We start from the raw sequence: 72,089 nt of genomic DNA on the forward strand, positions 1-72,089 counted from the left end.
AATGGCACGTCTAGTTTCAACTTTTATTTTGTGGGAAGCTATTAAAGATTTTAAGTGGGAGAGGTATAGAATCAATTCCATGGGCTTCAAAGATAATAGTGGCAGTAAAGCGAGAAGATACTGGATGGGGGAATGGGTGTTGAAAAGCAAGAGAGAGAGAACAGTAGATCAGGGATCATTCAGTGACTGCAGTCACCCTAACGTGCAGATGGAAAGGCTTAATTTGAGCAATGACAACAAGCATAAGACAATTAAGCAGGCTCAAGAACAAATAAATGTGCCAGTTGGTCAATAAACACTGGTGATAGATAAACACACTTGTCATATTTTTAAGTAGCTATGTACTACCATTCTATAGTTTCTAATTAAACTTACTTCAGGGAACCTAGGTAGCTCAGTTGGTTAAGCATCTGATTTCGGCTCGGGTCGTGATCTCATGGTTCTTGAGTTCCAGTTCTGCATCAAGTGAACTCGAGTCCCGCTTTGGGTAAACATGAACCCTGCTTCGGGTGAGTCCCACTTCTTTCTCTCTCTCCCGCTCTCCCTCTCTCTCCCTCTCTCTCTGTCCCTGCCCCTCATGGGATTCTCTTTCTCTCTCCCACCCTCGCTCACTTGTGCCCTCTTTCTCTCAATTCAAACAAACAAACAAACTTACTTCAAATCCGGAATTCAATATTATCAGCAAATACAAGATGAAAGAGGCAGCACAGAAGTGCTAGAGAGAAATACTTAGAGAGGGTTGGAAAGGAGCCCATACAATCACATTTGGATAGCAATGCCCAATTTTTATTTATGTGAATTTCCATTTGAGATGTCTTGATCCTATATCTGCAGAGCAAAAATTGTATCTTTACGTAGAACCTTATGTTTATTTGGTGGTTGTCTGTGAAGGGGCTGATGAAGATTTAGGGGAAGTCAAAATCTCCCCATCTGAGCACCCCCTTGCCTCGGCAATTAAATTAACTTGCAACGTTTTAAAAACCTAATGTTTTTGTGAAATCAATTGGCTTTGTATGCTTTGTTATCTGCCACCAAAGTGTCAAAGATAATAATGGCCATATGAAAATGTTTTGACTCGTGGGGCGCCTGGGTGGCTCAGTTGGTTAAACGTCTGACTTTGGCTCAGATCATGATCTAGCAGTTCGTGGGTTTGAGCCCCACTTCAGGCTCTGTGCTGACAGCTCAGAGCCCGCAGCCTGCTTTGGATTCTGTCTCTCTCTCTCTCTCTCTCTGTGTGTTCCTCCCCTGCCCGTGCTCTGTCTCTTTTATTTGGAAAAATAAGCACAAAAAAGGGAGGTGAACAGGCAATGAATTAAGCATGACAATCTGTTATTGAACTTCATTTACATCTATGATTTCTACAGGAGATTTTATCACGCAGTCTGTGCTAAGCTGAATAATGTGGCCCCCCCCCCATATATGCACATCCCAATCCCAAATACCCATGAATGTTATTTTATATAGCAAAAGGAACTTTGCAGATGCGATCAAGGTAAGGATCGTAACATGAAGATTATTCTGGATTATCTGGATGGGCCCAACACAATCACAATGGTCCTCCCACAGAAGTGAGAGTCAGAGAAGGTGATGTGATGACAGAAGCAGAGACTAATGTGACATGCTTTGGACTGGGAGAATACAGACAGCCAACAGAAGCTGGAAAAGACAAGGGAGTGCTTTCTTTCCTACAGCATCCAAGGGGAACCAGGGGCCTTGAAACCTTGACTTAAACTCAGTGACACTGTTGGCCTTCTGACCTCCAAAAGAGGTCATTTGTGTTGTCTTAAGCCATTAAATTTGTGGTGATTTTTTACTGCAGCAATAGGAAACTAATATAACACCCCTGTGAAATGTTTATCAAACCTGATGCACATCAGAATCATCGAGGCAGTCCGTTAAAAATATAGATCCTTGGATCACCATTCCGAGAAATTCTGACTCCCTCGGTCTGTGATGAGACACAGAACTCTAAACTTTTTAAGAAGCTTCTGGGATGATTATTATGCTGCAAACCAGAGTGTATGTCAGAAGAAGAGTGACTGGGGGAAATTCACCGCCTGCATTGGTTTCCTGGGGTCACCATATCAACTTACCACAAACTTGAAATCTTAAAACAGCAAAGATATATTCTTTCACAGTTCGGGAAATCAGAAGTCCGAAATCAGTTTCACTGAGCCAGAATCAATGTACCCACAGGGCTACTTTTGCTGCAGAAGCTCTAAGAGAGAATCTGCTCCCTGCCTCTTCCACGTTCTGGCAGCTGCAGGCATTCCTGGACTCAGGGCCACAAGGCTCCAATCTCAGCCTCCGTGGTCACACTGCCTCCTCTCCTGTGCACACCAAATCTCTCTCCGCTTCTCTCCCATAAAGACACTGGTGATTGGAATTAGGACCCACCTGAATAATCCAGGACAATCATCTCATCTCACGACCCTTAGTTTAGTCACCTTCGCAAAAATTTCCTTATAAAGTAATACTTATGGGTTCCAGGAATTAAAACCTGGTATCTTTGGAGGGCCATTATTCAGCCTATTACGATCCCTTAGTGCCCTTCAAGGTAAATTAGGGGTGAAGACAATGGAGCCAAAGCAGACTTTCCAAAAAGACTAAAATCTTTTTATATTCAAATCCCCTTTTGACCCCTCACAAATTACAATTACGCTATTAAAAAACAACCAGTCTCACTGGAGTACTCTGATGACTAATGAGGTTGTGATAAGCAGGGAATTGGGGGATTAAAGGAAGAAGTTGGTCCTTAGGATTCCGTAGCATTTTCATTATGAGATTATACGCCCCTTTTAAAACCTGGCTTCTCACAAGGGTGCTTCCGAGCATAAAAACGTTGCCAACAAAGGAATCTTTATGAAAAGTTTCTATCACAGAGGAATTTACTACATGTGACCACACAAACAGATTACAAGAAATGTTTGTCGAGCAGTTATTTTATGCCAAAGCATATTTCAAATTTAAATAAATTCAAGATTCCGTGCCCCCCACCCCCCAGCGTTTTCACTCTAAGCAATCAAACAATTGAGACTCCTTGGTTCACTCACAAGAGCATCCTTGTCCTGTTTGGCTTTTTAAGGCACTTCAGGTAAATAATCCAGAAGAGAGATTATCTTGAAGTCACAAAGAACACACACGGGAATTCAAACAATGGCCTAAGACGTGTGTATAGTGTGTGGTGATGTTCCACAGAAATAAGTAACAGAAATTTTATTTTCAAAAAAACGTCCTTACTTTCGGAAATGGCAAGTACTGATGCTAATATTTTTCCAGCACCCCTGTACAATAAGGCTTAAGGCCTTTCCTATCTTTTTCTTAAATGTACATTTTTATATCCCATCCCCTAAAAAACATTTCTAGTTCCACATTCTTTCATTATATTCTCCACTCAAAATCTAAATGACCGTCTCCCCTTTATTTATTTCTTTGATGTTTATTTATTTTTGAGAGACAGAGTGTGAGTGGGAGAAGGGCAGAGAGAGAGGGAAACACAGCAGACTCCAGGCTCTGAGCTGTCAGCACAGGCCCAACACGGGGCTTGAACCCAAGAACTGTGAGATCATGACCTGAGCCAAAGTTGGACACTTAACTGACTGAGCCACCCAGGAGCCCCAATAACCATCCCCCTAAAATAATCCATGCCTTGGCGAAATTTCACGACCTAATTTTCACTTTAGCAGGTCATTATTCCACCCTTTGAATAGCTTTGGGAAAAAAAAATAAAAACTTTCTAATTCATTCCACACTTTTCTTGCCTATAAGGTATTTTTCACTTATTTGAATTCCCTTAGTAGTACTGGCTCCAAATTGTGCTGTCAGTGCTCTGGGCTATCTGCCAGCCTATGTCCCTTAAAATTCTCAGAGCAATAGTGTTGGCTAATAACCAACCAATAGTCTAATAAATAATATGCATGATAGCTAACAGTGTTAGCTAATAAGCAACTAATTATAGTGCTAAGAACCACTTCATCAGAACCACCCAGGAAGCTTGCTAAAATGCAGATTCCAAAGCCTTACCTCAGACCTATGAAATATAATTTCTGAGACAATAATTCAGGAATTTGTACTTTTCACAAACACAATGGAACCACTAGTAAATTAGAATCCAATCCAATCTAACACTTGGGAATACCCACTCGGCACATTCTCTTCTCCTTATACCCAAGTTTTGATGGCTGAATTGCACTTCTGCGGAAATAAAGTAGTTTTGGTTAGTGTCTCAAAGCATCATCCACACGTAACTCAGGAACCTGTTGTACCTTAACTGTACCTTATTGTACCCTTAAATGCTCACTCCATTTTTATGTTCTTAAATTCCTATCCAATTTTATTCTTCCTTTTTCAATTAACATAACTCCATCATTTCCTGGAGAAATCCGCCCTTATTTACTCCTCATTTTCAGTGTCCGGTTCCATTTTCTAGAGACTTCACCATAGTGCCCTTATCCCAGTCCACACACAGGAGGGTGGGTAGACAATGAAAAATCAAATATCTACAAGATATATTATTTGGAAAAGTGTTTGTTGTTGTTGTTGTTGTTGTTGTTGTATTTTGTTTTGTTTTGTTTACAAATGGAGCAAGAGAAGGTAGCAATTAATCTACTGTGAACATATTTGGGACCGCAAAATTTACCAGCAGGACCTAATTTCCCCTTGGTTAGCATAATAGAGACCAAAGACAAGAGGATTATTCTTAGAGGGAGAAAAATCTAGTTCTGTGTTCTGTGACACAGGGAACTTCACTCTTAACTATCTAGAGATTTTTAGTCGCTATAACAACATGAGTGCAATTTAATCTTGTTCAATTTTTCTGTGGATAAACATTTTTTTCCAAAAGGACGTTAACTTATCCAACACAGACACAACTCCTCACAAAATGCCAGTGACAGGAGCAATTACCATCCATGCTCCTTGCACTAAAATAGTGGAACCTCGTGGGCAGGACACTGAGAAAGAAAACCTGGTTGTAACTGGGACAGAGAACACATTTTGCTTCGCACAAAGTGAAACTCCTACATTCAAACTGTCTTGTTAAAGTGCTTCACGGCAGAGTGTTGTTGGCCAATTTACATGGCATTTGGATTTGAAGTTATATGCCATTTGGGGAAGATTACTATAATTAGAAAAATGGCCTAATTACTTTTCTGGCAACAGTGAAGAAAGAGAACAGACTTTTCGGCTTATGGAGACAAGTCCTTGAGAAACCTCAAAAGGTTTTGGGATCCTGTTTGACAGGAAAGAATATCTCATCTGAACTTCTTGGATCTGTTAAAAACCAAGCTTTTTTTTTTTTTTTTTTTTTGAAAAGCCAAACCACAAGACAGGGAGAAAGAAAGAAAACACACACACACACACACACACACACACACACACACACACACACAGAAAGCAAGAAAAATACTCCTTCCTATTGGATTTTGAAACAGAGATGACAGGAACAGTCTTTTCCGCTGTGCTGCAAGCTTCATCTGCCAGTCCTTGTAAGAAGCACAAACAGGAAATGATGGGCATGAGAGGGAAAAGTGTGGATTCTCAATGACAACACTTGGAAGATGGTTTCACATGAACATCGTTTGATGGCTTTGTCTGCCTCAACAGCAAAGAACATAACGTTACAACTTCAGTGGTTCAAAGAGAAGCTTCTATTATTTGAGTCATCAAGTTAACACTTATGATAGAAAAGGCAAAGTCACACTAAGTTCCTCCTTTTCTGTGCTGAGAGAGGGAGACAAGGCTGCACTCAACTGAACACCCATTCTCCTGGCCTCCGTCTTACAGGACGCTGCCTTTCGCCTGAGGAAAAGTAGAACAGTGAGAGCTTTGTTAGAGGAAAATGACCCAAGGCTTTTGCTATTTCCACTCTATTTCCTGAACTCAGCAATTGGAAAACCTGCACTCGATCAACCATGTCTTCACAAAAATACAATTTAAAACTGTCATGAATTTTTTTTAATGTAAGGGTAAAATCAGGATAGTGAAATAACTTCAAAACGTGCATTTTGAGGGGAGAGAGGCGAGAGTGGTATCTGGGGAGAAGCATAAAGGGTTATTAAATGGTGACTGTTTTCAAGTCATGAGCTGTCTAATGAAAATGTTCCCTTGGTCAACGTGGCTCTTGTTATACTGTTTCCTATCATTACTATCATCCCCAAAGTTCCCCCACCCCACTTCCAAGGCACTTTATCTGACACAGAAAGGGGAAGCTGATTTCAGGATGTGTTAAAAGTGAAGGGGCAGCCCCATCCGTCCTTCACCTGTCTTAGAAGAGTCCCCATAGAAAGGCCCCTTTGATCTAGAATCTCAGAGTTTGTTTTTCTTCAACAGCCTAAACGGAAAATGGAAATGCATATAAAAATACTGCCCCCTCCTATAGTGGTTTTGGATCTTGTCCAATTTCAGCCTGGCCTTCAAAGATCATCTGTCGAATTGTTTCTTACTTGATGATAAGTTCATACAAGTGAGCATTTTAAAAAGCATGTGTATTGTCCCAACAAGGTTCTCATTAATTTTATCTTCTGGAAAAAAGGATTTGGTGTATGGTATTGCAGCAGTAACCAAGTAAATCTGGTGTTCTTTTGGCAATAATCCATTCCTTTGGAAGAAAGGGAAAATCTACCATTACACAACCTAGGTTAATCTTTGGTGTGTATTATGTTAACTATTGGAAATACAACCCTTTATTTTATTTTATTTTATTTTTTATTTATATATGAAATTTATTGTCAAATTGGTTTCCATACAACACCCAGTGCTCATCCCAAAAGGTGCCCTCCTCAATACCCATCACCCACCCTCTCCTCCCTCCCACCCCCCATCAACCCTTAGTTTCTTCTCACTTCTCAACAGTCTCTTATGCTTTGGCTCTCTCCCACTCTAACCTCTTTTTTATTTTTTTCCTTCCCCTCCCCCATGGGTTCCTGTTCAGTTTCTCAGGATCCACATAAGAGTGAAACCATATGGTATCTATCTTTCTCTGTATGGCTTATTTCACTTAGCATCACACTCTCCAGTTCCATCCACGTTGCTACAAAAGGCCATATTTCATTTTTTCTCATTGCCACGTAGTATTCCATTGTGTATATAAACCACAATTTCTTTATCCATTCATCAGTTGATGGACATTTAGGCTCTTTCCATAATTTGGCTATTGTTGAGAGTGCTGCTATGAACATTGGGGTACAAGTGCCCCTATGCATCAGTACTCCTGTGTCCCTTGGATAAATTCCTAGCAGTGCTATTGCTGGGTCATAGGGTAGGTCTATTTTTAATTTTCTGAGGAACCTCCACACTGCTTTCTAGAGCGGCTGCACCAATTTGCATTCCCACTAACAGTGCAAGAGGGTTCCCGTTTCTCCACATCCTCTCCAGCATCTAGAGTCTCCTGATTTGTTCATTTTGGCCACTCTGACTGGCGTGAGGTGATACCTGAGTGTGGTTTTGATTTGTGGAAATACAACCCTTTAATGTAAGGTATATAACATAGCACATGGGTTCTTTATAAAGACACAGATTAAGAATTCTTTTCAATGAGAGGAATATAGGTCTTTTTAATTAAGCTGCTCTGAACAGAGATGGATCAAGAATTCATCTTGGGTCAAGAATTCTAAAACCAAATTCTTATGGATTGAATTAGGTCTCTTCAAAATCCATATGTTGAAGCCCTAACCCTGGTACCTCAAAATGTGACTGTATTTGTATTTGACAGATCTTTAAAAAGGTAATTAAGTTGAAATTAGGCCATTAGAGTAGGCTCTAATACAATCTTTTAAGAGGAGTTTCATTTTTTAATAAAAAAAAATTAATCTTTATTCTTGAGAGAGAGAGAGAGAGAGACAGAGTGTGAGCAGGGGAGGGGCAGAGAGAGAGGGAGACACAGAATCCAAAGCAGGCTCCAGGCTCTGAGCTGTCAGCACAGAGCCCAACATGGGGCTCGAACTCATGAACCGCAAGATCATGACCTGAACCGAAGTCAGATACTTAACCAACTGAGCCACCAAGGAACCCCAAGAGGAAATTTAAACACACAGAGACATGAGGGATGTACACCACAGAGGAAAGATCACATGAGGATATGGCAAAAAGGTGGCCATCTACAAGCCAAGGAGAGTGGCCTCAAAGAGAGAGCAACCCCACCGGCACCTTGATCTTGGACTCCTAACCTCCAGAACTGTGAGAAAACACACTTCTGTTGTTTCCACCACCTAGTCTATGGTTATTTTGCTATGGTAGCCTAAGCAGACTAAGACACAAACCATCAAGTAAAAGCAGTAATCTCAAATCCAGACCCTGATAGTAGACTGGAGTTGATAATACAAACAGCTAGTATAAAACAGACAGCAGGAGTAACATCAGGAACACAGGAGAAGAGAGTCAGGCTGCCAAGCGACAGCAAGAGGCAAAAGAAGTAAACATCTTGACTTCCAAGGTATGAAGTGTAAGGTAGGGAGATACAGCTTTTTCCTCTATCAGATGAGGATTCTGTTAAATGCAGTGCTAAAATGTATCAGATTGATTCTGTGATAGAAGGGAGAAGAGCCCCCCAGGCTTGGATTTCATGAGATGTTGGTAAAGCAAGATCTTTTGGTACTGGGAGAGAATTAGGCAAAAGAGGACATAAGTTCTCATTAAGGCATCACTAGAGAAATCTCAATTGTTACAACAGGGATCAAAGCTGATAGAATTATCCCAGGGAGAGGAGGGGAGAGAGGGAGAAGGACAGGGAGAGGGAGAGGGAGAGGGAGAGGGGGGAGAGAGAGAGAGAGAGAGAGAGAGAGAGAGAGAGAGAGAGAGAGAACGAACCAGGGAAGTAAGTGAAATACAAACCTGGTTAGACTAAGAAAGTTCCCAGATTTTTTTTTTCTGTATCAGGAAGGAGAGCACTTGGTGATTAAGTTGATTAATATTATACTTTCTCACTCCTAAGTCTGTGAAATTTCTTTCATCTACACAATATCTGAAACCTCTTCTCAGAGGTATATTTAAGTATGTAATGTAAAATATTTTATTTTTGTCTCTTTTCCATTTGACTATGTCTGTATTGCTTACTCCCCAGGCTCATTATTTTATTCTATACCATGTGGACTATTTTTTTTTAAATGCCAAACTCACTACTTCTCTAAAATACACAATTTTGAAGCTTGAGGGCTTTTGTTACGGTGCTGTTTTACTTACGACCCTCTCTCAACATTTGGGAATTATAGTAACATGGAATAAGTGCAAATAAGAAGCTTTTGTAATATCACTAATAAATTCTAATATTTACTAAAATAAATATTTTTCCCTTTGTAGTTTAATGCTCCCCACTCTTTTTTTTTTTTTTTTACCAACTACACAGGCAGAATAAAATACTAACATAGGAAGGCACAGGAGGGCATAACTCACCCCATTTTCAATATTTCAGTTAATAAGTATTACAGAATTAGGCCCAGATTCCCTAGCTTGAAATTCAATGTCCTTCACAATTTGAACCATTGAATCATTCATTTGCTAATGCACACTGAGGTCCTATTATGTGTCAGGTTCTTTCTGCTATTCCCTAAAAAACTCCAGCCAGACTGGTCAACTCCATTGGTTAGAAAAAAACCACATATATTCCCTTCTCCATGTTTTCTTCACACCCTCGCCTGTCTAGAATGCCCTCCTCCTCCCTTCTGTTTAATTTCTTCTATTCTTTCAAGACACAAGTCAAAACTTTTCTCTTCCATGAACCCACTGAGAACTTGCCCAAGCAGAAGCTACTCAATGTCAGAACTATCACTGAGGCTGCAAGTACTGAGAAGGAATGTTTCCTATTCCCTTCTTTGTAACAGAAAAGATGTACTTTGTCAAGTAATGTCTAGTTCTTTGAATCATGAGAACTATAAACTAATAAATTAAGGTTTTAGCAGGGAGTTTTTTCAGCCTAAGCAAAGTATCATAGTTTAGGAATAACTATAATCCAAAGACCTAAGTCAAGTAGAGGGCAGTACCAAAGAGTATAGAGGAATGTGAAGATTAAGGATAGTCTTCCAGGATTACAGGAACCAGAGTTCACTCTCTGGGAGAAAGGAACAATAAAAGGGGAAGAAATGGGATATTGAGAGCAGTGATGAGCTTTAAGGTCTCAATTCTGCTAAAGACATCATATAACTTTATGTCCCCATAAAGGTATCTTTACTATACTTCCCTAAGACACATGCAATCAGCCCAGGGAGTTACCATATCAAGTGGATGCCTATAGGCCCAGGATCAAACTTTCATATACATGTCTGATGCAGGCAAGAGCTGAGAAAGCTTAAGGAAGGAATAGATCAATTCTAAATGGGGACAAAGAAAAGGCTTCCCTGAGGAAATTGTATTCAAGTTTGAGAATCCTACTTGATTGGGCGAAACTCAATTTTGAGAGCCCTATTTTCACTTTAGCAGTGTGAGATTCCTTGAGGAGGCCGAATAACCATCAGTGGTAGAGGGAAAATATGAGTGTCATATTAACTTATCTTGATGCCTAATTCTTCTGAAATTAAAAACTCAGAAAGGCATCCATAGCCAGGTCTATTAAAAATAAAGCCTCAGTGATTCACTAATAGTTTCATTCCACTTATTTTGGAAAGTCAATTTTAACAGAAATATTACAAGACAAATATTAAGAGATGGCTTCAGGGCAGCCGGCCTCAGAAATCTGAATCTGCCACTCTCAATACATCAGACATGGCGACTGTTATTCCAATGCAGCCACAGACTTTTTTTTTTTACCAGTTATGCACTGTACTGTCATGGGTCATTGAGTCCAACAGGACACCATGGACGTGTGCATATGCGCAAGTGTGTGTGCACGTGCACTGGTACGAGATTTGAATCTGAATGCGAACACAATGAACTTCATATGATAGTCCTGAGAAAAGGTAACAAGTCTAACAAAGAACAGTCCTATTCTTCATTCCTTAGAAGTGTACTGTAACTGTTAAATGACACAGGGATCCAGATGAGCCAGCTCCTGAAACCAAATACACATATTTGGAATTGTTTTTCACAGTCTCCATGCCTACTCCTGGGGTTGCCGAGTCTTCTCAGAACCCTGTTTTCACACACATGAGGGAGGAAAACCACACCACACACAGACTCCAAAATTTACACTGGCTCCTTGTTCAGTTAAGGATCCTTCTTAAATTGCTTTCCTAGTTGTTTTGAATTTTCTTCCTGAACTTCCTCCAGGTCCCTGGGACGCCTTCACCTTTGTTAGCTCCTTCTTCACTCTATGCCTTCAATATCAACCATCAAGACCTGGAGAGCCCTGGTTTCCTGTTCTACCAATAAATCCCTGTCAGTTGAGGCAAGTGCCTGGAGAGAAAGAGAACTCCCCTTACTGTACCCCATTTTTTTCCAGCCCCATTCTTCCTGCATGAACCAACTAAATACTCTTCTCCCAAGAGGTTTTTGTAACATCCCTGCTCCAAATCCATTTGTAAGATTAAGTCCAAATCCATCAGCTACATATAATGGACCCTCCACAATCTGGCACCTAGACCTTATCTACTGCAATTGCTTTTCAGCCTTGAGGCCAATTAGAATCATCTATTGTCCATTCTTTACACAACCATGAGTTTCCCCAATCCTGTTCTTCCGTTCATGCTATTCTAACTGCGGCAACATCTTTCCACCTTCTCTTCACTCAACGAAAGCACAGTTGATTCCAATTATTGGCCGTAGTTATGTTCTATAAAATCACCATGCACACTGAAGGAAGCAATACTGAACCATTGCTCTTAGGAGGAATACAGGGTTAGGTTCCTGTGAACTTCCGGTCACATTTTTGTCAATCAATCAATACTTAACCTTGTCTGCTTAAAGACACCTTATTTAACATACATTGTTGATTCATTAACATTGAACTCATGGCCAACACCACTATATAATCCATGCCTTAATGAAACTTATGTAACACACATATACTCTCCATAAGGCACATCACAACCTTCCTGCATTCAGGAACACTAGATAGCACTTCAATGCTGCACTTGAGAGCCATTTTTAAAGAGCAAAAGCACCAGCTAAATCGGCCACGAAAAGGACACTTGTTTACAGTGTGAGAGCTGAAGCAAGAAGGCAGAATGTTGCCTTGTTCGACCTCAGCTGGGAACATGCATGCGTTGGGGGAGCCAAATGTTCAACCACTCTGTTCCTGTCCGTAAATGACTGCAAAAGTGCCACAAGTACAGATTTGGGGGGGTACAAATAAATTCTAGCAAATAGGCAAATTCTCAATTATGGAATCCAAGAATAACGAGGATTAAATGTATTACCTATTCATCAAGGAAGCCAGAGAGTAGCAGAATTGGTCCTAGACTTTAAGTGGAAAACCTGGGTGTGAGGACTCCTTTCTACCCGGGCAAGTGGTAGCCACGTTTTTGTCTCTCAAGGCCTCAGCTTCCTCAGCTTTAAAATGGCGGTAATAATGTGACACTGAGAAGATGAAGTACGTAAAATCCACCTGTTTCAATAAAGCACTATATATAAATAAGAGGTGGTATGGTACTCCTATCTTCCACAAAAACTTTCCTGATTATTCTAGCCCGTCCAATCTGTCTTCCCTGAATTCAGGGCGCTTATTATTTAAAATGCTTATCTGTCATTGGACACAGCCTTTTTCATATTTTGTGCTTCCTCAATTCATTAGATTATTTCACTTGTGACGTTTCAAATAGAAGATAAGCTTCTGGAGGGCAAAGAACTCTTTTCTTTTTTTTTTTTTAATTTCTTTTTCTTTCTTTTTTTTTAATTTTTTAACGTTTTATTATTTTTTTTAATATATGATATTTATTGTCAAAGTGGTTTCCATACCAACACCCAGTGCTCATCCCAAAAGATGCCCTCTTCAATACCCATCACCCACCCCCCATCAACCCTCAGTTTGTTCTCATTTTTTTAAGAGTCTCTTATGAACCAAAGCATAGGAGGGCAAAGAACTCTTAACTGCTTCTCTGTCTCGTTCATCCACACCTGGAGCATTCATAAATGAATGCGTGAGTGCAAAGCTCACATAGATCATTCCACAGACATCCTGTAGGATCCTGACCGTAGGGGTATGGTTTACACATCAGCAGGCATCTTCATGATACCAGGTTAGGGCTCTCAGCATCTGACGGGCAAGCAGTCCGACCAGCAAACTTTTGAGACCTGTTTGCAAAAGAGCTTATCTCTCCCTGTTGATAAACTACCTGGCACTGAACCAAAGCCACTTACATACAAGTTAAGAAAGTTCAGTTACTTTCTGATAGCTCTATGCTTCTGGCGTTGGACGGAGACTAGCCTCAAGCATGCTAAGCCTGGAAGAGCAAATCTTCCCACAGGGCATGTGATCTGCAAACGCAAGAGAGATTTTTACCCGCCATGAAATTGCTATTTTTTCGGTTGCTGTTTTTTCGGAGTTTTTTTCCCAGATATACAAGATTTATAAAATGGTCTCTGATTTAGACTAACGTTTGCATGTTGATTAGAACCCAATAGCCAAACATTCTGATATTCTCCCCTTTTCTAATAACCTAAGCTATTTTCATCCACTTCCAATACCGATTCATAGCAGCCCACAGTTTCACATGATCCCATGTTGCGACTAACTGGAGAGAAGAAGAAAAAGGGACAATATTCAAAGGAAAGCTATCTGTCTGATATAACGGGACAGAACCATATCACACGGGTAGCTTGTGATGTGCTGTTAGCTGCTGGTCTATCCTTATACTTTCTTAGTGATTTACTCAAGGGGCTCTGCTTTGTTTCACTTGCAAACTATTTTAACATTGCTGTGGGTAAACAGAGTGTCACCAGATTTCCCGTCTTCCCTGGGTCATTTTTCCTGGTTATATAAATGTTTGTCTTAATCCTACTTCTTCCTCTGCACTTTTCAAAATGTTTTTCTATGCTTCTAGTCTGCACAGGGTCACTGTGCTAATTACCAAATGAGACGAAGATGGAAAAGACTCCGTATTCGGGGCCAAATATCTAGGCTACAAGTCTTCAGGCACCATCATGTTTTTTATAACATTTGTTAGTTATCCATCCAGGCACCCTTCACCCTCCCATGTTGTTTCGTATTATTAACTGACAGCTCCAAATGGGCTCTGAGCAGAAAAACTCCATGTGAAGGATCCAGTAATGGCTGTTTCTGTTCTTGTGGTTTTCAGAAGTGGGAAAGACAATACAGTCAGGTATGATTTATCAGCATGTTTTCTTCAGCCCCAAATTTGTATACGAGGGAGAGAATTCTCGGTTAAATGTGAATGCTCTACAGCTTTCCCACCATCCGAACTGTGTTGTATTTGGCAAATGGTTTTCTGGAAGGGGAACAACACGTTAAGCTCTGGCCATGACATAGTTTGCGATAAGCTTAACTGAATTCAAGAAGGAGCAAATGATGCCAACTGTTCTTACACTCTTAAAATTTCTCATGCACGGAGTGGGGGAGAAAGTTCAAACAAAGCTTGCATATTTCAAAAGCAATCTGATACACAAACCCAATTAATTAATCCTGATACTATTCTGAAGTGGTTTTAAAATTATAAACAATCCTCTGATCATGTCCAGAGAGAAATATTTAGACTAAAATATTAACGATTGAAACAGGATAAAAATATGCTATTAAGTTGTGTCCTTTAAATACTTCCTGTTCAACCCCAAAGTGAACAGAAAAATAGAGCACTTTTGCTATAAACTAACATAGCTGAAATAATCACAGGCATTAAATTTTCTGTTTCTTTATGGGAACTGCTTATAATTATAAGCCTCCCAGCAGAAGAGTATTTCTACAAAACTGTTGAATGGTAGAGACTAAAAATTCTATCACCTAAAGTTGAGCAGCTTCCAAATTTTACTCACCTAAGCCCAGCATACCTTTTGCTGAGGGGAATCATTCTAGCCATAAAGAGATAATTCATTCACGAGCAACCAGCCAAAACATTCCATTTTATCTATGGAGAGGCTGACACGTGAGCTCAAGTTCTGTACGTGGTTAAAAGAGGAAATACTTGGAGAAACTTTTCAGAGATACAGCAGTGACATTTACAATGATTTTAGAGTATCTTAGAGGTAAGGACAAATACCAAGAGAATGGCACAGGACAGCCTACATAAATTATTCTTTCATTTAGCACTATGATCATGGTACTTGTTATGTCATAAAGAAACTCTCTTAGGGGCGCCTGGGTGGCTCAGTCAGTTAAGCACCCGACTTCAGCTCAGGTCATGATCTCACAGTTCGTGGGTTTGAGCCCCTCACCGAGCTTTGTGCTGACAGCTCAGAGCCTGGAGCCTGCTTGATTCTGTGTCTCCCTTTCTCTGCTCCTCCCGCATTCATGCTAAAGCGAGAATGAGGACAGGATACCTTTGAGAATCATAAAAATTATAAACTTGTTTCCTATAAAAATGATTATATGCACAATTTCACAGGTGTGAAGGAGTTTTTGAGCTTCGTGAAACTCATCTGCAGAATTATAACGATTTATGGACCGCATATTAAGAATCCCAGAAATAAAGGGCATTTTCTCCTAGTAATGAGCTAATGTCATCTAACAAAGTAACTTTAAACGGTTCGAATCATTAACACTCACAGATTTATTCTCCTTCAGTAAATTCTTACTCAGCACCTACCCTCATACAAGGCACTATACAAAATGCTCTATACCCCTAGGTGGTCTCAGCAGAACCTTACAATTTAAGACCAGGTTTGGATAAGGGGCAGCATTTTTCTTTATAATAGTATTATTGCAACCAAAGCTTTCTGTTCATTACTGTTGTTCTGCTCAAGTTTAACTTTTTATATTTATTTTTCAAAGAAAGATTTCTGCAGGCTCAGAAAACATGTTAACTTTCATAATTTTTTTATGTGTATTTATTTATTTATTTATTGAGAGACAGCGTGAGCAAGCATGAGCAGGGGAGGGGCAGAGAGAAAGGGAAAGAGAGAATCCCAAGCAGGCTCTACCCTGTCAGCACAGAGCCCAACGTAGGGCTTGAACTCACAAACTGTGAAATCATGACCTGAGCCAAAGTCAGATGCTTAACCGACTGAGCTACCCAGGTGACCCTGAAAACATGTTAACTTTTAATGATGCAATTTGGGGTCAGTTTCTACAAAAACCTCACTGACTCAGTGGAGACTGTATCATCAGTTATACATTCCAAAGTCTGACCCAAATCTTACACCACTTCGCCTCTAGCTATACAACCCAAGCACACAGTCAGGAGGAGGGCTCCAGAGTGCCAGGCAGGCAGATATCTACCTGCCTACTGCTGTGGCCAGCAGGTTCAGAGAGCAAGGCCCTACACGAAGGGACTAAGATAGCTGCTGAATCCTGGCAGAACACAAACTACAATCCTGATACTTTACTCTGAGACCCTTTAGCAGAGAATTCCCAAGACTCCTTCACTATTTCTATTATCTTGCCTTTGGCCGCTGATTTACAAGAGAAAAACCGTGTTTCAGGTAGGTGGGTTGGAATCCTGCCTGCACCTGCTACTCCCTAGCTTTGTAACTCATGGGTCGAGCAGTTAACATTTTTAAATCTAGTAAGGTCCCTATCATGGAAGCTCTTGTGAACACTAAATGAGATCATCTATCTCCTGGAGGATTTAGTGTGATGCCTAAGAAAGAGAAACACCCCATAAGTGTTAATTCTTCTCATACATTACCCACTCTGATCCTCACGGCCTCTGGAAGTTAGTTGGGTCTGGTTCAGAAAAAAAAAATCAAACTTGCTCAAAGTCACATAAGCTGCCAGGTTGGGGAGCCTGAATTGGAAAGGAAGTCTCCTGATCTTACACGTTGGCAAGCCCTCTAGTAAATACACCACAGCGCATGTAAACATGGACTCAGGCAAAGCGCGCTAAATGCTGCTGATGCAGTAGTAAATAAAACAGGGGTTTTGCTTTCAGGATGGAACAGAGTCCAGTGAGAGAAGCCTCTGACATGCACATGCTTATGTACATGAGGAGAATTTTCAGTAGCAAAAACAAACGTAGGGGGCACTACGGGAAAGTCTGCGGGGGATGCATGTGAGCCAGCAATAGCTTTTACTTGGTCTGGGTATCAAGGTACAGTGAAAGACATCTGAAGTCAGAACACCAGGACAGAACTACTGCTTAAAAGCAATGAGGCTTTGAAGAAATGCCTCAATATTCTCTAAATTATAGCTTTTCTGATGTGGAAAATGGGGATAATAATATCCACCTCACAGAACTGCTATGAGAATTATTAATGTTTGTAAAACCCTTAAAATCAGGTAATCTGTTGTCTAACCCAGGACACTCTTGGGAGTATGAGAAAGCACTATTAAAAATTATCCCAGGGTAACAGGCAAAATCTGCCCATACGGTCACCCTACTTATGACCATACCTACCTAGCACACAGACATCAGTTCTCAAAATATACCAGTTCTTTCATTTGTTCCCAGGGCCTTGAAGGATGCACAGCAATTTCTCAGGCAGGGGAGAGGGGGAAAATACATAACAAACAAAGGGAATTCCTTGAACAAGGGAATATTCCAATGTAAAAGGCTTGTAACAACGTTCATTCATGCAGTCACATAATTATAAAATTTTACTCCTTAAAGGAGTTGAGATATCATTAAATCTAAACAAGCCATTTTGTAGATGAAGCAGTTGAAGCTCTGAATGGTTAAATGACAGGAGTATTTTGTTTCAGAGCCAGGACCAGCACTTTGATTTTCTGACGGCTCACCCAGGGACCTTACCATGATCAACCCTCATCTCTAAGAAAGATTTCTCCTACTCCGCAGCTGTCATAGAAATGACAGGAAATCCATAATTCCCCTCAACAGCTTGCCTCGCAGTTCTTAAATTCTGATTGAATCCAACCAATTGCAGCCCCAACCAGTTCTGTCTTCAGGGAGGAAGAGTACAACCAGCAGGTTGTTGGCCAAGAAGGAGGAGGAATTTCACTCAGCTACACGTCATTTATCACGTCTCATTTATAGAACGCCTTTTCTTTGCATTTGAAGATTCCATGAATTCATAACAGGTACATTTTATAGAACAAATAATTTTAAGAAGAGGATTTCATAAAAAATAACTTCATATAAAGCTTGCTCTTCCAATTGACAAAATTACACCCTAGGGCAGAAGCTATCAGTATTTTTCTGCACAGAACGAACGAACTGGTACCCACTCCCGTCCTTAACAATGGTTCACAAAAAGGAGTAGGGAATAGAGGACGGAATCTCTGGAAGATACATAAAATTTTTTTCCTCAAAGGCCCTCGAATTATTCTGATCGTCTCTTGACTTCCTTCCCAAATTCCCCCCACCCCCTAAGCCACTTTTCATGGTTGTGGAAGTAAGTTAAACATGGAGAGTATCTCCGCCTGGAAAATAAGTTGGATAGAGAGAGATTCCATCCTTGTTTTCTCGTATTGTTGAAACTGTCCTCAATAGTTTCTTCTCTAAAAGCTTTACAGCCTCATCCTTCAAGCATAGGTAGTTACTCTACCCTCTGGGACCCCAGGGCATTTGCATTCACACCTAACATATCCTTAGCCGCACTCTCTGCTATAATAATTGCTCAGATCTCTCTGCTACCCAGAGATGTGCACGAAACTCTGCTTTGTTAACCCAATAACAGCCTGGCACACAGTGGGAGCTCAAATAATCGCCACTAAATAAATTACTTGGGAGCCTTGGGAACAATATATAATACAGAATACTACCCAGGAATTGTTTTCAGGATGAAGGAAATGGTCTATGTAAAAACACTGTCAGTTCTTTGGAAGAAAGATAACTGTAAAACCGCAAGGCACTATTCTCCTTTATTGTATGGCAAATCACCACAGTGCTTTCCTTAAATGGTACTTACTGGCCTGGAAAGCGAATGTCTCTCATTAGGTGCCTGACTCCCAGAGAGTCACTTATGTAACCTGAAGCACTTGAGTGATTCCACCATAGGAAGTCATCTCGTTTTAAAAAGTGCTGCACGCAAGAATTTTTTTATCTTACTTACCACATTATTTGTAATCTTAAGGAAATTATTTAAAAATTCCTAATTTTGAAACCCTGTCATAGAAATATGAGATTAAAAAAAAAAAAGCCAAGGCCTGTGAAAGAAAATGTTTAAAAGGTAGGGTGGGAGTGGGGTACTAGCCCAATCTAGCCTATTAAATTAACCCGTGTAGTTTCCAAGCTCTCAAGTCCTATTAGAACACATGATTTTCAAGAAGAGTTTGCTGAAATATACATACCTTGGCTTTCATAAATATGCTTTCGGGTTTAAAGAAGGGCCAAGTAAACCAAAAAGAATGAAATCTTGCCATTTGCAACTACATGGATGGAACTAGAGGGTATTATGCTAAGCGAATTTAGTCAGTCAGAGAAAGACAAATATCATATGACTTCCCTCATATGAGGACTTTAAGACACAGAACAGATGATCAGAAGGGAAGGGAAGCAAAAATAATATAAAAACAAGGAGGAGAACAAAACAGAAGAGACTCTTAAATATGGAGAACAAACAGAGGGTTATTGGAGGGGTGGTGGGAGGGAGGGTGGGCTAAATGGGTAAGGGGCATTAAGGAATCTGCTCCTGAAATCACTGTTGCACTATAGGCTAACTAATTTGGATGTAAATTAAAAAATAAATAAATTAAATAAATAAAATAAAAGAAAGAAAGAAAGAAGAGCTAAGTAATTGCAAGATGGAGTGGACAGAGAAAGCCATAAAACAGAGACATTAAGAGTTTAAATTTCACCTCACATGATTTTTCACAAAGTACATAAAGTTGTCAGATTCAGTAAAACAATTGATTTTATGTCCTACAGCTATTTTATTTTCCTTATGGCCATCCTGAATGGAAACAGTAATTCATCTGTTGGCCTAGAGATGTATTTTTAAAAAATCCTTTACAACTGTGTTATGCAAAATAAATAGCAAATACACTTCCCTGCACTATTAGTGGAGGTCTGGATCCAAAAGTCTCTTCTTCAGACTGACAAACATAGTCCCTGATTTCATCAGTGAATAAAAAGATTTCAACGTCCATCTGCAATACTACTGCCACCCTCAAAAAATAAAAAATAAAACCACAACACTTTCGACCTGCTGATCAGTTCACACGCAAACATATTCATTTATCACTAAATGTATTCGTTCCAAATTGTCGCTCAGGGTGTTATGAATTCTAAATGTACATTCTGAGATGTCTAGATATTATCAACATTTAAGCACTATACTGATATATTATGAACTCCTTAAAGAGATACCTTGGCAACGTCCCCATGTTATCATGATGTCCAAGCAGATCTTTTGAGCCAGAATTTATTGATCCATAAGCAGTCGCCATAAGCAGCTGAAAACTTGATTTTTGCCTCAAGGAGTTTCTATAATTACACACCTTAAAGAAAGAAATGTGGGTAGGGGGAATCAAAACACTTAAACCTGTTTGTCCTAAGAAGAAGGCATCTTTCAACTTTACGTTAACATATTTAATATATATTCAGCTTCCCCACTGATGATACTATGAGTTTAATTTTTTCCCTCTTTTTCAAACGGTTTACTGACTGTCCCATGAATACAATTCCAGTGACCTTTGGCATACAGTCTCCTACACACAATGAGGGACACTCCGGGGCACTGAGCATCAATACATTTCCAGGCTAAAGAACATACGTCAAATGTTCCACTGGCTAACGAGAAATTGTGTTTTTCAAGATCTCAATTTTTATATTTACCTGAATAAGCATTATGGCACACCTGCCATGTGCCCACTATATTACATTAAGTACCATATATATAAAAATGAATGTTTCCCTGACTTCAAGAAAGCAAAGTCTTCAGAAGGTTTATAAATAATCATGGTCTAGAGAAGTTCACAAAGACCAAATTTCATGCAATTTTTTTGTTTATTTTATTTTGAGAGAGATAGCAAGCAGGGGAGGGGCAGAGAGAGAAAGAGAGAGTGAGAGAATCCCAAGCAGACTCTACTTTGCCATCCCAGAGCCCAATGTAGGGCTCGAACTCATGAACTGTGAGTTCATGACCTGAGCCAAAACCAAGAGTCAGATGCTGAACTGACTGAGCCACCCAGTCCACAAATTTCATGCATTTTTATACTCCTTTTTATTTTCTTTCTCAGAGAATGATCCTATCATCTACTCATTCATACCAATGATCATTAGCGATTTATCCTCTCCCATAATCCAAATTTAAATAGAATGCAAGCCCTGTCGATTCCACCTAATAAATTCCTTTCCATCCAATTCCTGTCACCACTGCCATAGCTCAGATCTGCTTCTCTTTCCACCTGGAATGCTGCCATAATTTCTGTATTTATTGGAATTGTTTTAGTAGGAAGAGATCAAAACCTAACTCAATGTAGCCTAAGCAAAGAAAAAAAAATGTGGGGGAAGGCACTTTTCTGAAAGGAAGGAAATTTGGGTAGCCAAAGTCAGAAGAATAACCTTGGGAACTCAATACAATTATAGGGCAGTTAGAGACCAGAGGCCAGGACTCCTTCCCTGCCAATATTCTCTCCACCTATGATCTGTCTCACTGTGAGCCATGGCCTTTTTCTGTCATACTGCATGGGCTTATGGAATCAAACCATCAAAGAATACGGCTGTATTGGGTAGAACTGTGCTTCTGCCCCCAAATTCATATCTCCCTCTCCCCCCCCGGCGGGCCACCCGCAGAGCCTGTGAACGAGACCTTCCTTGGAAATAGTATCGTTGCAGATGTAATCAAGTTGAGATAAGGTCATGCTGGATCATGGTGGACCTTAATTCAATGACTCCTGTCCTCATAAGAGGGAAAGTTAGTCACAGAGATGCACAGTGGGAAGACTGCCCCATGACAATGAAGGCAGAGACCAGAGTGCTGTGTTGATAAGCTAAAGAACCCCAAGGGGTGCTTGTAACCACCAGAAGCTAGAAGAGACAAGGAAGGATCCTCCCCTAGAGCCTTCAGAAAGAACGTGGCCCTGCCAAAAACTTGATTTTGGACTTGCAGCCTCCAGAATACATTCTCTGGAGGGAGAGAATACAATTCTCTGAGGGAGAATACATTTCTATTGTTATAAGACACTCGGTCTGTGGAATTTTGTTAATGGCAACCCTAGGAAACTAAAACAATGGGCATTGGCAGACTGGAGTTTCCATCACTTCTATTTAGGAACCCTGGAAGAAAGAATGCTTCCATCTTCCTTATTAGTGCATTTAAAACTCTAGTCCTAGAATCTTATTGACCTAACTGGAGTCAGGTGCCTATACTTGGACAGATCAGAGTGCCAGGGATGGGATACCATGATGGGCATGGGATGCTAATGCCTAGGAAATGTATGCATCTCTCTGACTCAGGATAAGGGGCACAGGAAAGTGACTGAAAGCCTCACCAAAAACACAGGAGTAGGAAAGGAGCAAACCTCAGACAAAAAGACAAAGATGCTGATACCAAAACAGTAGTGAAGGGAAACCAAGCAGACAAACTGACACCAACCATGGTCCCTTATCTCTCTTTATCTCACCTTATCCCCCATTTATCCATTCTCCAAGTCAGCAGTAGACAAGTCTTCCCCACCCTTTGGCCTCTCCAAAATCTTTTAACAGCTGTCTTTAGTTTTCAGAGTAAAGTATATCGTCATCTTGCCCCGGCCTCCTGAGCCACCCCAACCACTCCCCCCACCTCTAGCCAGACTGAACTTCTCACAGTTCTCTCAACTCCCCAGCCACTTTACACACCCCAATCTCCTTGCTCCTTCCTGGAATGTTCTTCCTACTTTTCTCCACTTTGTTCATTCCTACTCATCCTTTAAGATTACATGCAAATTTCAACAGGAATGTGCTTCTACATACATTATCTCACCTCTCTAGCTTCAGAGCTCTCATCTGCAATATGAGGTCATTATTAATTTCCAGGATAAATCTCTTCAAACTTAGTGTGCATCCCTGGTGACTATCGGTAAGTCTCTGCTTTCTTCTATGAGGCCAATAGGGCTGAGAAAACACAGATATATTAAATGACGGCTAGCAAATTTGTCTATCTAGCAACAACATCCTCCCTAATTCTGAAATACCAGCTTCATCTTAAGTTAGAAATTCAGAAGCAGAAAGAGTTGTTGTATAGATGAAAGCAATGCTGCCATAAATAAAATAAAAGCAAGTCATTTGACAATTAACGAAGTAATAGAAGAAAGAAAGGAAGACGCAATCTAACGATATGTCTGGAGGGTTATTATGAAAGGCCTGGGTGCCTCTTGGATACCCTCCCCCGGTTCTAGAATCTAGAAATACCATATATGGGAATCATCATAAAATCCAGATCTGACCAGAAAGGATGGCACACTAAGCTAGGAGCATTCGTTTACACCTCAGCATTAATTGTCATGTGTAGAGCTGAATCATATAAGCTCTACACTCAGACTAATTTAGTTCAAATCTGTGCTCTGCCATTACATATATGGCCTCGGGGAACTTATTTAAATTCCTAATGTTTCTCACCTATCAAATTGGGAGGATAATAGTACTTCTCTCATAGAGTCTATATGAGGGTTTATTGGCTTGAGATGTATACAGCACTTAAAACAGTAATGAACACACAAAAAGCATTCTGTAAATGTTTTTATTATAGTATCTCAGTCTTCCAGCAGGACCATAGGGAATAAAGAGACCTGAGGTGGGGGAGGGGGGTGGGTAGGGTAGAGGGGAGTTGGGAAGGGACAAGAGCATAAAGCAGAGCCCATGTAAAAGAGGAGTTGGTATGACAGCTAATGGAAAAGGAGGACACGGATGCTAAACCTGGGCTCTGGTGGCATCCCTGCCTTAGCCGAGGCAGCCGTTAACTGGAAGCAAGCTGAATGATAGAAGACTCAGTTATTGGTTTGGGAACAGTCACTTTTTTTTTTCCATAGCTTCTCTCAAACTGGAACCTCCTTTACCGGGGTCTGAAAATAGAATTCTCATCTTTAATTTTTTCTCCACTTCTTCATGCTTATTTCTGGCAGGCAGGGGAAATTTTCAGGGCTGCAATTCATAGATCCTCTATAATCTAGCAGGAGAAAATCTTGTCTGCTATGCTGTAATGATACACCCTGATTCTTTAGCACAGAATGGTATGAGAGCCTACAGAACAGGCTGAAGGTTTTCAGATTACAGTTAGAAAGAGAAAAATACACAAACTGATGAGAGATGACATATTATTTTATTTATTTATTTTTTGAAATTTATTGTCAAATTGGTTTCCATACAACACCCAGTGCTCATCCCAACGGGTGCCCTCCTCAATACCCATCACCCACCCTCCCCTCCCTCCCACCCCCCATCAACCCTCAGTTTGTTCTCAGTTTTTAAGAGTCTCTTATGCTTTGGCTCTCTCCCACTCTAACCTCTTTTTTTTTTTTTTTCCTTCCCCTCCCCCATGGGTTCCTGTTAAGTTTCTCAGGATCCACATAAGAGTGAAACCATATGGTATCTGTCTTTCTCTGTATGGCTTATTTCACTTAGCATCACACTCTCCAGTTCCATCCACGTTGCTACAAAGGGCCATATTTCGTTCTTTCGCATTGCCATGTAGTACTCCATTGTGTATATAAACCACGATTTCTTTATCCATTCATCAGTTGATGGACATTTAGGCTCTTTCCATAATTTGGCTGTTGTTGAGAGTGCTGCTATGAACACTGGGGTACAAGTGCCCCTATGCGACAGTAATCCTGTATCCCTTGGGTAAATTCCTAGCAGTGCTACTACTGGGTCATTAGGGTAGGTCTATTTTTAATTTTCTGAGGAACCTCCACACTGCTTTTCAGAGCGGCTGCACCAATTTGCATTCCCACTAACAGTGCAAGAGGGTTCCCGTTTCTCCACATCCTCTCCAGCATCTATAGTCTCCTGATTTGTTCATTTTGGCCACTCTGACTGGCGTGAGGTGATATCTGAGTGTGGTTTTGATTTGTATTTCCCTGATGAGGAGCGACGTTGAGCATCTTTTCATGTGCCTGTTGGCCATCCGGATGTCTTCTTTTTTTTTTTTTTTTTAATTTTTTTTTCAACGTTTATTTATTTTTGGGATAGAGAGAGACAGAGCATGAACGGGGGAGGGGCAGAGAGAGAGGGAGACACAGAATCGGAAACAGGCTCCAGGCTCTGAGCCATCAGCCCAGAGCCTGACGCGGGGCTCGAACTCACGGACCGCGAGATTGTGACCTGGCTGAAGTCGGAGGCTTAACCGACTGCGCCACCCAGGTGCCCCCGGATGTCTTCTTTAGAGAAGTATCTATTCATGTTTTCTTCCCATTTCTTCACTGGATTATTTGTTTTTCAGGTGTGGAGTTTGGTGAGCTCTTTATAGATTTTGGATACTAGCCCTTTGTCTGATATGTCATTTGCAAATATCTTCTCCCATTCCATTGGTTGCCTTTTAGTTTTATTGGTTGTTTCCTTTCAGTGCAGAAGCTTTTTATCTTCATAAGGTCCCAGTAATTCACTTTTGCTTTTAATTCCCTTGCCTTTGGGGATGTGTCGAGTAAGAGATTGCTACGGCTGAGGTCAGAGAGGTCTTTTCCTGCTTTCTCCTCTAGGGTGAGAGATGACATTTTAAACATAGCTACTGTATTAGAGAAGATCAGGAAAAAGGAACCAATAAAAATATATATATAATATATATCATATAGAGAGAGGAGGAGGGAGAGGGGGATGGATTTTAAGAAATTATCCTGCATGACTGTGGGAGCTGGCAAGTCCAAACTCTGTAGAGTGGGCAGGAGTCTGGAAATTCAGATAACACTTGTAGGTGTTGCAGCCTGAGTTCAAAGGCAATCTGCTGGCAGAATTCCCTCTTCCTCAGGAGAAGTCAGTCATTTTTCTCTTGAGGCCTTCAACTGATTGGGTGAGGCCCACCCACATTTTGGCAGATAATCTGCTTTATTCAAAATCTACTGACTTCAATATTAATCTCATCTAAAAAATTTCCATAGCAACATCTATGCCAGTGTTTGGCCAAATTTCTAGGTGCTGTGGCCTAGCCAAGTTGACACATAAATTTAACCACCATGTGTATCAATTAATATTTTTCTTTCCCAGTCCCCAAGAAAATGCCATTGCTTTCAACAACCAGACACAAGTTAGGCTAGAGCTACCTCTACTTCTCTCTTCTGTTCTGTCTCTTTCTCTGTCTTTTTCAACTATAACTGTAACAAGAATCATCTCAGTTATATATTTTTCTTTGCTTTACACTCTTCCTTTGAAAATGTAAGACGCTCAGCCCCAAATTCTCTGAGTGCAATATCACAGGATTCAAATTCCATATTCACTTATAGATACACTATTGAGAGCCACAACCAGAGGCAGCTCCTTAACATTGGTGTGGCTTTATTGATAAGTTGTTTAAAATAAAGCCAAATGATGCCAATAGAATTTTAACACTATTGCTCTTAACTCATAATGAAGTTAATACATCATAATAGGAGGCACAGATCCACACAAAATTACAATGCATTAAGAACCAAATAATGGCATTTGACAAAATACAGCATCCTTTCTTAATAAAAACCCTTGAGAAAGTCAGAATAGAAAGAACATACTTAGACATCATAAAAGCCATTTGTGAAAAGCCCACAGCTAATGCCATCCTCAATAGAAAAAAACTGAGAGCTTCCCCCTGAGATCAGGAACACGACAGGGATGTCCACTCTCACTGCTGTTGTTTAACACAGTGTTGGAAGTCCTAGCATCAGCAATCAGACAACAAAAGGAAATCAAAGGCATCAAAATTGGCAAAGTGAAGTCAAGCTTTCACTTTTTGCAGATGACATGATGTTATACATGGAAAATCTGACAGACTCCACCAAAAGTCTGCTAGAACTGATACATGAACTCAGCAGGGTTGCAGGGTACAAAATAAATGTACATAAATCAGTTGAATTGTTATAAACAATAACGAAGCAACATAAAGAGGAATAAAGAAACTGATCCCATTTATAAATTGCACCAAGAACCATAAAATACCTAGGAATCAACCTAACCAAAGATGTAAAAGATCTGTATGCTGAAAACTATAGAAAGCTTATGAAGGAAATTGAAGAAAACACAAATAAATGGAAAAAAAATCCATGCTCATGGATTGGAAGAATAAATATTGTTAAAATGTCAATACTACCTGAAACAATCTACACATTCAATTCAATCCCAATAAAAATTTCACCACCATTCTTCTCAAAGCTAGAACAAACAATCCTAAAATTTGTATGGAAAATTTGTATGGAATAGCCAAAGTAATATTCAAGAAGAAAACCAAACCAAGAGGCATCACAATACCAGACTTTAGCCTCCACTACAAAGTTGTAATCATCAAGACAGTATGGTATTGGCAAAACACAGACACATAGACCAATGGAATAGAATAGAGAACCCAGAAGTGGACCCACAAATGTATGGCCAGCTAATCTATGAAAAAGCAGGAAAGAGTAACCAATGGAAAAAATACAGTCTCTTTAACAAATGGGGCTGGGAGAACTGGACAGCAACATGCAGAAGAATGAAACTAGACCACTTTCTTACACCATTCACAAAAAATAAACTCAAAATGGATAAAGGACCTGAATGTGAGACACGAAACCATCAAAACTCTACAGGAGAGGATTGAGGAGGAAGATGGCGGAGTAGGAGGACGCTGGGCTCACCGTGTCCTGCTGATCACTTAGATTCCACCCACACCTGCCTAAATAACCCAGAAAACCACCAGACTAGCAGAACAGATTCTCTGGAGCCAAGCGCAGACAAGAGGCCCACAGAAGAGGGTAGGAAGGGCAGAGAGGCGGTGCGTGCTCCACGGACTGGCAGGAGGGAGCCGGGAAGGAGGGGCAGCCCACCAGCAAAGCAGAGCCGGCAGAGTCTGGCTTGCAAAAGCAGAGGGGCCAGACGGAATGTGTTCGGACAGCAAGTGGGACTTAACATCTGGAAGGTTATAAGCTAACAGCTCTGCTCAGAGAGCAGGAGGGCTGGAGGACAACGGGAGGGAGAGTTGTTGAGCCCCAGACGACAGAGCTCAGCTTGGCGGGGAGCAAAGGCGCTCACCAGCGCCATTTCCCTCGTACATCCCCCAGCCAAAATCCCAGAGGGAACCAGGTCCTGCCATGGAATTTGCTTGCACCACACAAACACCCAAAGCTGTGCTTCTGCGGATCCATCCCTACAGCAGCGGGTCTGACTCACTCCCGGTGCTGCAGGGCCCCTCCCAAAGCAGATCACTGAAGGAAAAGTGAGCTGAGCCTACCCCTCCCACCCCTGTGCACCTTGCCGATCCACCCCCAGCTAATATGCCAGATCCCCAGCACCACAAGCCTGGCAGTGTGCAGGTAGCCAAGATGGGCCACGCCTCCCCACAGTGAATCCCGCACCTAGGAGACGGGAAGAGAAGGCACACACCAGTCTGACTGTGGCCCCAGCTGTGGGCTGGGGGCAGACATCAGGTCTGACTGCGGCCCCGCCCACCAACACAAGTTATTCAAGACAGCATAGGGGAAGAGCCCCGCAGTTCCGCACCACTCCAAGGACTATCCAAAATGATGAAACGGAAGAATTCCCCTCAAAAGAATCTCCAGGAAATAATGAGAGCTAACAAACTGGTCAAAAACGATTTAAACAATATAACAGAAACTGAATTTAGAATAATAGTCATAAAATTAATTGCTGGGCTTGAAAACAGTATACAGGACAGCAGGGAATCTATTGCTACAGAGATCAAGGGACTAAGGAACATCCAGGAGGAACTAAAAAATGCTATAAATGAGCTGCAAAATAAAATGGAGACAACCATTGAAGAGACAGAGGAGAGAATAGGTGAACTGGAAGATAAAATTATGGAAAAAGAGGAAGCTGACAAAAAGAGAGATTAAAAAAATCCAGAATTACGAGGGGAACATTAGAGAACTAAGTGATGCACTAAAGAGAAATAATCTACACATAATTGGTATTCCAGAGGAGGGAGAGAGAGGAAAAGGTGCTGAAGGTGTACTTGAAGAAATCAGAGCTGAGAACTTCCCTGACCTGGGGAAGGAAAAAGGCATTGAAATCCAAGAGGCACAGAGAACTCCCTTCAGACGTAACTTGAATTGATCTTCTGCATGACATATCATAAGAAACTGGCAAAATACAAGGATAAGGAGAAAATTCTGAAAGCAGCTAGGGATAAACGTGCTCTAACATATAAAGGGAGACCAACAGACTCATGACGGATCTCTCTACTGAAACTTGGCAGACCAGAAAGGAATGGCAGGAAATCTTCAATGTGATGAACAGAAAAAATATGCAGCCGAGAATCCTTTATCCACCAAATCTGTAATTTAGAATAGAAGGAGAGATAAAGGTCTTTTCAAACAACTAAAAACTGAAGGAATTCATCACCACTAAACCAGCCCTACAAGAGATCCTAAGGGGAATTCTGTGAGACAAAGTAGCAGAGATATCACTACAAGCATGAAAACTACAGACATCACAATGACTCTAAACCCATATCTTTCTATAATAACACTGAATGTAAATGGACTACATGCTCCAACCAAAAGACATAGGGTATCAGAATGGATAAAAAAAACAAGACCCATCTATTTGCTGTCTACAAGAGACTCATTTTAGACCTGAGGACACCTTCAGATTGAAAGTGAGGGGATGGAGAACTATTTATCATGCTACTGGAAGTCAAAAGGGAGCTGGAGTAGCCATAATTATATCAGATAAACTAGACTTTAAATTAAAGGCTGTAACAAGAGATGAAGAAGGGCATTATATAATAATTATAGGGTCTACCCGTCAGGAAGAGCTAACAATCATAAATGTCTATGCGCCGAATACAGGAGCCCCCAAATATATAAAACAATTACTCACATACATAAGCAACCTTATTGATAAGAATGTGGTAATTGCAGGGGACTTTAACACCCCACTTACAGAAATGGATAGATCATCTAGACACACGGTCAATAAAGAAACAAGGGCCCTGAATGAGACATTGGATCAGATGGACTTGACAGATATATTTAGAACTTTGCATCCCAAAGCAGCAGAATATATTTTCTTCTCAAGGCACATGGAACATTCTCCAAGATAGATCACATTCTGGGTCACAAAACAGCCCTTCATAAATATACAAGAATTGAGATCATACCATGCATACTTTCAGACCCCAATGCTATGAAGCCTGAAATCAACCACAGGAAAAAGTCTGGAAAACCTCCAAAAGCACGGAGGTTAAAGAACAACCTACTAAAGAATGGATGGGCCAACCAGGCAATTCGAGAAGAAATTAAAAAATATATGGAAACAAATGAAAATGAAAATACAATAATCCAAACGCTTTGGGATGCAGCAAAGGCAGTCCTGAGAGGAAAATACATTGCAATCCAGGCCTATCTCAAGAAACAAGAAAAATCCCAAATACAAACTCTAACAGAACACCTAAAAGCAATGGAAGCAGAACAGCAAAGACAGCCTAAACCCAGCAGAAGAAGAGAAATAATAAAGATCAGAGCAGAAATAAACAATATAGAATCTAAAAAACTGTAGAGCAGATCAAAAAAACCAAGAGTTGGTTTTTTGAAAAATAAAATTGATAAACCTCTAGCCAGGCTTCTCAAAAAGAAAAGGGAGATGACCCAAATACATAAAATCATGAATGAAAATGGAATTATTACAACCAATCCCTCAGAAATACAAGCAATGATCAGGGAATACCATGAAAAACTATATGCCAACAAACTGGACAACCTGGAAGAAATGGACAAATTCCTAAACACACACACACTTCCAAGACTCAATCAGGAGGAAATAGAAAGCTTGAACAGACCCATAAGCAGTGAAGAAATTGAATCAGTTATCAAAAATCCCAACAAATAAGAGTCCAGGACCAGATGGCTTCCCAGGGGAGTTCTACCAGACGTTTAAAGCAGAGATAATACCTATCCTTCTCAAGCTATTCCAAGAAATAGAAAGGGAAGGAAAACTTCCAGACTCATTCTATGAAGCCAGGATTACTTTGATTCCTAAACCAGACAGAGACCCAGTAAAAAAAGAGAACTACAGGCCAATATCCCTGATGAATATGGATGCAAAATTCTCAACAAGATACAAGCAAATCTGATTCAACAGCATATAAAAAGAATTATTCACCATGATCAAGTGGGATTCATTCCTGGGATGCAGGGCTGGTTCAACATTCACAAATCAATCATTGTGAAACATCACATTAATAAAAGAAAAGAAAAGAACCATATGATCCTGTCAATCAATGCAGAAAAAGCACTTGACAAAATTCAGCATCCTTTCTTAATAAAAACCCTTGAGAAAGTCGGGATAGAAAGAACATACTTAAAAATCATGGGGAGCCTGGGTGGCGCAGTTGGTTAAGCGTCCGACTTCAGCCAGGTCACGATCTCGTGGTCCGTGAGTTCGAGCCCCGCATCGGGCTCTGGGCTGATGACTCAGAGCCTGGAGCCTGTTTCCGATTCTGTGTCTCCCTCTCTCTCTCTGCCCCTCCCCTGTTCATGCTCTGTCTCTCTCTGTCCCAAAAATAAATAAAACGTTGAAGGAAAAAAAAATTTAAAAAAAAAATAAAAATCATAAAAGCCAATTATGAAAAACCCACAGCTAATGTCATCCTTAATGGGGAAAAACTGAGAGCTTTTTCCCTGAGTTCAGGAACACGACAGGGATGTCCACTCTCACTGCTGTTGTTTAACATAGTGTTGGAAGTCCTAGCATCAGCAATTAGACAACAAAAGGAAATCAAAGGCATCAAAATTGGCAAAGATGAGGTCAAGCTTTCGCTTTTTGCAGATGACATGATATTATACATGGAAAATCCGACAGACTCCACCAAAAGTCTGCTAGAACTGATACATGAATTCAGCAAAGTTGCAGGATACAAAATCAATGTACAGAAATCAGTTGCATTCTTATACACTAATAATGAAGCAACAGAAAGATAAATAAAGAAACTGATCCCATTCACAATTGCACGAAGAAGCATAAAATACCTAGGAATAAATCTAACCAAAGATGTAAAAGACCTGTATGCTGAAAACTATAGAAAGTTTATGAAGGTAATTGAAGAAGATATAAAGAAATGGAAAAACATTCCGTGCTCATGGATTGGAAGAATAAATATTGTCAAAATGTCAATACTACCCAAAGCTATCTACACATTCAATGCAATCCCAATCAAAATTGCACCAGCATTCTTCTTGAAGCTAGAACAAGCAATCCTAAAATTCATATGGAACCACAAAAGGCCCCGAATAGCCAAAGTAATTTTGAAGACCAAAGCAGGAGGCATCACAATCCCAGACTTTATCCTCTACTACAAAGCTGTAATCATCAAGATAGCATGGTATTGGCACAAAAACAGACACATAGACCAATGGAATAGAATAGAAACCCCAGAACTAGACCCACAAACGTATGGCCAGCTAATCTTTGACAAAGCAGGAAAGAATATCCAATGGAAAAAAGACAGTCTCTTTAACAAACGGTGCTGGGAGAACTGGACAGCAACATGCAGAAGATTGAAACTAGACCACTTTCTCACACCATTCACAAAAATAAATTCAAAATGGATAAAGGGCTGAATGTGAGACAGGAAACCATCAAAACCATAGAGAAGAAAACAGGAAAAGACCTCTCTGACCTCACCCATAGCAATTTCTTACTTGACATATCCCCAAAGGCAAGGGAATTAAAAGCAAAAATGAACTTCTGGGACCTTATGAAGATAAAAAGCTTCTGCACTGAAAGGAAACAACCAATAAAACTAAAAGGCAACCAATGGAATGGGAGAAGATATTTGCAAATGACATATCAGACAAAGGGCTAGTACCCAAAATCTATAAAGAGCTCACCAAACTCCACACCTGAAAAACAAATAATCCAGTGAAGAAATGGGAAGCAAACATGAATAGACACTTCTCTAAAGAAGACATCCGGATGGCCAACAGGCACATGAAAAGATGCTCAACGTCGCTCCTCATCAGGGAAATACAAATCAAAACCACACTCAGATATCACCTCACGCCAGTCAGAGTGGCCAAAATGAACAAATCAGGAGACTATAGATGCTGGAGAGGATGTGGAGAAACGGGAACCCTCTTGCACTGTTAGTGGGAATGCAAATTGGTGCAGCCGCTCTGGAAAGCAGTGTGGAGGTTCCTCAAAAAATTAAAAATAGACCTACCCTAATGACCCAGTAGTAGCACTGCTAGGAATTTACCCAAGGGATACAGGAGTACTGATGCATAGGGGCACTTGTACCCCAATGTTCACAGCAGCACTCTCAACAATAGCCAAATTATGGAAAGAGCCTAAATGTCCATCAACTGATGAATGGATAAAGAAATCGTGGTTTATATACACAATGGAGTACTACATGGCAATGCGAAAGAACGAAATATGGCCCTTTGTAGCAACGTGGATGGAACTGGAGAGTGTGATGCTAAGTGAAATAAGCCATACAGAGAAAGACAGATACCATATGTGTTCACTCTCATGTGGATCCTGAGAGACTTAACAGAAACCCATGGGGGAGGAGAAGGAAGAAAAAAAAAAAAAAAAAAAAAAAGAGGTTAGAGTGGGAGAGAGACAAAACTTAAGAGACTTAAAAACTGAGAGCAAACTGAGGGTTGATGGGGGGTGGGAGGAGGGGAGGGTGGGAGGTGGGTATTGAGGAGGGCACCCGTTGGGATGAGCACCAGGTGTTGTATGGAAACCAATTTGACAATAAATTTCATGTATTTAAAAAAATAAAATTAAATTAAATAAATAAAAAGCAAAGGCAAAGCCCACCTAGGACACCTTTGCTTGCTTCACTTGCTAATGGTAAAATAAATAAATAAATAAATAAATAAATAAATAAATATACAATAAGAAAGAAATCTATCTTTAAAACCTATCATTTACTTATATTAAAATAAGGCTTATTGATTTCATTCTGGGAATGGATAAAATCTAAAAGGTGTATATATTGTGCTAAAAATAGTTACTACTTTGGAATATTAATATAACCTAAAATTCTTTTTATTTATTTATTTATTTATTTTTAGAGAGAGAGAGATAGAGTGTGAGTGGGGGAGGGACAGAGAGAGGGAGACACAGAATCTGAAGCAGGCTCCAGGCTCTGAGCTGTCAGCACAGAGCCCGATGTGGGGGTCAAACCCACAAACTGTGAGATCATGACCTGAGCCGAAGTTGGATGTTTGACCAACTGAGCCACCCAGGCGTCCTTATATAACCTAAAATTCTAATTAACTTTTGCTTTATTCTGAAGGCCTTTTACAAATCAGGTTCTTGGTATTGTTTTCTTGCCTATAAAAGTAATAGGAAATATGACAGCTTCATGTTAGTTCTGATCAAATTTTGCTGCCATAAGAGTCTGTTTTCTCTCTATAAGTTTTTTTTTTAATGGGATCATGACAAAGATATGACAACATAGTTTTCTGACCCATTTTTTTCTCTTAATGTTGCATTATGAGCATTTTCCCATGTCACTATTCTTCCAAAACCGGATTCTTTTCATGGCATTTTAATATTCTTCTATATGGACATACCATACAGTTTTTTTTAAGTTTTTACTTAAATTCTAGTTAGTTAACATACAGTATAATATAAATTTCAGGTGTACAATTTAGTGATTCAACACTTACATACAACACCTGGTGCTCATCACCCTGCATAATCCCCATCACCTATCTGACTCATCCCCCCATCCATCTCTCCTGTGGTAACCATCAGTTTGTTCTCTATAGTTAAGCGTCTGTTTCTTGGTTTGCAATCATTCTTTCAATTTATACATTTAGGTTATCTCGGTTTTTTTTTTCTAATATAAATTACACTTGAATAAATACTGTTATGCACAGATTTACATTCTATGACAATAAGGAAATCTGTTTTTCCCAGAGATTTTGTAAGTCACTTGAATTATTTTTCAGTGATTTATTCAACTAAAGAACTTGTATATATCTTATTAATCTATATAAGCTATTCATATATTAAAGATATTAATCCCTTAAAAAAAAAAGCCCTAAAGGAGAAAGCAAGAAACAACTTCTTCAACCTCAGCCGCAGCAATTTCTTACTTGACACATCTCCAAAGGCAAGGGAATTAAAAGCAAAAATGAACTATTGAGACCTCATCAAGAAAAAAAGCTTCTGCACTGCAGAGGAAACAATCAAAAAACTAAAAGGCAACTGATGGAATGGGAAAAGATATTTGCAAATGACATATCAGACAAAGGGCTAGTATCCAAAATCTATAAAGAAGTCACGGAACTCCACACCTGAAAAACAAATAATCCAGTGAAGAAATGGGAAGAAAACATGAATAGACACTTTTCCAAAGAAGACATCCAGATGGCCAACAGACACATGAAACGATGCTCAACAACACTCATCATCAGGGAAATACAAATCAAAGCCACACTGAGATACCACCTCACATTGGTCAGAGTGGTTAAAATGAACAAATAAGAAGACTATAGATGCTGGAGAGGATGTGGAGAAATGGGAACACTCTTGCACTGTTGGTGGGACTGCAAATTGGTGCAGCTACTCGGAAAACAGTGTAGAGGTTCCTCAAAAAATTAAAAATAGAACTACCTTATGACCCAGCAATAGCACTGCTAGGAGTTTACCCAAGGGATACAGGAGTGCTGATGCATAGGAGCATTTGTACCCCAATGTTTATAGCAACGCTTTCAACAATAGCCAAATTATGGAAAGAGCCTAAATATCCATCAACTGATGCATGGATAAAGAAGATATGGTGTGTATGTGTGTGTGTGTGTGTGTGTGTGTGTGTGTGTGTATGTATATATATGTATATATATAATGGAATATTACTTGGCAATGAGAAAGAATGAAATCTGGCCATTTACAGCAACATGCATGGAACTGGAGGGTATTATGCTAAGTGAAATAAGTCAGTCAGAGAAAGGTAGATACCATATATTTTCATTCATATGTGGATCTTGAGAAACTTAAAAGAAGACCATGGGGAAGGGGAAGGGGGAAAAAAGTTACAAACAGAGAGGGAGGGAGGCAGACCATAAGACACCCTCAAATACAGAGAACAAACTGAGGGTTGATGGGCGGTGGGGGAAAGAGGAAAGTGGGTGATGGGCATTGAGGAGGGCACTTGTTGGGATGAGCACTGGGTGTTGTACGGAGGCCAATTTGACAATAAATTATATTTTTTAAAAAAAAGAATCAATAATGAATTAGGTAAACTTAAAGTCACAGTTGAAATAATATTAATAACAAGGTAAGAAAGTCACTGTACTTACTCGTCTTTTACCTCTGGGGTGTTGGATGCCAATACAAATCTAAAAATCACCTTTATAGAAACCTGAACTGAGAAGGTGCTCTAAAATCTTCCATATTCTCAGAATATTTGATGTCACCATAACCATAATCACCGAGCCTCTACTCTACTGGGTGCCAGCTACTTCTCACTTTTGCCTGCACGCTGCACATGTACCCTTTTCAGAAAAGGCTTTAATCATTTTAGGAAGCCAAGGGAAAAAGTTGTAGTTCATCACTCCCTGAAGTACATAAACTATTAATTTATCCACCTATTCATTCAGCAAGTATTTATTTGTGTCTATATATTTTGAAACGTCCTGGGATATACTGATGAATAACACACATTCCATAACCTCTTGGAGTCAATGGCATACCAGGGAGAGAGAACCCTCTGGGATTTACGGACTAACATGAAAAGAAAAATAAGCATTTAATTACAATTCCAGGTGCTTTTCTGGAAATATACTCATGAGAGTAAACCGAGGAGGATCAAATATGGTAGCTGGAGCAGAGGATCAGAAAAAGGTTTCCTGAGAAGGTAATATCCAAGCTAAATCTTGAAAAGACGTTAGGCAGGATAATGGTAAAAGAAAAAGCATTCCTGGGGTAAGGAATATAGCAGTGCAAAGGCCTTCAGGTAGGATGCAGCAGGACAAATGCAAGAGCCAGAGAATAGGCTTGGGGCATAGAGCAGGAATGGAAGCACACAGGTTTCATCATTCAGAACCTCTTTGGGCCATCTCAACCTCCAAAGGTGGCCCAAAACCCAAGGAAATATATAAGCTGAAACATCTAACAATGACTTTTCCTTCCATTCGTTTAGGAGATTTAAGTCATTTGGGGAAAACATGTATCTTGAAATATCAATAAATTACATACAACTTCCTTCCTGTTACATTGAAGTCCCAGAGCTACAGAAATAATCTATGTTTTTAAATCATTGAGAGCACAATTATAAAATATTATTTTAAAACTAAATATTAAATATTTAAAACTAAACATTCTCTCTACACTATACTATAATTAGAGCATAAGTTCATGACTACTACCTCTAGCAAACCCTAAGAAAAGAAGGTAGGAGGTTATGGGGCTTTCAAATGCAACAAAATGGACTTCAGCAAAATACTGTAAGTTGAATAAAATACAAGATAGAAAAAAGTTGAATGATATCAATGGACTCACCAATGGATTTTCTTCCCCAGATATCTTTAAGTACATCTTAGTTTAATTTAAAATAAGGAACACCGGGGTGCCTGGTGGCTCAGTCAGTTGAGAGGCCAACTCTTGATTTCAGCTCCGTTATGATCCCAGGGTTGTGGGATCGAGCCCCACATCAGGCTCTGTGCTGACAGCATGGAGCCTGCTTAGAATTCTCTCTCTCCCCCTCTCTCTGCCCACATACACCACTCACTCACTCCCTCTCTCTCTTTCAAAATAAATAAACTTAAAAATTATAAAACAAGAAACATTCGTTTTTCCACTTTAATATTAAAATTTATGAAGTATACAGAAAGTAAATCTGCAGAGATAATCATAAGGTAATATAAATACATGTGAAATACTAGGGAAGTCACAGACTACAATGTCAGTAAGAATATGTGAGGGATGTTGTGATATTGTAACTTGGTTGCCTCTACATATGAATTTATAGGTAAAGGGGTAAACCATGATGTTGTCAGAGGGAACCTAGTGCACAGACATGAACTCAAGGGGTCATGAATTCAGTGATAGGTCTTTGGAAATGATGTGATGTCAAATTCCTAAGCCTTCTCCTTCACTGTGATTTTTGGTTTCTGCTTTTTCCTTTCCTGTTTTTGAGAACAAGAAGCCAGAGCACTGTATCTGAATATAAGTAATTAGTTGCTATTTATTCCTCTCTGTTAACTTGGATGTAAATGTCTCTATTTTTCTATCTTGACACTTTGAATAAGAACTGTACTGTACTGTAACATTTCCAAGATGTATTGAAATCCTGAAAATAGGAGTGTAGAGTGAGGGTTACAATTTCTCACCAGAAAGTGACTTCCAAGGTCCCTCTGAGTCCTAAGATGCTATGATATGCTCCATTTGTTGTATATCCATCATAACCCCAAAGCTAAGGTCAAGGCTGTGTTAGCAGGAAGCATTGGTCTGGGTCAGACATTAAAATGGTGGGAAAAGAATGTGGTCTTAGCATCTTATATTAACATTAATAAAATTGAACATATGTCTTAGGAGTGGATAATAAAAATGAAAGGATATTAACTTAAAAACTCAAAATAGAAATGGGGCAGGGTAGGGGAAGAGCCATCTGGGAAACAAAGAGTCAAGACTTTCAAGGAACCATAAATTAGCAAGGAGAGAGTAACAAGTTATTTTTTTTTTTACTATGAAGGAAGTTAAATAGCCACATTTCCTTCAAATCAAGAACAGATTTGAGCAGCCACAACTTGCCAGGATGAGTGGGCTATCTAAATTACCTAATTAGATGAGGGTCATTTGATCATAGTAACTGATATTGCTGTAACTCCACTTATTTCTCCAACCAAAACAAATCAATCCACAGAACCTTATGGTGGTCTGAATGTTATTTCTTTAGCACTTAAAAATGTTACTAAAGTTGGGGCACCTGGGTGTCTCAGTTGGTTAAGTGGCCGACTTTGGCTCAGGTCATGATCCAACAGTTTGTGAGTTTGAACCCTGCATGGGGCTCTCTGCTGTCAGCACAGACCCCACTTCAGATCCTCTGTCTCCCTTTCTCTCTGCCCCTCTCCTGCTCACTTGCTCTCTCTCTCTCAAAAATAAATAAACACATTTTTGAAAATGTTGCTGAATATTATCTTCACTTCTAGGTCTTTTCTAACATACGAATTCTCTAAGCCAGACAATACAAAAAGGAAGGAAGGAAGGAAGGAAGGAAGGAAGGAAGGAAGGAAGGAAGGAAGGAAGGAAGGAAGGAAGGAAGGAAAAAGAAAGAAAAATTTTCTTTTAAAAACTGCTCAAGTTAATGAACAAATTCAGCAAAGTTTCAGGGTATGTGATTAACAAAAACCGCTTGTGTTTCTAATACACCAGTGATAAACAATCTGAAGAAGAAATGAAGAAAACAAGTCCATTCATAAAGTATAATGATTAAGATGACAAGATTTGAAGGCAAACTGCTTGGGTTTTGAGGCCCAACCACCACTACTAACAGGAGAGCAGGGACTGTCTCATGCAAATTACCTAATTACTCTGTGCCTCAGTTGTCTCATCTGTAAAAACAGAGATAAACCACCAACTGCTTCGTAGGGTTCTTGTGAGAATAAATCAGTTAATCCATGTAAATTGCTTAGTCACCTGACACACAGTGAGCACTCGATAGATATTAACAGTAGGCAAGCACAACGAAGAGCTGGATTTGTGTGTTTGGGGAAAACTGTTTTGTTATTTGGCTGTGCTGCTTTAGACTCCAAGGCAGGGAACAGACAACAGTGAAGACTGGCTAATGGACCTCAACATCAGTGATTCTGCAAGAAACACTATATTCTTGACAGGATGTTTGAATGAGCAGCTAGCCATCTCTGAAATCCACCTTTGCCTCAGTCACTTCCACATCTGATCATTAATCAAGTCCTGTGATTCTAACATTCAAAATGGTTCTCCAGTCTCCCTTCCTACCTACTCTCTAGTCTCACTACTCGGGTTTAAGTTCTCATGGCCTTTCATTGGAATACTGCCACAGTATCCAAACTTCTCTCCCTTTGTCCAATCTCATAATCTTCAAATCTCCCCTCTACATATCCACCAGGGATGATCTACCTAATCACACCAACTCCCTGTTTGATGTGCCATAGGCCATTCCACAGGATTCCAAGCATGCTATGCTAGATCCCTTTCACTCCAGTTTCCTCCCTTACACCACCAGTTGATTTTCCAGAAACTGTGGTTTCCCTGAAAATAGAACTTGCTCATTTATTCTTGTATCCCCCCATGCACTGCAAGGCACCTTTGTACACAGTGAAAACAAGGATTCAACAATTGTGGAACACCATGCTTGTAGCATAGGGCCTGACATATAGCAGAGCCTCAATAAACACTGACAAAGAAGGAAGGAAAGAAGGGAGGGTGAGAGGAAAGAATAGTGTTTGAGAGTTAAGAGCCAGGGAACCCTGGGTGTGCCTGGATGGCTTAGTCAGTTAAGCAGCAGTCTCTTGATTTCAGCTCAGGTCATGATCTCAAGGTTTGTGAGGTCAAGCCCCACATCGGGCTCTGCGCTGGCAGTATAGAGCCTGCTTGGGGTTCTCTCTCTCCCTCTCACTCTGCTCCTCCCTCCCCCTCTCTCTCTCTCTAAAAATAAACATTAAAAAAATCTTAAAAAGAGCCATGGAGTCCTGAATTCTGAAGGTTCCTTGAAAGAACCAATGTCCCACATTGGCTAAAATATAAAGAACAAGTGTCCAAAATCTGCACAGTGTTACCACTCCTAAGTCTGTCACTTTCCATATGATAATGAGCATATAACTCTCAGTATTCTCCCACATAAAATACAACAATTATTACCTACCCATTGTTTTTTAACATTGAGACAGTTAAAGCACCTAAAGCAAAATCTAGTACATATTCCTCAATAAATAGTAGCTATTGATTTTAGGAATAACATTTGTTTAATAGATAATGTAATCTGAATTAGATAGATATGGATAGATGAAAGGGTGGGTGGGTGGGTGAATGGGTGGATGGACGGATGGTCTATCTAGACAAACCCATTGAACCTCAGGAGATATCTAATATGATCTCCTACCTTCATACAGTTAGGTTCTCTTCCCCAACTTTCCTTCCTTGCAATCCTCCGCCATTAAAAAAACTTTATTTCTCTTCTAAGATTTAATTCATTGAAGGCCTCCCAGTATATTACACTGTGCTGTGTTCTCTTCTTCACTCTGGTCAGTACCCTCAGAATGTGATTCTAGTTTCATCATTATTTGTCTAAAGTGTGGTGACCCAAAGTGGATGTAATATTTTGTTTGTGTGTTTTTGGGGTTTTTTAATTTTACTTATTTAAATTCAAGTTAGTTAACATACAGTGTAGTACTAGTTTCAGGAGCAGAACCCAGTAACTCATCACTTACATATACCACCAATGTTCATCCCAACAAGTGTCCTCCTTAATGCCCATCACCCACTTAGCCCATCCCCCCACCCACCTCTCCTCCAGGAACCCTCAATTTGTTTTCTGTATTTAAGAGTCTCTTATGGTTTACCTCCCTCTCTGTTTTTATCTTATTTTTCCTTTCCTTCCCCTTTACTTCAACGACACATGTTTTGTTTCTTAAATTCCATAGATGAGTGAAAACATATATTTGTCTTTCTCTGACTGACTTATTTCACTTAGCATAATAGTCTAGTTCCTTCCACTTGTAGCAAATGGCAAGATTTCAATCATTTTTCATCGCCAAGTAGTATTCCATTGTGTGTGTGTGTGTGTGTGTGTGTGTGTGTGTGTGTGTGTACCACATATTCTTTATCCATCTGTCAATAGACATTTGGGCTCTTTCCATAATTTGGCTATTGATAATGCTATGAATATTGGGGTTCATGTGTCCCTTCGAAACAGCACACCTGTATCCCGTGGATAAATGCCTACTAGTGCAATTGCTGGATTATAGGGCAGCTCTATTTTTAATATTTTGAAGAACCTCCATACTGTTTTCCAGAGTGGCTGCACCAGTTTGCATTCCCACCAACAGTGCAAAAGGGTTACCCTTTCTCTGCAGCCTCGCCAATGTCTGTTGTTTCATGAGTTGTTAACTTTAGCCATTCTGACTGGTGTGTGGTGGTATCTCACTGTGATTTTGATTTGTATTTCCTTGATGATGAGTGACGTTGAGCATCCTTTCATGTGTCTATTAGACATCTGAAAGTCTTCTTTGGAAAAGTGTATATTCATGCCTTCTGCCCATTTCTTCATAGGATTATTTGTTTTCTTGGGTTCTGAGTTTGAAAGGTTCTTTATACATTTTGGATACTAACCCTTTATCCAGTATGTCATTTGCAAACACCTTCTCCCATTTCATCATACAAATCCACTGGCTTTTAGTTTTATTATTTCTTTCTCTGTGCAGAAGCTTTTCATTTTGATGAGGTCCCAATAGTTCATTTTTGCTATTATTTCGCCTGCCTCCGGAGAAATATCTAGTAAGAAATTGCTGCGGCTGAGATCAAAGAGGTTGCTGCCTGTTTTCTCTTCTAGGATTTTAATGGTTTCCTGTCTTACATTTAGGTCGTTCATCCATTTTGAATTTATTTTTGTGTATGGTATGAAAGTGTTCCAGTTTCATTCTTCTGCATGTTGCTGTCCAGTTTTCCCAGAACAATTTGCTAAAGAGGCTGTCTTTTTTCCATTCGATAGTCTTTCCTGCTTTATTGAAGATTAGTTGGCCATACATTTGTGGGTCCATTTCTGGATTCCCTATTCTGTTCAATTGACCTGCATGTCTGTTTCTGTGCCAGTACCATACTGTGTTGATGATTATAGCTTTGTAATACAGCTTAAAGTCCATAATTGTGATGCTTCCAGGTTTGCTTTACCTTTTCAAAATTACTTTAGCTATTCGGGGTCTTTTGCGGTTTCATACAAATTTTAGGATGGTTTGTTCTAGCTTTCTGAAGAATGCTGGTCCTATTTTCTTAGGGATAGCATTGAATATGTAGATTGCTTTGGGTAGTATAGACATTTTAACAATATTTTTTTCTCCCAGTACATGACCATGGGATGCTTTTCCATTTCTTTGTGTCTTCTTCAATTTCTTTCATAAGCTTTCTATAGTTTTCAGCATACAGATCTTTTTACCTGCTTGGTTAGGTTTATTCCTAGGTATCTTACGGTTTTTGGTGCAATTGTAAATGGAATTGATTCCTTCGTTTCTCTTTCTGCTGTTTCATTATTTGTGTATAGAAATGCAACCGATTTCTGTATGTTGATTTTGTATCTGGCAACATTGCTAAATTCATGTATCAGCTATAGCAGTTTTTTGGTGGAGTCTTTCAGGTTTTCCAGGTAGAATATCATATTATCTACAAAGAGTTAAAGTTTGACATCTTCTTTGCAAATTTGGATGCCTTTCATTTCGGTGGTGTTTGTTGTTGTGTTGTTTTGGGTTTTTTTAGGTTTTTTGTTTTTGTTTTTGGGGTTTATTTTTTGGCTGATGGCTGATGCTAGGATTTACAGTACTATGTTGAACAACAGTGCTGAGAGAGGACATCCCTGTTGTGTTCCTGACCTAATGGGAAAAGCTCTCAGTTTTTGCCCATTGAGGATGATTTTAGTTGTGGGCCTTTCATAGATGGCTTTTATGATGTTGAGGTATGTTCCCTCTATCCCCACTTTCTTGAGGGTTTTTATCAAGAAAGAATGCTGTATTTTGTCAAATGCTTTTTCTGCATCTATTGAAAGGATCATATGGTTCTTATCCTTTCTTTTATTAATGTGGTATATCACATTGATTGATCTGTGAATATTAAGCCAGCCCTGCAGCCCAGGAATAAATCCCACTTGATCATAGTGAATAATTATTTTAATATACTGTTGAATTCAGTTTGATAGTATCTTGTTGAGAATTTTGCATCCAGGTTTCTCAGGGATATTGGCTTGTAATTCTCCTTTTTAGTGGAGTCTTTGGTTTTAGAATCAAGGTAATGATGGATTTATAGAATGAGTTCGGAAGCTTTCCTTCCATTTCCATTGTTTGGAACAGTTTGAGAAGAAGAATAGGTATTAACTCTTCTGTAAATGTCTGGTAGAATTCCCCTGGGAAGGCGTCTAGCCCAGGGTGGGAGATATTATTTGTTGGGAGATATTATTGATAAATGATTCAATTTCTTTGTTGGTTATGGGCCTGTTCAAATTTTCTATTTCTTCCTATTTGACTTTTGGTAGTGTGTGAGTGTCTAGAAATTTGTCCATGTCTTCCAGATTGTTCAGTTTGTCGGTATATAATTGTTCATACTATGCTCTTATAATTGTTTGTATTTCTGTGGTATTGGTTGTGATCTCTCCTCTTTCATTTGTGATTTTATCTATTTGGGTCCTTTCTCTTTTCTTTTTGAGAAGTCTAGCTAGGGGGTTATCAATTTTGTTTATTCTTTCAAAAAAATCTGCTGCTTTTAGTTTCATTGATCTGTTGTACTGTTTTGTGTGTGTTTGTTTCTATATCATTTATTTCTAATCTTTATTATTTCCCTTTTTTCTGCTGGCTGTAGGCTTTACTTTCTGCTCCTTTTCTAACTCCTTTAAATATAAGGTTAAGTTGTGTATTTGGGACCTTTCTTGCTTCTTGATACAAGCCTCAATTGCAATGTGGTTTCCTCTTAGGACTGCCTTTGCTGTATCCCAAAGGATTTGGACTGTTGTGTTATTTTCATTTGCTTCCATGTATTTTTTTAAATTTCTTCTCTAATTTCCTGGTTAACCTAGTCATTCTTTAGTAGAATGTTCTTTAACCTCCATGTATTTGAGGGCTTTCCAAATTTTCTCTTGTGGTTGATTTAAATTTTCATAGTATTGTGATCTGAAAATATACATGGTATGATCTCAATCTTTTTATAACTGTTGAGGGCTGATTTGTGATGTGGTATGTGTTCTATTCTGGAGAATGTTCCATGTGCACTTGAGAAGAATGTGTTTTCTGCTGCTTTAGGATAAAATGTCCTGAATATAAAATGTTAAGTCCATCTGGTCCAGTGTGTCATTCAAAGACATCGTTTCCTTGTTGATTTTCTGTCTACGTGATCTGTCCATTGTTGTAAGCGGGGTGTTGAAGTCCCCTACAATTACATTATCAATGGATTTATTTATATTTGTGATTAATTGATTTATGTATTTGGGTACTGCCAAGTTGGGTGCATAAATATTTATCACTGTTAGAAGTTCTTGATGGATAGACCCCTTAATTATGATATAATGCCCTTCTTCATCTCGTTACAATCTTTATTTTAAAATCTAGTTTGTCTGATATAAGTATGGCTACTCCAGCTTTATTTTGATGTCCATTAGCATGATAGATGCTTCTCCATCCCCTAACTTTCAATCTATAGGTGTCCTTAGGTCTAAAATTGGTCTCTTATAAACAGCATATAGATGGATCTTGTTTTTTTTATCCACCCTGATACCCCATGTCTTTTGATTGGAGCATTTAGTCCATTTACATTCAGAGTAATTATTGAAATATGTTAATTTAGTGCCACTGTGTTATCTGTAAATTTGGTGTTTCTGGTGATGTTCTCTGTTTTTTTGTAGCCTTTGCTGCTGCAGCTTCTTTTTTTCTCCACTCAGAGAGTCCCCCTTAAAATTTCTTGCAGAACTGTTTTAGTGGTCACAAACTCCTTTAATTTTTGTTTGTCTGGAAAAGGCTTTATCTCTCCTTCTATTCTGAATGACAGCCTTGCTGGATACAGGATTCTTGACTGCATATTTTCCTATTCATCACATTGAGTATTTCCTGCCACTCCCTTCTGTCCTGCCAAATTTCAGTGGAAAAGTCTGTTACTATCCTTATGTGTCTACCCCTTTAGGTTCAGGACCTTTTGTCTCTTGCTGCTTTCAGAATTCTTTATCTTTGTAATTTGCAAGTTTTGCTATGGTATGTCATAGTGTTGGCCTTTGTTTGCTGTTGATTCTGAAGGGAGTTCTCTGTGCCTCTTGCACTTGTATGTCTGATTCCTTCCCCAGATTAGGGAAATTCTCAGCTATAATTTGTTCAAATAAAGCTTCCACCCCTTTTTCTTGCTCTTCTTCTGGGACTCCTATGATAAGGATATTGTTTCATTTCATGGAATCAGTTCTCTAAGTCTCCCCTTGTGATCTAGTAATTTCCTTTCCTTTTTTTTCACCTTCATTGTTTTCCACAATTTTATCTTCTATTTCACCTGTTCTCTCCTCTGCTTCTTCAATCCTTGCTGTCACTATAGGTAGTTTGTTTTGCATCTCAGTTATAGCATTTTTTAATTCATCCTGACTAGTTCTTAGGTCTTTGATTTCTGCAGCAAGGGTATCTCTGGTGTCTTCTATGCTTTTTTCAAGCCCAGTTAGTAGTTTTATGACTGTTGTTCTAAATTCTTGTTCATATATATTGCTTATATCTGTTTTGAGCAAGTCCCTGGCTGTGATTTCTTCTTGACCTTTCTCTCGGGGAGAATTCCTCTGTCTTGTCATTTTGGCTAAGTTTCTGGCTTTTTGCATATTTGAAAAGCTTGTTTTGTTTCCTGTATGATAGCACTGCTATATTAAAAAGAGATCATACACTTCCCAGAGTCTGGCACTCCAGGAAGTGTTCATGGTATATACTGTGTGCACTTTGCTCTTGAGTTTTGTTTGAGTTTTGGTGCTCTTTCTCACTGGCCAATCCTCTGAAGAGCTCCTCCTTGCTTGCAGTGGGGAGTGTTTGCACCTTTAACTAGGTGTGCTTTGATTTGTTTGTTGAAATAACCTTGGAAAGAAAGGGGTGGAGCCTAAACCCCCCCCCCGAAAAAAAAAAAAAAGAAAAGGGAAAAGAACAAAAGAAAACAGAGAATCAAAAGGCTGATTTCAAAGAAAAAGAAAAAGAAAAAGAAAATGGGGGGGGAGGAGGCAGAAGGAAAAAGAAAAGAATAAAAAAGCCTCATCAAAAAAAAGAAGAGAGAGAAAAGGAAATTAAAAACAAAAACAAAAGCAAATGAGGAACTATAAGCCTGATTTCAAAAGAAAAAAAAAAAGGAGGAAAAATAGAAGGAAAAAAAAAGAGTTGTCTGTTGGTGCACAGGGGGTTGCTGGCTGTGCTGGTCGGGAGAGGCTGGCTGCATTGGCTCAGAGTCAGTTTTGCCCCAGTAAATAAGCAGTTACCAAATACAGAGGGAAGGGGTGGGGGGAGCAGGGTCCTACCTTCACTGTGTTGCTTTTTGAAGTCCCACCATGTTGGTGTTGAGGGGAAAATGTCGCCATCCCAATCTCTTGTCCCCAGACCAGGGATCTCCACCCCTAACTGTTCAGGCAGCCCTCACAGAATAGTGAGGAAAGTCAGTTCAGCCTGAACCAAAACTCTCTTGTGTTTTTTCTTTGGCGCGCAGCTGGTACTCAAAACTCTAAGTCTTAAAGGACTGGGCATTGCGCCCCAACTCTTCCTCCCGAGTACAACCTCTCCACCCTGCTGATCAAAGGCCTTTTGCAGGGTCTTTTGTGCCGGGGGAGGCAATAAACCCTCTTCCAAAAGTACTCCAGGAAGGGGACTGTTCTTTCCCAGAGAGTCCCAGAGTTGGCCACACCACATTTTGCACTCCAGGGCCAGCTCCCTCCTCCTTAGGAGCGCACACCACAGCTCCACTCTGGAGAAAGCTGTGCACTTCCAAAACCTCAGAGTTTGAGCTCCAAAAGCTGTTTGCAAAAAAGAACTAGGACACTCATCACTTCTCGCTCCCTGGTCTGTGGTCCAGAGAGGTTTTCCTTTTGTGCTAACTTGATGCTGCGCTATCTCAACCCTGCTCTCTTTCTCTCCCTTTTGTCTCCCCATGGAAAGGGTTCCCTCCCCTCCATGGCGCAGCTGTTTTTCTCTCCCCCAATTCACATCCATATACCTCACACCTGCCAAGCTATCTCCCTCCAACCATGGAGATCCTGCTGCTGCTCCCCAGATTGATTTCTTGGGTATTCCAAGTAATCAGACCTCAATACAGCTGTGTTCGAGGTATGAGGAACACCCAGGGTCCCCCTCCTTCTCAGTCTAATTAACTCCTCCTCTGGAGATGCAATATTTTAATTGTGGCTTTTTCACTAACCATCTAGATAATGATTTACTTCCTGAGTCTTAAACATAATATCCCATTATTATATTACAAAATCAACTTTCCTTTTACTAAAATACTGCCATAACATTTACTAAACATGTTGAAATGGATTCTTCAATTGGGGCGCCTGGGTGGCTCAGTCGGTTAAGCGTCCGACTTCAGCTCGGGTCATGATCTCACGGTTCGTGGGTTCGAGCCCCGCATCGGGCTTTGTGCTGAGAGCTCAGAGCCTGCAGCCTGTTTCAGATTCTGTGTCTCCCTCTCTCTCTGCCCCTCCCCCACTCGTGCTCTCTCTCCCTCTGTCTCAAAAATAAATAAACCTTAAAAAACATTTTTTTTAAAGAAATGGATTCTTCAAGAAATTTCTTTTACCCTTACACTTAAATAATATTACTTTGGTGCTCAAAGCTTGGGCTGTTTTCTTTTTTCTACAGAGCCCTTTGCCCTAATTTCAAAGAATCATTTTCCTTATTATCACAATCACTTTGAACTTTGAATATTAATCATATTAAATAACTTTTCTTAAGTTTATTTACTTATTTTGAGAGAGAGAGCATCAGCAGGGGAGGAGCAGAGAGAGAGGAAGAGAGGTAATCCCAAGTAGGCTCTGCACTGTTAGCACAGAGCCTAACACAGGACTTGATCCCACAAACCATGAGATCATGACCTGAACCAAAATCAAGACTCAGGCACTTAACTGACTGAGCCACCCAGGAGCCCCTTATGTAGTTTTCTTAGTGGAAATTTGATTTTTTAAAACTCACCCTGTAGTAGCATTTTATGGTGATAAATGTTAGCTGCACTTGCAGTGAGCACAGCATAATGTACAGAGTTGTCAAGTCACTATGTTATACACCTGCAACTAATGTAATATTGGGTGTCACCTGTATTTCAATTTTTTTTTAACGTTTATTTATTTTTGGGACAGAGAGAGACAGAGCATGAACGGGGGAGGGGCAGAGAGAGAGGGAGACACAGAATCGGAAACAGGCTCCAGGCTCTGAGCCATCAGCCCAGAGCCCGACGCGGGGCTCGAACTCACGGACCGCGAGATCGTGACCTGGCTGAAGTCGGACGCTTAACCGACTGCGCCACCCAGGCGCCCCATGTCAACTGTATTTCAATTTAAAAATTTTTTAATTTTTTTAACATTTATTTTTGAGAGACAGAATGAGCAGGAGAGGGGCAGAAAAAGAGGGAGTCACAGATTCCAAAACAGGCTGCAGGCTTTGAGCTGTCAGCACAGAGCCTGACGTGGGGCTTAAGCTCACAAACTGTGAGATCCTGACCTGAGCCAAAGTCAGACACTGAACTGACTGAGCAACCCGGGTGGCCCCTAAAAATTTTTTTAACTCACTTTGATCCCTTTATTCAGACAACGAGGTATCTAAAAGAATATGTCCTTAGACAAGTTCTGTAGGCCACTAATTGAAATATCTTAGGCTTCTTCTGAGTGTATCACTGCTGAGAATGCTTTGAATACGGTGTCCAAGCCACTAGGTCACCCACCTGTAGTTGCAGTGGTATAAAACAAAAACCTGAGGTGCATCCCATACATGACACTTACAAGCTTTATCACCTTTGGAAAAGTTACTGAGATAGAAGAGATAGAATTACATTTTTCCTTTTAATTAAAATAAATAGTTGGATACCATGGAAAAAATAGATGAAGCAGTTATCTCCATGCTTTTCTGGTGTTGGAAGCAAGAAATACACATCATAGTAAATATCAAATTTGCATTCTCTTTTGATCATTCCTACTATCCAATAACATGCATAGTAATCCCATTTGCCTCCAGCTACTGTCTCACTTCTACTTAACAAAACTCCTCCATAGATTTGATTATACACAATATTACTATCATTTGAATAAGATTACCCATCCTTGCCATCCCTGTCCCCAAATAACTCACTGTTTAGAAGAAAAGATAGAAAAACACAGATAGCTTCAATATAATATGACAAATGAATGAGAGAAGTATGCACAGAGTAACATGAAACCCCAAAAGGGGGGGGGGGGGCATTGAGCCCATTCCCAGCAAAGGGCAGAGGATACAAGAAAATTTCTCAGAAAGAAGCTGCTTCAAATGAGTCATGATGGACTCAATCAAACGTACCCAGGTATTCCAAGAAAATGTTGCAAATGCAAAAGCATATGGACAAACAATAGTGGTTAACTCCAGGAACTGCAAATAGTTTGTCATAGCTGAAGAGTAGGATATTTGGAGTTGACAAGTCTAGACAGTTAGCCTAATATTCTATTACAGCCTACATCATATTTCCCTTTAATCACTTGGTTCCTATCAGCCTTTCCCACTGGACCATAAAACCCATGCGGTCAGGGATAAGCATTGCTTCATTCTTTCCTGTATGTATCACTTCTGTATAAAACTCAGTGCTCAAAAATTATTTTTTGACTTTTAGGTGGCTTTGCTGCCATTAATAGTAGCTTCAGTCTATCGCACAGCCAATGAAGAGTCACTGAACCATTAACATAAGAGGTCAGCATGATTATATTCACGAACGGTCACACTGGCAACAATACCAAAACTGAAGGTGAGGAGGGCGAGACTGGAGTCAAGAACAGATAATAAACTGTATCCATACAAGTATTTTGTTTCTACTCAGAATAATTAGCTTCCCAAATATCACAGATTTACAATGTCAAATAATTGGAATGTTTTTATTTATTTTTTTTATTTTAAAAATGAGATTTTAACATCAGTTTTTATTTTATAATTTCAATGGAGAACTTAGGCAATATAGAAACTGATCAAAATATTGGAGAAAAACTTCTTTTACCTTCATTTATTCTTTCCCATAGAAATCTATGAATTTCCTTTTCAATATTTTTATAATTTTTGAGCTAAGTTCTTAGGTCATTCTATTGCTTCTTATTGTATGTCAAAGTTCAGATCATTTTATCTAAAGAGGTAAGGGACCTGTGGTTGACTGGCTTCTACACCTTTTTAAATTATTTAGAACTTCATGAAAAAGAAACTTCTATGTTATAGCCATGAAAATTAACATAGAAGTCAATAGAGCAAAAAGTTCAAAAATAGACCAAATATGTACCAGCATCTCAAATCAGTGAGGGAAAGATAGCTTTTTAAAATATATGGTCCTCTGAAGGGAGATAGTGGAATAGGAGGATACTAGGCTTCATCCCATGGATACACCTAGATAACACCCACATCAGTGGAAATAACCCAGAAAACAACCTGAAAACTGGCAGAAGAGACTCTCCACAGCTAAATGTAGAGAACAGGCCACAACTGAAGAGGGTAGTAAGGGCAGAGATGTAGTTTAAAGATTGACCTGCAGTACTGCTTGCAGGAAAAAGATATGCTGTGGGTACAGAGGGAGGAGAGAAAGACCCTGACCAAGCACCCCAGGCACAGAGGACCCACACTGGGAAGACAAATCCACAAAACATTTGGCTTTGGAAACCAGAGGGTTTGAAGAACTATGAGTTCTTAGAATCACTGGGGCTTAAAATCTGGAACTTTAAAAATCAGTAAGTTAACTCTAGAAGAGCTGGAGGGAGATAAGAAAATGAGTCCTTGCCATTAAAGATACAGCACAACAAACAACTCCATGGAAACACAGCATAGAAGCAGCAGTAAAACAAACAAACAAAGAAAAAACACCTGGGGTTTAGAGGAGGGAGATTTCTGTACAAATCTCAGAGTGTGTGCTAAAGGGGCAGGAATCTTTGGGAGAATTGTCCAAAAACAAAAAAGCTGACAGGCACCATTTCCTTCCCCTCCCCAGCCTAGATCTACAAACACCTGCAGGAATGGCATGAACACTCTCCACCCAGCTTGCTGATAGCACACCCTGCCCCCATGCTTTTCTTTGGACCAGTTTCCCTGAACACAGCCTTAGCAAGAGTTTTCCAAAGAAGTTCCAGGTCCCCTCTCACAACAGACCAGACTACCACAAACCTTCCTAACACTATGCACCTCCATATCCACACTATTCTACAGACCCACTTCCTCCAACACACCCTTAGCAGGAGTCTATCCAAAGTAGCATCACAAGCACAGCAGTGGTGTCCAAGCAGCCCCAACAGGAGTCAGAACCACCCCAAAGTGATTTCTGACCCAGGGAGAGGGGAAGATAACCACACACACCAGTCTGACAGTGACCCCAGCAGTGGGCTGGGGGCAGACATCTAGTCCGACTACATGCCCTGCCTGCCAGCAAAAGCTTCTCAGGAGACAACACAGGGAGAATGGCCTGTAGTTCAATGCAATTGCAGCTCTAGCAAATGCCTGGTCTAACCCAGTTCAAACCCAGGGCAGCCCCAGATTGGCCCTTTAACAACACAGGGACCAAAACCTGCCCACAAATGGCAAAGAGATCCATCACAGACAACTGAACTAAAGGCAAATATGGCTCATCCCCAAGAGTAGGGAACGGGCAACATCCATAGGAGACACCCCCACAATGCCAGGTTCTGGTGAACAAGGAGATTACGCTGCAGGGCACTACAAGACATCTTCTTCATAATGCCACTACTTAAAGATCAGGATACATAACTGACTTTCCCACCATACAGGCACAGAGAATTGGACAAAATGAGGAGACAGAGGAATATGTCCCAAATGAAAGGACAGGATGAAAATCACAGCAAGAGACCTAAGCAAAACAAAGATAACTGATATGTTTCACAGGGAATTTAAATGAATGGTCATAAAGATACTCAGTGGATTTGAGAAAAGATTAGAGAATCTCAGTGAGAACCTCAACAAACAGACAGAACCCCTAAGAAAAAACGATCAGAGGTAAAGAACTCAATAACTGAAATTAAAAATACACTAAAGGGCTCCTTCCACCATCTTGGAGCCTGTGGAAGCTTGCTGGTAAAGGACTCCTAAAACAACGAATATGTCTAAAAGGCTGTGGTCCAAGGTCATTATTGCTAGCTATACACAGCATTTCCAGAACCAGAGGGAGCATACAGTGATTCTTAAAATGGAAGGTGTTTATGCTTGAAATGAAACTGAATTCTATCTAGGCAAGAGATGTGCTTATGTGTACAAAGCAAAGAACAATACAGTGACTACTGGTGGCAAACCAAAAAAAAAAAAAAAAATACAAGGTAATCAGGGAAAAGTAACCCATGCTCAAGGAAACTGGCATGGTTCATGACAAATTCTGAAGCAACCTTCCTACTAAAGCCATTGGCCACAGAATCCAAGTGATACTGTAGCCCTCAAGTATTTAAACTTACTGAAAAGTAATTAAATAGAGGTATAGATTTGTTAAAAAGAATACACTAAAGCAAATAAATAATAAACTAGAGGAAGCTGAAGAACAGATCAGTGACCTGGAAAACAGAGTAATGGAAAGCAATCAAGCTGAAGAGCAAAAAAAAAGAATAATAAAAAATGAGAATAGATTAAGGGAACTCAGTGACACCATCAAGTATAATAACATTCACAATACAGGCATCCCAGAAGGAAAAGAGAGAGAGAAGAAGGTAGAAAAATTATTTGAAGAAATAGTAGCTGAAAATTCCCCAAATCTGGGGAAAGAAACATACATCCAAATCTAGGAATCACAAAGTGCCCCTAACAAAATCAACCAAAGAAGGTCCACACCAAGATACATAATAATTAAAATGGCAAAAAGTAGTGATAAAGAGAGAATTTTAAAAGCAAGAAAAGAAAACCATTAAATACAAAGGAAACCCCATAAGGCTCTCAGCCGATTTTTCAGCAGAAATTTTGCAGGCCCAAGAGAGTGGCATGATATATTTAAAGTGCTGAAAGAAAAAAAAAAATGCAGCCAAGAATACTCTATCCAGCAAAGCTATCATTCAGAACAAAAGGAGAGATAAAAAGTTTCCAAGACAAACAAAAGTTTAGGAAATTCATCACCACTAAACTAGCTTTGTATGAAATAAAAAAAGGACGAGGAGTGGAAAGGAAATACCATAAGCAAAGTAAGAAAAGTAGGCAGCACAGAAGTTTCAAGGGATTCACAAAATAAAAGAATGTAGTATGACACCATATACCTAAAATGGGTATAGAGGTGGAAGGGTGGTATAGAGTAAAAATTCAGTGCCTTAAGAATGGGTTCAAATTTAGTGGCCATCAGCTTAATATAGACTGCTATATGCATAAGATGTCATAAATAAACCTAATGGTAACCACAAATCAAAAACTGATAATAGGGATGCCTGGGTGGCTCAGTCGGTTAAGCATCTGACTCTCGATTTCAGTTTAGGTCATAATCTCAAGGTTCGTATCTTGTATGAACCTTGTATGAATCCCTGCTTAGGATCCTCTATTTCCCTCTCTCTGACCCTCCTCCACTCTCTCTCTCTCTCACTCGTTCCTTCTCTCAAAATAAATAAATAAACAAACTTAAAAAAATCTTTAGGGGTACTTGGGTGGCTCAGTCAATTGAGCATCTGACTCTTGGTTTTGGCTCAGGTCATAATCTCACTGTTTTGTGAGTTCAAACCCTGCATTGGGCTCCTCACTGGCAGCACAGAGCCTGCTTGGGATTTTCTGTCCTCCTCTCTCTCTGCCCCTTCCCACTTCACACTGTCTCTATCTCTCTCAAAATATATATAATATACTCTTTTAAAAATCTTCAAGAAAAAAAATAGACATGCAAAAACTAAGGAAAAAAGAATCCAAGTATATTGCTAAAGAAAGCCAACAAACCATTGAAGAAGAGAGCAAAAGAAGAAAGGTATAGGATAGAACTACAAAAACAACTGTAAAAGAAGTAACAAAATGGCAATAAATACATACCTATCAATAATTGCTTTAATGTAATGGAATAAATGCTCCAATTGAAAGACAAAGGGTGATAGAATGGATGAAAAAAAATTAAAAAAAAAAAATGAGACCCATCTATATACTGCCTACAGGAGGCTCACTTCAGACCTAAAGACACATATAGATTGAAAGTGAAAGGATGGAAAAGCATTTATCATGCAAACGGAGTGAAAAGAAAGCTGAGGTAGCAATACTTAAATCAAACAAAATAGACTTTAAAATAAAGACTAATGAGATAAAGAAGGACACTATATAATCATAAAGGGAAAAATCCAAGAAGATATAACAACTGTAAATATTTATGCACCCCAAATGGGAGCACCCAAATACATAAAGCAGCTAATAAAAAACATAAAGGAAGTAATCAATAGTAATATAATAATAACAGAGGACTTAAACACTCCATTTACATCAATGGATAGATCACCCGGAAAGAAAATCAACAAGAAAACAACGGCTTTGAATGACACATTGGACCAGATGGATCTAATGGATATTCAGAACATCCTATTCTAAAACAGCAGAATACACATTCCTTTCAAGTGCACATGGATCATTCTCCAGAGGAGATCACACATTAGGCCCCCAAAATAAGTTGCAACAAGCTCAAAAACACTGAAGTCAGACCACAAAACTGGGAATCAACCACAAGAAAAAAAAATCTGGAAAGAGCAAAAACACATGGAAGTTAAATAATATGCTACCAAATAGTGAATGAATGGGTCAACTAGAAATCAAAAAGGAAAATAAAAAATACATGGAAACAAATGAAAATAAAACCATAACTTTGGGATGCAGCAAAAGCTGTTCTAAGAGAGAAGTTTATAGCAATACGCACCTACTTAAAGAATTAAGAAAATTTTCAAATAAACAACCTAATCTTACACCTAAAATTGTTTTAAGAAAGAAAAAAACAAAATCCAAAACCAACAGAGGGAAAGAAATAATAAAAATTAGAGCAGAAATAAATGAAATAGAAACTAAAAAAAAAAAGTAGAACAGATCAATGAAAGCAGTAGTTTGCTCCTTGAAAAGATCAACAAAATTGATATGCCTTTAACCAGAATCATCAAAAAGGAGGGGGGGGCTCAAATAAACAAAATCAGAAATGAAAGAGGAGAAATAACAACTGACACCACAGAAATACAAAGGATTATAAAGAATAATATGAAAAATTATATGCCAACAAATTGGACAACCAGAAAGGAATAAAATGGATAAATTCCTTGAAACATATAACCTCCCAAAACCAAATCATGAAAAAATAGAAAATCTGAACAGACTTATTACTAGCAATTAAATTAAATCAGTAATCAAAAAAACTTCCAACCAGGACCAGATGGCTTCACAGATGACTTCTACCGAACATTCAAAGAGTTAATATGTACTCTTCTCAAACTATTCCAAAAAATATAAGAGGAAGGAAGGCTTCTAAATTCATTCTCTGAGGCCAGCATTATTCCAATACCAAAACCGGATAAAGACACTACCAAAAACAGATGGCCAATATCTGCGATGAACATAGATGCAAAAATCCTCAATAAAATATTAGCAAACTGAATCTAACAATACATTAAAAACAATCATTCACCATGATCAAGTGGGATTTATTCCTGGGATACAAAGGTGGTTCAATATTCACAAATCAATCAACATGATATATCACATCAACAAAAGAAAGGATAAAAAGCATATGATCATTTCAATAGATGCAGAAAAAGCATTTGATAAAGTACAACACATATTCATGACAAAAACCCTCAATAAAGTAGGTTTAGAAGGAACATACTTCAACATAATAAAGGCCATATATGAAAAACCCAACTAACATCATACTCAATGGTGAAAAACAGGGAGCATTTCCCCTAAGATCAGGAAAAAGACAAGGATATCCATGCTCACCACTTTCATTCAACATAGTACTAGAAGTACTAGCCCCAGCAATCAGACAACAAAAAACTAAATAAATAAAAGTCATCCAAATTGATACAAAAGAGGTAAAACTTTCACTATTTGCAGATGACATGACACTATATACAGAAAAGCCTAAAGACCACCAAAAAACTACTAAAACGGATAAATGAATTCAGTAAAGTCACAGGATACAAAATCAATGTACAGAAATTCTTTGCATTTCTATACACTAATAATAATGTATAAAAAGCAATCCCATTTACAATTACATCAAAAATAATAAAATACCTAGAAATAAACTTAACCAAGGAAGTGAGAGACCTATACTCCAAAAACTATAAAACAACATTTTACTGTTGATTTCATTTTACTGTGAAATTGATTTCACAAACAAATGGAACAAAGTTCCATGCTCATGAATTGGAAGAACAAATATTGTTAAAATGTCCAAACTACCTGAGCGCCTGGGTGGCTCAGTTGGTTAAGTGTCCGACTCTTGATTTTGGCTCAGGTCATGATCTCATGGTTCATGAGTTCAAGTCCTGCATTGAGACTCTCTCTCCCTCTCTCTCTGCCCTTCCCCCACTCACATTCCCTCACTCTATCTCCCTCAAGATAAGGAAATAAACTTAAAAAAAGTGTCTTGGGGTAGCTGGGTGGCTCAGTCAGTTAAGCATCTGACTTCAACTCAGGCCATGATTTCGAGTTTCATGAGTTGGAGCCCCACTTTGGGCTCGCTGCTGTCAGTGCAGGGCCTGCTTCAGGTTTTCTCTCCCCCTCTCCCTTTGCCCCTCCCCCACTCATTCTCTCTGTCTCTTTCTCAAAATAAATTAAAAGATAACTTTAAAAAAAACCTAAAAATATAAAAAAAAATTTTTTAATGTCTATACTACCCAAAGCAATCCACATATTTAATGTAATCCCTATCAAAATGTCAATAGCATTTTTCACAGAGCTAGAACAAATAATCCTAAAATTTGTATGGAACCACAAAAGACCCCAAATAGCCAAAGCACTCTTGAAAAAGAACAGAAAAACTGGAAATATCACAATCACAGATTTCAAGATATACTACAAAGCTACAGTAATCAGAACAGTATGTACTGGCACAAAAAGATACACAGATCTATGTAACGGAATAAAGAACCTAGAAATAAGTCCATAATTATATAGTCAATTATTCTTTGACAAAGCAGGAAGAATATCCAATGGGAAAAGACAGTCTTTTCAACAAATGATGTTGAGAAAACTGGCTAGCATCATGCAAAAGAATGAAACCGGACCACTTCCTTACACAAAAATAAACTCAAAATGGATTAAAGACCTAAAAGTGAGACCTAAAACCATAAAAATCCTACAAAAGAGCACAGGCAGTAATTTCTCTGACATTGGCCATGGCAATGAAGGAAACAATGAATAAAACTAAAAGGCAACCTACTGAATGAAGATATTTGCAAATGATGTATCTGATATAGGGTGAGTATCCAACTCAACACCCAAAAAACAAAATCCAATTAAAAATGGACAGAAGACACGAATAGACGTTTCTCTAAAGATGAGATACAGATGGCCAATAGACACATGAAAAGATATTCAACATCATTCATCATCTGAGAAATGCACATCAAAACCACAATATCATGTGATATTTGTCAGTTGTCAGAATGGCTAAAATCAAAAACACAAGAAACAAGTGTTGGCAAGGCTGTGGAGAAAAAGGACCCCTCATGCACTATCAGTGGGAAGGCAAACTGGTTGGCCATTGTGGAAAACAGTATAAAGTTTCCTCAAAAAGTTAAAAAAATGAAACAACCCTATGATCCTCCAGTAACCGCACTACTGGCAATTTTCCAAAAAATACAAACACACTAATTCAAAGGGATACATGTATCCCTATGTTTATTGCTGCATTATTTACATTAGCTAAATTATGGAAATAGCCCATACCAATCCATAAATGAATGGATAAAGAAAAAGTGGTCTATATATACAATGGATATGAGTCAGCTATAAAAAGAAAAAAAGAATTAAATCTTGCCATTTGCAACAACTTGGATAGATCTAGACAGTATAATGGTAAGTGAAATAAGTCAGAGAAAGACAAATGCCATATGATTTCACTCATATGTGGAATTTAAGAAACAAAACAAATGAGCAAAGAAAAAAAGAGAAAAACTAAAAACAGACTAACTTTAGAGAACAAACAGATGGTACTGGGTGTGGAGGGGTAAAACACATAAAGAGGATTAAGAATACACTTACCAAGATGAGCACTGTCTAATACAGAATTGTTGAATCACTATATTGTAACCTGAAATTAATATAACACTGTATGTTAATTACACTGAGAATTAAAATGTTTTCAAAAATGAAAAATAAATAATAATAAAATACATGGTGCTGTGACAATGAATCATATTCTGGAAAAATGGTAATGTTGGTTCCAAAGGAATCAGAAATTTAAATATAAAAAAATGAAACTATAAAATTAGTAGAAGAAAACACTGACAAGTTCCTCTATAACTTTGGACAGAGAAAGACATTTCTGAGCAGATTGAAGTCCAAAAACCATTAAAAAAAAGATTGACAAATTTATTACATCAATTTATTTTTATTTCTACTAGATACTTTGCAATGCCAAAAAATAAATAATAAAATGGCCAAAAAAAAATTGTGACTCACACCATAAACAAAAGCCTAATTTCCCTTAATATGTAAAAAAAAAAAACAAAAAACTCCTAGGGATTGTGGGAAAAGAGACCAACACCCTTAAACCTGTGCAAAATGCCTGATATCACTTGCAATAAACCAAATTCAAGTTAAAAGTACAATATGCCATTTCTCAGAAGCCTAGCAATTGATAACATATTCTGCTGGCAAAGCTGGGGGCAAAAAGACACCTCCTACTTTGCTGACTGGCAGGTACCATGTCCTGTGGAGAGCCATTTGGCCATAACTAAAACGTCCAAATTCATTTTCCCCTCACCTAGCAATCTCAATTCTAGGAACTTATCCATGATAAACTTCCCATGTGCTAGTTGACATACATACAATGTTATTCACCATAGCATTATTTGTAGCAGCAAAAAAAAAATAAAAAATAAAAATAAAATAACCCAAATGTGTATCTATGCAAGACCAGTTACATACACAGTATATCCACTTACCTCTAGATACTGATATAGAAAGATGTCAATAACATATTGTTATAGAGTAAGGAGGAGGAGGAGGAGAAGGGAAGGAGGGAGAAGGGACGAAGGGAGGGGAGAGGGAGAAGGAGAAAAAGGAGGAGAGGAAGAAGAAGAAAAAAGTTGTGTAAGAAAGGGATAAAGTAAGAATATATATCTATATTTGCTTGTATATCTCAAAGGTATGAAACTAATAAAAGAGGCAAATGTGTAAAAACGAAGTGATCAAAAACAGGCAAAAGTGATACTTCTCCATGTTACCCTTTAAATATTATTTTTTCGAACCATATGAAAATATCACCTATTCAAAAAGTTTAATGCCTAATTAACATGCCAACAGATGATTAAAATAATTACCATATTTTAAAAACTAAAAAGAATTGAAAACTGAGAGCCCTTGAAAATGACATCATGGAGATGAAAGATCTATTGGTAGATTTTGTGCTTCATACCCTTTTTATGATTTCTTTCTATGACATGGCTGTTTTCACAATGGCAGTTTCCTTGGAAGTGTCCTCCACATCATTTCTCCTGACCAGCAAAAAGACTGATTCGTAAACTCAGGAGCCTTTACCACAGGCAGAGAAGGAGCTTAAAACCTGATGTAAGCTTGTTGTTCTCACATCTAACAATTCACCCAAGCACAGTGTAGTACCTTCCTTTTGAAAGTATGCATTCATATCTATATAGCAACAATATGAGAGCACAGAAAAGAACCAGAGGAAATAGGTTTGCATCAAAAGCATAAGGAAAATATACAAAGGAGCTGTAACTGTTTCAAGAAAGATCCATAAAATCAATTTCAACAATATGAATGTGTCAAAAACAGGTAACTGAAGCCAATGTGCTTTCCCCATAAAAGAGATGGAGAAGGCTTTCTCCCTTGGGGAAACCTTTCCCGCCAAACCACCCCAACTGATGGCAACAGATACACCAAATCTGCCAGCACTAAGAAATGAAAGACAAACACAGGAGACATTCAAAAGCAATCAAGCATTTGAAAGAAATAAGAAGGAATGAATGAGTTGGTTCTGACAAAATTTAAAACACTAAAGTAAGTAAATAAATTTGGAAATAAAGTAATGGAAAACATCACATGGTAGCAAAGTTATATTGAGGGCACCTTAAGATATATTTTCTTAAAATTCTTATCCAGATCACAAAATGACAGTATTATATTTTCAACTGGATGGAGCTGTTTTATTAAACATACAGATCCCCATTTTATAGAAGGAAAACTGTGGCTTGGAGAAGTGAGGTAGATTGCCTACAATCAACTACAACAGTCAACAGTGGACCTAGGATTTCTGGTGCCAGAAATAAAAAGAGCAACAACAACAAAAAGCTAATACTTCTTGATGTCTTCCTAAGTGCCAAGCTGTTTGCCTGCACTATTTCATTCTCTCCTTGCAACAACGTGTAATGTCAGTGCCATTATCATCCTCATTTTAAGATAAGGAAATTAGAACTTGGAAAAGTTAGGCAAACTTAACCTCCTCACTCAACTGCCAAGTGGCAGGGCCAAAATTCGAACGTGAGCCTGAACTCATGCTTATTTTAGGGACCATAAAGCCGGAGGGGCTAGGCTCTGGGGACAGACTTCCTGAACGTGAATCCTGGCTCTACCCACTGTGAGCAGAGCCACCTTAGGCCAATTACTGAACTTTCCTGTGCCCCTGTCTCAGTTAACTCATCTACAACATGAGAACGATACTGGTTCTTACTTCATAGTGTTCTAATAAGAATGGGATGAGTTAATATGAAAAAAGCACTCAGAAATGTTCCTGCACACAATATCCTATATGATCACACATGGTAACTACTATGAAGATGATTGTTATTGTTGTATCTTTAGCGCTCTTGACTCTGCAGCACCACAGAATAATGAATGCTTATGAGATTTCTCTTAACTATTAGGAAGTTTCATCTAGTTTCAATAAGTTTAACAAAAAGAAAGTTTGCCATATATTTTAGAAAGGTTTTTCCTAAAAACATTTATGGGATTAATGGAATCTGCCTTAATTATCCCAAAAAGTCATTATAAGGAACAATGAGGTTAGATAAATAAACTGCCATTGTTTGTGAGAACATTATTTGACTCACACTAGTGAGAACCATGTACCAACAATGTGATTACATTTCCCTTGTACTTCTGATCACCAAAGGATTTGCAATTAATATTAATTCTTTTTAAAAAGAAGCAACCAGATCCAAACACCCAAATTCTCTTAGAGCTTACCTTTGCTCTTTGCTATTAAATTCTTTTTCACCATGTTAATCCGAAAAGTAAAATACCATAGTAATCCAAGATTCATCCATATTGAGTTTAGATGCAGAAAAGAATTGGAGCCCCTCTAGTGTGATTTCCAAAGCATAGGTTACTACCTTATGTAAATTCTAAACAAAAGAATAAATACTTAGCTTGGGGATAATGACAATATTTTTAAAGAAATATCCCATCACATGATTATGTAAACATTCAACCAAGATGTTTTCCCCAAATTTAGAGACACGTTGAAAATAAGTAGACTTTACCAAATTCCAAATTGGTCCAATTTCCCGCTGGACCATTTCTTCATGTTTGCATAGATTGATGTTTTTTAATTAACTGACTTTGGACAGCAGTTGCATTCTCTGTGCATAAAAACACTTTCTTATTTCCTGTTCACTTTGTGTTAGACACACTTCTTTGTTTCACCACACTGGAAAATGAAGTTGGAACACATATTTTCAGAGACAATGTAGACACCACAAAGAAATGAGGGAGGGAGGAATCAGTCCTACTGCCACTGAATGGGGAAGCAATATGAATTTGCTGCAGACACACTCCCACAGGAGAAAAAATTAAGCCTATTGTTTGCCCATTTTCAACTAAACTTGTAGGAGGAATGAAACATGTTTTTTTCAATGACTCAACAGGAGAGAGGCAAAGGAAACTATTTTAAGTCTATAATATGTTATTAACCTTTTGTGACAAGAATGTCTTTGCACTTTACAATATGGGAAGAGGACACGTTAGAAAGGTATATGCAGTGGTATGCATCAGCAATAGGACAAGGAAGGTTTTTCAGTGTTGCATGTATTTCCCTGTGTTCTATTTTAGGTATCTCACCCACTCTGTCTCATTGCAAGTGCCCTTCCTTACATTGAGAGGACAGGTGCAGACTGTGGACAGGAGAGGCCACAGAAGGGGCCTTGGAAGTCTTCCTTATCCAATCGGCAAACCACAACATGGTGAGGAAGGGTGCTGCCACTGGTTGTTAAAAAAAAAAAAAAAAAAATTAGAAAAGGTGAATAAAACAGAAACCAAAATTTTTAAAACACACTAAATGACTAAAAATCTGCATAAAATAATATGAAAAGGGTTGTGTTCAAGGCAATTCAGCAAATACCGTCTGCCTATGAGGTGCCTTGCACTGTGCTAGGTGAGGGAGCTAATGGCCTTCGGGACATTCCCAAGTACATAGTCTTCCTGAAAACATTTTTCAGTTGCCAAATTCCTGATAGAATTGAATGATCAGGAAAGAAATATGTAAGATCTGTAAAGATGAGGGGAACTGGAAAGAATCTGGACGACACATAAGTCATCCGCACAATAAAGGAGAGTCAGGGAGAGCAAAACCTGTTCAGGGAACCATAAATAGTCCAGGAGGAGCTAATGCCCAGGGGCCATGTGAAAACTGGAAAAAATGCTGGAGTCTTGAGTAGAGCTGGGTTCAAGTCCCACTGTAACACAAGCTGTACGGCTCTTATCAAGTCACATTATAGCTCCAGGCCCCAGCTCCCTCCTGCATAAGAGGTAATACTATCTATTGTCATGACACCTATCTCAAAAAATTATTGTGAGAGTTAAACTGGGCAATATATGTGAAAGATTTAGGGCTCTTCCTGGCACACAGCCATTCAGTTATATACATTATCAAACTGGGGAACAACGGCAGAAATGGGAAAAGAGCTGGAATTAGTAGGTTGGGATTAGATAACCTAATTTAGCTACCAAAGAAGAAATAAAAAGAAATATGCAAAGACGTGCAATCTCTCTAGTAATCAAGGAAATGCTATAGTGAAATATAGTGAAATAACATATTTAGCTATCAGATTCTTAAAAAAAAGGAAAAAGAGGGGCACTTGGTGGCTTAGTTGGTTAAGTGTCCAACTCTTCATTTCCACTCAGGTCATGATCTCGTGGTTTGTGAGTTCAAGCCCCGTGTCAGGCTCTGCACTGACAGTGCAGAGCCTGCTTGGGATTCTCCCTCTCTCTCGCTCTCTGCCCCTCCCCCCACCACATGCATGTACTCTCTCAAAATAAATATTAAAAAAAGAAAAATATAGATATCCACTGTTTGCTAAGATGTAAGGAAATAAGCATTATCTTGCACAATCAGTAGGTGTATAGACTGACACAATCATTCAGACGGACAAACTGACAGTAATGCACATGCCCTTCAACCCAGCAATTACACCACAGAAATCCTAATTCATGTGTTTGTACATATATTGCTATCACTTTAGTCCACACCGCCACTATCTGGCCTATTGCAATATACGTCTATTATCAGTCAGCTTTGCTGTAATAACAAACCACCCCAATATCTTCATAGATTACAGTATCAAATGTGTATTTCTCACACTTGTGGTTATATGTGGTTATATAAGGGCTGAAAATTTGCTATGGGTTGTGGCTCTTCACAGGTCTTTTCATTCCAAGAACCCAGCTGATTCTCTCATTGCAGGGAGAAGAACCAAAGGGCTGAAATGAACCATGCAATCTGATTTAAGGGCTTTAGTAGTTCATGTCTGCACACATTCCACTAAACCAAAGCCAGTTGTATGATCCAGCTTGACAACTGGGTGGATGGGTAATGGTGGGGAGAAGGGACACAGAGATACTTCCGTAGGGCAGCATTGCATACCAAATAGCAAGAAAGTAGGAATGTATAATCCTTGTTTATGGAAGAAAAGGGAGAAATTGACTATGAATAATCATAGATTCGCACCCCTAACTGGTCTACTGGCTTCCACACTGCAGCCAGAGTGATCCAATTAAAACAGAAGTCTGATTCTATAACTCCTCTACTCAAAACATTCCAACAGCTACACATGTCACTCGGAGTAAAAAACCAGTCTTCATCATGGCCTAAAAGACCTGGATGGTTTGAGTTCTCTCCTCCAGCCCATTTCCCTTCTGATCATCCCCTGTCAAAACTCGTCTTTAGCCACACTTGCTTCCCACCTATCTCAGGGCCTTTGTACATCCTGCCTAAAGTACTCTGCATTCAGATATGCCCTGGCCTAGCATCCCCGCATCCTTTAGGCTTCATTCAAATGGCAACTTGAAAGTAGATAACTGGTTACCTGAATCTATACATGTAATAAAACTGCACAGAACTGTACACACATACACCCACACAGTGAGTACACGTAAAAACTGGGAGAATTTGAATGAGGCCTATAGACTACACCACTATCATTTTCTTCATTTTGATATGACACTATACTCATGCAAGACATTACCATGGAGAAATCTGGGTAAGGTATTATTTGTACTACTTTGCAACTTCCGGTGAGTCTGTAATTATCTCAAAACTCAAAGTTTTTCTTAAATGAGAAAAAATAGGTCATTAACCACCTTGTATAAAATGACACCCTCCTACTATATATCCCTTTATTCTGTCTATTCCACTTCACTGTCCTTATGAGCTGACAGATTTACATGGTTTGATATAGGTCATATAGTTATTTGATTACTGTCTGTTTCCCCACTAGAAAATAAATCCATGGCAGCAAGACCTTTGTTTTGTTTACCGTTGATTCCCTGGCACCAAGAAGAATTCCTGGCATGTAGTAGGTACTCAATAAACATCTATTGAAAAGAATAAATGTGCCCAGTACTCAAAATTAGAAACTACCTAAATGCTCATAAATGGGGATAATTAGTTAAGTTTTGATATATGCCGAATACTCTATGGCAATTTAGAGAATGAAGTAGATCCCTATATACTCACATGGAAAGAACACCATGATATATTGCTGAAGGAAAAAAACAAGTTCTATAAAACTGGCACAAGATGATCCCTCCCAATTAGTAAAGCAGAAAATCATAATACCTTAGAGCAGGGATTCTAAGTGCACATCCTCATTCCACTCTTCACTTGCTGGGTGGCCTTGGATAAGTTATTTCATCTCACTGGCCTCAATTTCCACATCTGCAAAATCAAAATAACGCTGCAGGGATTAAATGAGTAAAGACCATGGCATGGTATAATACAGCTCTAGTTCTTAACATACTGTAAACATTTAAAAGTTAGGTATGATTATCGTTTATGTCCAAAGTCCTATACAACTATCCATGTAAGTGTCTTAAATCCAGAGAGAAACATCAAGAATGAAACAGAAAAGTGTTAGCAGCAGTGACCTCTAGGGAGAGGGAAGGGAAGAGATGTGGGATGAGATGAGTTGGGTTTTTTGGTTTTGTTTCTGTTTTTTTGTTTTTGTTTTTAATTAAAAACCGCACATCCAAGGGGTCAAATAAAAATCATTTTAAATTACATATGCTATGCTTTCTTCCATAACTGATGGATAATCAAGGATTAACTACAGCTGCTTCACCTAAATTTGCAGTGGGGGGTGCAGAGCCCAGGAGCCCACACACAGGGCTGAGGCTGCCGGTCCCCGGGGCCCTGCCCAGCACTCCTAATTGCTGAGCAACACTGACGTGGGCGCTGGTGCCCAAGGTGTGCTAAAGGGCAGGAGTATGAGTGCCCGTTCCTCTCTCTCTCTGTTCTTCACCCATTAGCCACTCTATTAAATGGGGCCTCACGGTATGGAAAATTGTTTCCAACTCAGAGAATTCTGCTAAGACTCTGCCACTTGCTGGCTTCCACTGGTGGGTCAGTTAATATCTTGTCTCATTTTCTCCAGGTTTTATTTTGTCTTTTGACAAAAACATCTCTTCTCTGCAGCTCAGCATGGCTTTAGCTTGTTACTCAGTTATGCTAAATTTATTTTTCCTGGTGCATGTTTGTTATTCACCTTCCTCATCTCCCTTCATCCTGCTTTTACCTTTGTCTTTTTCAGCTTTTATTTTAAATCATACATTTTTATGTTTAATCATTTTTGTTTCTCTGCTAATCAGCCTCTGTCTCATCGTTACTTTTTATTTACCATTATTTAAAAATATCATAATTTTGGGGGCACCTGGGTGGCTCAGTCGGTTAAGTGTCCAACTTCAGCTCAGGTCATGATCTCATGGTTTGTGAGTTTGAGCACCACGTCAGGCTCTGTGCTGACAGCTCAGAGCCTGGAGCCTGCTTTGGATTCTGTGTCTTCCTCTCTCTCTGCCCCTCCCCTGCTCATGCTCTGTATCTCTCTGTCTCAAAATAAATAAAAACATTTAAAAAATTTAAAAAAGATTGTAATTTTGTCATGCTCTTTAACTTTTATTATTACTTTGTTTTAAAATTCAATAAACACTATAAAAAACTTCATGCTTATTTCTTTTAGGTTGTCCTTTATTTAGGTTTGTACAATCTTTTATCTCGTTTTTAATATAATCCTTACTTGTTTTGCATTTTGTGGAAAATTCAATCGAATTTTTCTCTTCTCCTTTCTTTATTTAAAAAATGTTTATTTATTTATTCTTTTGAGAGACAGAGATAGAAAGCAAGCAGTGGGAGGGGCAGAAGGAGAGGGACAGAGAGAATCCCAAGCAGGCTCCGCAACTATCAGCATAGAGCCCTACTCGGGGCTCAAACCCACAAACTGTGAGATAATAACCTGAACTGAAACTGCTTAACCAACTGAACTACCCAGGTGCCCGACTCCTTTCTTAAATTTTAATTCAATTTCATGTCATGATTTGCCTTTATGATGGCAGGTTGACAGCACAGGCAAAGTGGTGGTAATACAGACAAACACACCATGCTACCAGGACAATTGGAGGTCTGTGATCCTTCAGCCACCCCTGTAGTTCTATCACCTTCTTCACCCCTACTTAGCAAAAGGCGTCCTTCTGTAATATTTGTTTTCTAAATATATTCCTCCAAGGTCATCATGATAGAGTGTGTACTGTCCCAACTCTCTGTGAGGAGCTCACCATTGTAAAATTCAGAGTTTGACCATAATCTAAGAAGCCAAAATTGGGCAAGAGATTATAGTAAGAGAAGGTGGCTTCATCAACATGCCTGGACTGAGCGTGGCTAACCCACCCACAGATTTCTATCAAAGACGCCAAAGCACAGCAACCATAATCAGACTTCTACAACACCACTTCTACGTCAGCCTGATTCTGATAACTTATTTCTAGCTTAGTCTTCGCCCTTCTTGGCAGACCTCTAGAAGGAGCCTCCAATCTATTAGTTTCTTCATTATCTTCCCTCATTATGAGACATAAGCTCAAAAGAATTGAGTTGATCCTTGATAGAGTGGGGAGAGAGGAGGGTTTTTTGTTTTGTTTTGTCTTAATTGAGTCAGCTCTGCTTTAACTGGGTAACATCATAAACATACAGCAAAATCATTAAGTGGTATGGTCTATTTAGCTTATCAAAATTGAATGCAGAGATGATGCTCCTTCAACTTAAGAGATTTATATGATCCACCAAATGTCTCAAACTACAGTGAAACAGCTCAGTTTGGGTTTCTCCTTCCCTATTTCACTCTCCCAAAGAGAAACACAAAACTATATGAGAAAAGAACCTAGTTCGTGTTCTGGGCTTGGGCCATAACATTGATTTTTCTAATTTCCTGCACTTTTCTCTCATTATGCCTCTTGTTTATTCTTTTTGGACCCTTTCCCTGTGGACCCAGCCTGCTGTTGCACAATCCCCATGATTCTATCCACCCTCTACCAACAGTCCTAGGAAATAACATTAGCCAAGTATCCTGACTGAAGATCCAAATCATCAGACCATTCCCAGTCACTACCCACACCCATCCATGACAGCTCTCTTCAATCGACTCACTCTCTAATGAAGGTCCTTCTGGTCAGGTATCTTCCAAGATCTGTCCACTTGGGCCATAACCCGGCTCATTTAAATTTGGTCTGTTCAACCAGCAACTGCAACTTTTTTTAACGTTTATGTATTTATTTTGAGGGGTGGGAGGGCAAGGAAGAGAGGGAGAGAAAGAATCCCAAGCAGCCTCTGCACTATCAGCACAGAGCCCAACGTGGGGCTTGATCTTATGAGCTGTGGGATCATGACCTGAGCCAAAATCAAGAGTCAGACACTTACCTGACTGAGCTACCCAGGTGCCCCGCATCTGCAACTTTAACCTACTAAGCTGCATAATAATGCCAGTGTGTACATTTCCTTATCATCAGTAAAACCACAACTAAGTGAAGGTAAATCCCTAGGAAATAAATTGCAAAGGAATTCAATGACAAAGATCTTCATAGGTTAGTTTTTCTAATCCACTTTAATAATAGATACCTGCTGCAAGAGACACGTGGTTCAGAAATCCATTTGCTGTATTCAGTGTTTAGGTTTCTCTCTTTTTTTTCCTAGCCATACAGGGGAGAGATCTGGAGTAAAAAGGCCACTCTGCTGGCTGTCTGCTTCAGAGATCACCTGCTGTGCAGTTCACACTCCAGAAATGTGTCCATTTAGCCCAATTTTTCAGTTCCCTGATAAGCCATACACACCTGCTGGGCCATATGTGCAAAGGAAGAGAAAGCTGTGCCATTATCTTTTCCTAATACTTTGTTTCATTTCACTTCAGACTCTGACAGGAAAGCATTTATTAAATAAAAGGCATAAGCGCATTCCAGAAAATTATAAATGTTTAAGTTTACGATGTTAGAAGAACTCGTTAAAAAGAGCCTAATCATGATTTCCAACAGGGTTTCCAGAAAATACATTCTTGAAGCTCCCCAAAATTTACCAAGTTGTTCAGATTCAGGGAAGTGATCATGGTCTTGCATGGCAGAGTATAAATTGATTGTCATGATTCTGAGATTCACAGAAAGCTTCTGCCAAAATCCCAGAGCAGAAATAAATATATCAATTGCTGCCAAACCATGAAAACAAAATAGTAAATCAACTTGGAGACAGAAACTAGCTATAAACGAAAGGAAGAATTTGAAGATGTCTTCCAGGGTCAGATATGATACCATTTTTTTTAATTTTTTATTTTTATTTTAATAGAGAGACAGAGCACAAGCAGGGGAGGGGAAGAGAGAGAGGGAGACACAGAATCTGAGCTGTCAGCCCAGAGCCCGATGTGGGGCTCAAACTCATGGACCATGAGATATGACCTGAGCCAAAGTCGGACACTAACTGACTGAGCCACCCAGGCGCCCCAGATGTAATACCATTTAGAAAGTATAACCAACACCAAATTATACCTATATTTAATATAAAATGTCCTCCAAAGTTCTGAGAAACATTAGCTCAGTAACTTCTGTTGTTCATAAAAGTAGGTATTATTGCTCATACAAATGGAATAATCCAACATAGAAAGGGGGGGAAATGTATGCCCAAAGATGTTCTTCTCAGTTTTATTCACAATATTTTTTATCTGAAGCCATATAAATGATCTAAAATTGTGAAATGATTAATTAGTAAGTGAAATGATAAATATCAAATATACAATGGAATAATTTTCTACATTGAAAATTATTTTTGGGGTGCCTGGGGGCTCAGTTGGTTAGGCATCCAACTTCAGCTCAAGTCATGATCTTGCGTTTGGCCAGTTCAAGCCCCACGTCAGGCTCTGTGCTGACAGCTTGGAGCCTGCTTCGGATTCTGTGTCTCCCTTTCTCTCTGCCCCTCCCCCACTCACGCTTTCTCTCAAAAATAAACATTGAAAAAAAGAAAATTATTTTTATAGTTTATTATAACACATGGAAATGATTTTTTATAATAATTTTATTTTTTAAATTTTTTTTTAACATTTATTCATTTTTTGAGAGACAGAGACAGAGACAGAGCATGAGTGGGGTAAGGGCAGAGAGAAGCATGACACAGAATCTGAAGCAGGCTCCAGGCTCTGAACTGACAGCACAGAGCCCGACTTGGAGCTTGAACTCACAGACCGTGAGATCATGACCTGAGCCAAAGTCTGACACTTGACCGACTGAGCCCCCCAGGTGTCCCTATAATAATTTTAATTGGAAAAAGTCAGGATAAAAAATTGAATAAGCATTGCACAGAGGACTCCCATTAGATTCAACAAAAACCGACCACCAACAAGGCATATCATAGTCAAATTCACAAAATACTCAGGCAAGGAGAGAATCATGAAAGCAGCAAGGGATAAAAAGTCCTGAACCTACAAGGGAAGACAGATCAGGTTTGCAGCAGACCTATCCACAGAAACTTGGCAGGCCAGAAAGGAGTGGCAGGATATATTCAATGTGCTGAATCAGAAAAATATGCAATCAAGAATTCTTTATCCAGCAAGGCTGTCATTCAAAATAGGAGAGATTAAATGTTTCCCAGACAAAACTTAAAGGAGTTCGTGACCACTAAACCAGCCCTGCAAGAAATTTTAAGGGGGACTCTCTGAGGGCAGAAAAGACGAAAATACATACATACATACATACATACATACATATATCAACACCAAAAGTTGAATAAGCATTATATATAAAATGACGAAGATTAAAAAAGAAATTTTTATAACAGACACATCCACAGTTAGGTATGGAAACTTAGATGACATTTCTATGTAACATGTCTATGTAACATGATGTTGATGAAGATTTATTTTCCTTTGCCCTAAAATTAACAATCAGGATCCAAAATTTAGAACAAACGTATTAATTAAATAAAACGTCCGAAGCAGATCAAAAACAATAAACCCAAACACGAGCTCAGGGTTGATTAAACAGAAGCTGAGCTGGTTCTGACATTCAACATTCACCCCATCACTATTTTATCTAAGTCAAATAGACAGTCAAGAGAAAGGAAAAGAAATAAAGAGACGGCCCAGGTTATTAGGACTGAATTATTCAAGGTGAATGGGGTTTCTGAACCCTGAAGCCAAGTGAAAAGGAATTCCCTGAGAATCACTTGCCTCGGAAAGGAAGTTATCATCTGGGTGTTTCTGGGGCAGTAGAATCTATGGATTCATGCTGATCTTACCACTGGAGTGAA

The 72,089-nt window shown here is 39.2% G+C and overlaps 2 long non-coding RNA genes across 3 annotated transcripts; both read right to left on the reverse strand.

Annotated features, from left to right (window-relative positions):
• Positions 1–3,599: 3,599 nt before the first annotated feature.
• LOC121038854 (uncharacterized) lies at positions 3,600–23,452 on the reverse strand. The gene is made up of 3 exons (XR_005794535.1): positions 22,840–23,452; positions 20,244–20,374; positions 3,600–4,194 (listed from the first exon to the last, which is right to left on the reverse strand). It is a non-coding gene; the product is annotated as an uncharacterized LOC121038854 (long non-coding RNA).
• A 38,220-nt stretch (positions 23,453–61,672) lies between these two features.
• On the reverse strand, positions 61,673–69,631 carry LOC121039086 (uncharacterized). Of its 2 annotated transcripts, XR_005794615.1 has the most exons (5): positions 69,423–69,631; positions 66,102–66,200; positions 63,140–63,247; positions 62,530–62,696; positions 61,673–62,391 (listed from the first exon to the last, which is right to left on the reverse strand). It is a non-coding gene; the product is annotated as an uncharacterized LOC121039086 (long non-coding RNA). The 2 variants fall into 2 exon arrangements; XR_005794614.1 differs by having other exon boundaries at positions 61,673–62,696.
• Between the last annotated feature and the right edge of the window lie 2,458 nt (positions 69,632–72,089).

The sequence above is a fragment of the Herpailurus yagouaroundi genome, unplaced genomic scaffold, assembly GCF_014898765.1.
Source record: "Herpailurus yagouaroundi ecotype Mexico unplaced genomic scaffold, PumYag 166, whole genome shotgun sequence".
In the NCBI taxonomy this organism is placed as follows: domain Eukaryota; kingdom Metazoa; phylum Chordata; class Mammalia; order Carnivora; family Felidae; genus Herpailurus; species Herpailurus yagouaroundi.